At 35.0% G+C, this 72,089-nt stretch overlaps 1 non-coding gene and 1 pseudogene across 2 annotated transcripts; one reads left to right on the top strand and one right to left on the bottom strand.

Moving 5' to 3' along the window:
• Nucleotides 1-1,768: 1,768 nt before the first annotated feature.
• On the bottom strand, nucleotides 1,769-1,870 carry LOC113910649. The gene has a single exon (XR_003516154.1). It is a non-coding gene; the product is annotated as a U6 spliceosomal RNA (small nuclear RNA).
• A 33,811-nt stretch (nucleotides 1,871-35,681) lies between these two features.
• Nucleotides 35,682-36,922, top strand: LOC113910075 (annotated as a pseudogene). The gene has a single exon (XR_003515903.2). The product of XR_003515903.2 is annotated as a prohibitin-2-like (transcript).
• The last annotated feature ends 35,167 nt before the right edge of the window (nucleotides 36,923-72,089 follow it).

Here is a 72,089-nt window from a genome sequence, read left to right as displayed (position 1 = left end):
TCTCTATTTCAGGGTCTAGGATTAAAGACAGTTTATTTCAAGTTTTCAAACACCAAACAATCCGTAGGAAATAATATCTATTTGTTATTAAGTTGGAATCTATAAATAATTCATTCACTTATGCCCTGTGATTCAATTAATGATTGCCTATCTTATATTATAATTTACCTGGATTGAGATATACATTACTTAGCAACATTAAGACAATATATACTCCTTTTATGTGCACTCATGATAGTGTTCATAACACGAATCTTGGTTTTTACCTATTTAATAATTTTGTTGTTTGACAATATGACACATACTATTTCTTATATGTGTTATTCAATCATTTCATAAGCATGATAAAAAGCACTATATATCTGTCCTATAAGTTTTTGTAACTGTATGTTAATTTATACTTAAAATGTTCAAAAGTGGATAAATCCTCTTTTAAAACAATTTTATGGGAAATATGAAAAAAAATTCCTTAAAGATGTTAAGATGCAGAAGATGTGATCTGCTCTTTCTCTTTGAGAGAATGTGTCTAAAGAAATTAGCAGAACAAGCAGGATGTGCCCGGTAACATCAGTAACCTAATCACAAAGACGATCTTAACGTGATATGACCCAGGGGGATGGCACAGGAGATAAAATACCATGTATCTTCATTATAATTTTGACACATGAGGTGAAATGAAAGAATTAAAAAGAAACCCAGTTGTCTGAGAAGCACAGTTTTGTTCTGACCATGAAAGAAATATAATCCACAGAGGAAATTTATATTGAATTAACAATTTGAGTAAGTCAAACCTGATACCTTATGCCATTAGGACAAAGGGTAGACAATGATCACTAGAAAAACTTTAAAACACAGTATTTTGTATTCTCTGATGCTTCTGATCCTAAGAAGTAATGATTATGTAAAATGCATTTGATAACAAATATTCATAAATAACATTGTAGTGTAATTAGGTACCCCTAGACTCTAAGTTCCATTATCCCAATGAGCAACAGATTTTTGTGTGATTTCTTGCTTAAAAGTAGGTCAAAGAATGTCTGAGAGGCCACCCTTTAGGCCAGTGTCTACAATAAATGTTTCTAACTGCACTCTTAAATTTTGTCAGTCACCTGAAAAAATTGTATTATACTTCTCGCAAGTAGGGCTGGCCAAGTGAGTAAAAATAGCTCAAGCACTTCTTAGCAGTCAAAACATACCACTCAAAATCCATGCCACAAATGATGTTCTTAGACAAAGCTCAGCCCAGTATAACAGACCTCAAGTGTAACAAAATTCACTATTCCAAAATCAATTGCATTGGAGAACAAAGAAAGAAAGGAAAGAAAAAAGCAGAGATAAATGTTACATTGATCTCTAAAACTGAGTTTTTTTTTTAAAATTACTATTCAATGAACACATTGAACTAATAAAAAATATCCCTTAGGAGTTAATCATAAAAATCAGGGCGCCTGGGTGGCTCAGATGGTTGAGCGTCTGCTTTCGGCTCAGGTTATGATCCCAGGGTCCTGGGATCGAGTCCCGCATCGGGCTCCCTGCTCCTTGGGAGCCTGCTTCTCCCTCTGCTTCTTTCTCTCTCTCTCTCCCTCTCTTCTCTCTCTCCCTCTGTCTCTCATGAATAAATAAATAAAAAATTTTAAAAAAATAATAAAAAAAATTTAAAAAAAGGAGTTAATCATAAAAATCAATTTTTATCTATTGAATTTTCTCATGGCATAGTGGTTTCAAAACATTTAGAGGTGCAGAAAACATTGCTCTTTTAAAAAATTTTTTTAAATATGAACGCTTCACAAATTTGCATGTGATCCTTGCACAAGGGTCATGCTAATCTCTTTCATTCCAATTTTAGTATTTGTACTGCCAAACCGAGCATAATATTCTCTTTGTAATAGAAATCTTGCTTTTTCTATATACTGTTGTGGAAATACTAAAAAAAAAAAAAAAAAACTTGTAGAAAATTTTTGATGTATAATTTAACGTTCTTGATTTTTATTTTACTCATGTTAGCAGATAGAAAAAGTTGACCACCAAATGAGTTGAGCTTTAAATACATACTAGAAATTGATTCCCTAAGTAAAGTCTTTATTGGTAACTTTCAGTTTGATATATTATTTTAAAGACCGAAGACTGCTATATAGAAGGATAGGACACATACATTTAATATACAGCAAGCCAAGGTATTCTGGCAGAAAGAGACTAATATGAGTCACTAATATACATATTAATTATTAGATAGTTTACAAGGAGGTAATGCCATCTACTTTATGAGTAGGTTAAAAAGTATATTCTTGGGTTTCAAAAATATGAGCAATAGGTATTGAACAGCATGTTTACTTAGCAGAGCAAACATAGAAAGATTCAAGTTATATTACTAAATGTATTATTGTTAAGCATCTTAAAATTGAGATGTTGCCCAATATTCTAAAATAGCAAAATGTAAGAAAGTAAAAGACTTATTATTCAAATGATAATAGTGCTAAATTTTTAGAAGGATATAGAATTTATTAATGCTTTAGTGTCCTCATAAATAAAGTATGTATTTGATATACTTTGCTCTACAAATATTTCCTAATGGATACAGAGATACCAAGGCTTTACTTTGCACAATCTTTCATATAATTCCTAAAATAAGACATCCCAACTCATTTTTGAGCTGGCAAATAACAGGTAATATTTGATTTAAAAAAAAGTGTGTGGGAGGTGGGGGGGAAGCTGATACCAAAAATGGCAGCTTACTTGGAGCACTTGTATTATTTTAAATACTATTTAGTATGAGTGAACAATTCCTGTTTCTAAAAACCATACATCTATTCCACAAGCTAAAAAATAACATCTGTATTATACTTGACACAACATACTTGGTGTTCACATACATGTAACTTAATCTCTCATAAAAACCTCTTAATTGTACCAATAAATCTCTCTCTTAAGTCAATTCACTTCTCCAATTCTACCACCACAAATCTTAATCAAGTGACCTAATTCAAATTTCATCTGAACTACTGAATGACTTCATAAAGGACCTCCACAAATTTACTTTTTCCTCTTCATCTTGATAAATTAAAATCTATAAAAAAAATCAACACTCAGACTAAAAACTACTAGTCTTTATATCACCTATAAGGTCTACATTCTGTCATGCTCATTTTTGTCACAGGAATATTTTACATGCCATTTTGGTGTGGGATTTCGTCTGTTTCATTACTCATTTCCATGAGCTTGAAAGATTATCAAGCATATGCCAAAACTCAAGAAATGTTTTCTGAAAGAATAAACATCGGGTGAACTTAGAACACAAATCAACGAAATTGAGCACAGAAAATCAATAGAGACAAAACCAAAAGCTGGTTCTTTGAAAAGATCAGTAAAATTTGTAAGCCTCTAGCCAGGGTAACCTAGAAAAACAGATAGTTCACAATTACTAATATCAGTAATGAAAGAAAAAACATCACAAAATATCCCATGGACATTAAAAGAATAAAGAAATACTATGAACAACTCTATGACTATAAATTTAGTAACTTAGATGAAATGGAACAATTCCTTGAAAGACAGAATTAGCCAAAATTCACCCAAGAAGAAACAGACAATCTGAATAGGCCTGAACAAATCTTTTACAAGCTTTTTCTTTTCTTCCTTTTTTTTTTCATTTTTTTAAAATTTTTTATTGTTATGTTAATCACCATATATTACATCATTTGTTTTTGATGTAGTATTCCATGATTCATTGTTTGTTCATAACACCCAGTGTTCCATGCAGAATGTGCCCTCTTTAGTACCCATCACCAGGCTAACCCATCCCCCCACCCCCTTCCCCTCTAGAACCCTCAGTTTGTTTTTCAGAGTCCATCATCTCTCATGGTTCATCTCCCCCTCTGATTCGCCCCCTTCATTTCTCCCTTCCTACTATCTTCTTTTTTTTTTTAACATATAATGTATTATTTGTTTCAGAAGTACAGGTCTGTGATTCAACAGTCTTACACAATTCACAGCACTCACCATAGCACATACCCTCCCCAATGTCTATCACCCAGCCACCCAGTCCTTACACCCCCCACCACTCCTAATCTATTAAACAAATTGAATAAACAGTAAATAAACTTCTAAAGTAGAAAGCACGAGGCCCAGATGAGTTCACTGGTGAATTTTATCAGAAATTTAAGGAAGAAATTATACCAATTCTCTACAATTTCTTCCAGAAAGATAGAAGGAAAAGGAATTTTTTTTTACTATGTTAGTCACTATACATCACATCATTAGTTTTTTGATGTAGTGATCCACGATTCATTGTTTTCATATAACACCCAGTGCTCTATGCAGTACCCTCCTTAATACCCATCACTGGGCTTTCCCAACTCATTTTATAAGACCAGAATTACTGTGACACCAAAACCAGACAAATATATTACAAGAAAACTACAGACCAGTATCTCTCATGAACACATATACAAGTTTCTCAACAAAATATTAGCAAATCAAATCCAACAATGTATGAAGAATTATATACCATGGCCAAGTGGGATTTAAATGAATCTAGACACAATCTTACATTCTTCACAAAAACTAACTCAGAATGGATCACAGACCTAAATACAACATGTCAAACTATATGACTATTAAAAGATAACATAGGAGAAAACCTACCTAAATGACTTTAGGTATTTTTATTTATTAATTTTTTCTAAAGGCTCACTCTTTTTTTTTTTTAGATTTTAATTTATTTATTTGACAGAGAGAGACACAGCGAGAGAGGGAACACAAGCAGGGGGATGGGAGAGGGAGAAGCAGGTTTCCCCCTGAGCAGGGAACCCGATGCGGGGCTCCATCCCAGGACCCTGGGATCATGACCTGAGCTGAAATCAGACGCTTAACTGACTGAGCCACCCAGGCGCCCCTAGGTATTTTTAGATACAACACAAAAGGTATGATCCAGAAAAGAAATAATTGATATACTGGACATCATTAAAATTAAAAACTCTTCTGTAAAAGAGAGAATTAAAAGAAAAGTCACAGACCAGAAGAAAATATTTGAAAAAACATCTGATTAAGCACTATAATCCAATATATACAAAGAACTCTTAAAACTCATCCATGAGAAAACAAACAACCCAGTCATGTTCACTGCAGCATTATTCACAATAGCCAAGACATAAATAATTTAAGTGTCTGATGATGTGTGAATGGATAAAGAAATTGTAGTTATGCACACACATAGACAAGCATTGGGATATTATTCAGCCTTAAAAATGAAAATGATCTTGCCATTGACAATAACATGGATGAACCTGGAGAATATTTTTCTAACTGAAATAAGTCAGACACATTAAGAATAATACCACACGAATTCACCTATATCCAGAATCTAACAAACTCATATTCATAGAAACCAAGCAAAACACTGATTAGTAGGGATGGGGGGTGGGGGAACAGGGACATGTTGGTCAAAAGGTACAAAGTTGCTATTATGTAGGACAAATAAGTTCTAGACATCTAGGGCACAGCATGGATAACTATAGTTAATAATACTGAATGGTATACTGGAAATTTGCTAGAATTAGATTTCAGATGTTCTTACCACACACAAAAAAAGTAACTATGTGAGGAAATGAATATGTTAATTAGCTTGACTATAGTACTCATTTCAGTCGTATATGTATATCAACACATTGTATTATAGGCCTTAAATTTTATTTTTATAAAAGAAAATTACACAATTAAAAGAATTAGCCGAAGACCTTTACAGAGACCTCATCAAGAAAGATGTATAGATGGAAAATAAATGCACAAAAAGATGCTCTATGTCATGTTATCTGGGTAATACAAATTAAAACAAAAATACCACCACATACCTATTACAATGACCGAAATTCAGAACACTGACCATATCAAATTCTGGCGAGCAAGTGGGGCAGCGGGAATTCTCTTACATTGCCAGTGGGAATGAAAAAATGGTAAAGACACTTTGGAAGACAATATGGCTGTTTCTTGTAAACTTACTCTTATCCTATGATCTAACAGTTGGGGTTTTTGGTATTTACCAAAAGAATCGCCAATTTATGTCTCCACAAAAAACTGCACACAGGCGTTTACAGCAGCCTATTCATAACTGCAAAAGTGTGGAAGCAACCAAAACGCCCTTCAGTAGGTGTATGAATAAATAAACTTGGTAATCTGGACAATGGAATATTATTCAGCCCTAAAAAATGAGCTATCAATCCACTGAAAGACACGGAGAAAGCTTAAAACACGTTTTATTAATTGAAAGAAGCCAATCAAAAAAGGCTACATACTGTATGATTCTAAATGTAGGATATTCTGGAAAAGGCAAAACTATGTAAAGAGTAAAAAGATCAGTAGTTTCCAGAGAGGAGGAGGGAGGAAGGGATCAATTAGTCAAGCAGAGGATTTTTAGGGCATTGAAACTACTCTGTATGATATTATAATGTGAATATCTGGACAATACATTTGTCCAGACCCATGGAATGTACAACACCCACAGTGAACACTAATATAAATTAAACTATGTGATAATGATGTATCAATGCATCAGTTATAACAAATGTATCACTTAGATGGGAAATGTTGATAATGGGGGAGACTATGCATAAGTGGGAGGCAGGAGGCTTATGAAAAAAATCTCTGTACCTTCTACTGAGTTTTGCTCTGAATCTAAAACTGCTCTAAAAAAACTAAAGTCTATTTAAAAATGAACTTTAAGATCCTTTCTTATACTAATATTAGATAACCATTGGAAAAATACAGTTGTTCTTTACTTTCTAGATTGAAGTAAAGAAAAAATAGATGCATCATGCTGCCTTGTTAGCAGCATCACACACAGTCAGTTTGTTAACAAGTAATAGGGAGGATGACACAGAAGAGGGAGGAGGCAACAGGTTCAAAAATAGAAAGAAAAGAAATTAAGTTAGAGAGACTTATAAACCTAAATACATGACCTGACCAATTGAGAAATGGGCATTATCCTTAAATTCCTCCCCAAGAAAAGAAACACTATCGTTCAACTTCAATTTGAAAACTTCTGGTAATGAGCAATTGGCAACTTGCTACAACACAAGACAGAATTTTTATTTTTTAATGGAACTCATTCTTACAATTGGCTTCCCTATAACTTCCATTCACCAGGCTTAATTCCAGATTTGGAGCTAAACAAAAATCAATCTAATTATACTCCTACACAGCAGTAGCTTCTCCCATGATAACTATTACATCTTTACTATGTCTTCTTTCTATATATTTACAATTCCTTTTGGTGTTTCTAGTATCATAGGGTTTCTATTAATGTGTCTTTCCCATTTTACATTTCCACTCTTCTGCAGTTTGTCAATTAGCTCAATTCCCATATTTTGGTGATTTCCTTTCTTCATTGAAAAAATGTATTTTTTTTTTTTTTGTATTTTTACATATAGCCTGGTTACCTTAGTTTGCTTGGCAGCTTTGCCACACAACTAAATAGTACTGAGTTTATGATGTACTAAAGTTCTATCTTTTCTGTGTTGGGTTCTGATAAAAAAAAAAAAAAGAATCCTCCATGTCCTATATATTGAGTTTTTTTAATCCAGTTTTATTTCTGCCATTTAAAAATTACACTTTGTTAATAAAAAGAAAAGAAATAAAATCACACTTTGTTAGTTTCTTGCCTACGCCAAATGCCTTCCCTTCTCAGATAGGTTGCACGTGTTGCTCTATCTTGAATGCTTTTTCCTCTTCATTTTAGTCTTTCTTATCCATTACTCCTTCAAAAAGGTTTTTCCTTTTATATCACTTTATATCATCACCTCTATTTCATCACCATCATTTACTATATCAGAAACCTCTCTACTATTTACAAGCACTTACAGATGTTACTTGTAACATCTTGTTACTTGTAAGGAATACTTGTAAGATTTCCTCAATAATAACAATTTCCATAAAGACTTATGTCTGTTTTGTCCACTATTTTATTCTAGCACCAGTACAGTGCCATGTATCTATTAGATATTAAGAAAATTAATCAAAATTTGGAAATAAGGCTGTAGGAGGAAGATATGACCTCTCAACATCATGCTAGGACAACGTTTAACAAGCTGGCCTTAGAATTAGTCAAGTCCTGAAGACAATTTACTTCCTGCTTCGCTTACCTATTTATTGTACAACTGGAGCCCAGACACTGTGAAATTACATGTTAATTTAGATTTTTGTCATATAAGAATGACGACTTCAAAGTTCGTAGTATAACTGACTTGTAAAACATTAACCAGATCTATATTTATCTATTTATCTCACTCTTTTACTGTCCATAATTACCCTTTCTCATTCTTCTTTGATCCAGATTTACCATTTTACTATTTTCTCATTAATAAAATCAATATAGCTTTGGCAAATATTAACTTGGATAGTTTTGAAACCTATGGAGTTTCCTTCAGAACGTCCAAGAGAATTTGATTGTAGGGTCCAATAAACTGTGTTGCCTGAAAAGTGCATTTTACAGAATAATTAAGTTCATAAATGCTTTTTTTTCTTTTGGCCCCTGAAGGTAACAGGAACAACAGAATTTTATCTTTACCAAGTCTCTCCAAACCAAACTTAGTTACTTTGACACTATATGCTTAAAGAGGCTTAGTCAATTAGCAACTCTTGCTAAACCTAGGTTAATAAGCAGACCTACACATAAAAAGAACAACCTTTTTGTCATCAAGACTGTTTAGAAATTTATCAACATGGGAGAGTACTGTTAGTAAAAGTTAAATATTTAAATATCTAAGACAAGGATAGGCAAACCTTTTTTTTTTATTTAAATATCAAATTTAATCCCACTTGTCATTCTGTTCAGTGGCTGGAATGTGAGATCTAAGACCTTTGTCTGCTGGACCCCTCAGGCTACTTGGTTCTCACGTGTTTCTCCTTGGGCTTGAGTGGGATTCCAGCGTTTTGTTTTTTTTTTTTTTTTATGTTACATTAATCACCATACATTACATCATTAGTTTTTGATGCAGTGTTCTATGATTCATTGTTTGCATAAAACACCCAGTGCTCCATGCAGTACATGCCCTCCTTAATACCCATCACCAGGCTAACTCATCCCCCCACCCCCTCCCCTCTAGAACCCTCAGTTTGTTTCTCAGAGTCCATAGTCTCTCATGGTTCGTCTCCCCCTCCGATTTCCCCTTTCTTAAGAGTATTTTAGGTTTTGCAGACCATACAGTCTGTATCGCAACTACTCAACTCAGCCACGAACAGGGCATAAATTAATGGATGTGGGTGTGCTCCACTGAAACTTTATGAAAACAGGAGCGTGGAGAGCATACATACTTTGTTGGCCTTCGATCAAGGGAAATATGCCTGTGTTTATATTTGTTGTTGTTTTAAAATTTTTATTTATTTATTATTTGAGAGAGAGAGAGATGGAGAGAATGAGTGGGAGGAGGGGGCAAAAGGAGAAGCAGACTCCCCGTGGAGCAGGGAGCTCAACGCAGCTCCATCCCAGGACCCTGGCATCCTGACCTGAGCTGAAGGCAGATGCTTAATCAACTGAGCCACCCAGGCACTCTCTTCGTTGTTTTCTATAAAGCAGAGGCATAGGTTCTGCAAGTTTACATGTTAATTTGCACATTTCTGTTCAGCATCAAGGATAATATCCAAAGATTATTGTTCTATTGCCTTGTAGAATATTAACCATTTGTGTAGCTAACCTAGCAATCACAGTTTTTTAATGCCTTTTTGGGAAGACTATATAATCTTATTTCACTAATTCTCATTTGGGCCTGATTTACCCCTTTCCTGGTTCCTTCAATAATGAGTTGACTAATTTCAACATTTTATTCTATATCTCTAAGAAAATATTTTAAAAGTTTGGAAATTATACATGGACAATAAAAAATACATGGATGCTTTTTGAATCCTAGTTCTGCTAGCTTAGATACTTTAGATTCTAAGTATCAACTCTCTCTTAGATTTGGGTTATCTTTAGTGGTAGGATCTGGGATTTCCAAATAGTGCGGCCTCTCATCTCCAGAAGAAATTAAAATGTGATTATTTAAATGTATCAAGACCAAAATGTTTGCGACAAAGAGTCAGGGACCAAGTAGACTGTTTCACAGTACCTTTACTCCCTAAGAAAAATAAGCTGAACATGTATATTTTACTTGCATTTAGTCTTCTACATTAAGGAGGTATTTTTTCAACTCTATGAATAATTCTAACTCCTAAATTGCAGTTGTTTCTCAGGCCACTTAGGGCAGTAAACAGAGATCAGGCCTGTGCTTAGAGAAAAGACATTGTAGGCCTGGAAGATAGACAATGGTTACAGAGAGAAACTTCTTTAACTACTTTCCTTCAGGACAGAGAACTTGAGCCTTTGATCCATCCAATAAAATTTCTCTTAAGTCATTAAAGACACAGAGGCAAGATTCACTCACAGTTAAATTGCTGCAGAGCACAGGATTTCTGAGTAATAAGCATCCTTCTTGGTCTTCACTAGGCAAAGTTCTTTATGGTTTAGAAACCTCAGAGAAAGACATGTATCGTATGACCTCACTGATATGAGGAATTCTTAATCTCAGGAACAAACTGAGGGTTGCTGGAGTGGTCGGGGGTGGGAGGGATGGGGTGGCTGGGTGATGGACATTGGGGAAGATATGTGCTATGGTGAGCGCTGTGAATGTGTAAGACTGTTGAATCACAGATCTGTACTTCTGAAACAAATAACGCAACATATTTTAAGAAAAAAGAAAAAGAAGAAGATAGCAGGAGAGGAAGAATGAAGGGGAGTAAGTCAGAGGGGGAGACGAACCAGGAGAGATGATGGACTCTGAAAAACAAACTGAGGGTTCTAGAGGGGAGGGGCTGGGGGGATGGGTTAGCCTGGTGATGGGTATTGAGGAGGGCACATTCTGCATGGAGCACTGGGTGTTATGCACAAACAATGAATCATGGAAGAGTACACCAAAACAAATTATGTAATATATGGTGATTAACATAACAATAAAAAATTTTAAAAAAAAGAAACCTACAGTTAGACCATAAATGTAAAGCATGGACTAATAACCAAAATTAGAGATTTACTCCAGTTACAATTCTAGAATCTAGACCATTGATTGGAAATTCCTTCCTTTTTACAAGAGGCTTTGGTGCTCTGCCATCTCCTGAGCACTAGGTATGATGGTTTCCATCTTGGCCTCTGTTCTGCAACAATGGAACTAATACAGTTCCTGCTTTAAGGTTGTTTCCCAGTGGATTGTACTCTACAATGGGAGTTATTTTTACACTTGTCAGACAGAAATTGAAAAATTTAGCTACATGTGGGAGGACAGTCTTTTCACCACGGTTTTAATACTATCTCTCTTTTGTTTCTTACTTCCTTTGTTGTGTTTTCTACCATGAACTCTAGCTTGGGGCAGGGTATTAAGATTTACAGTCCTGTCAAGCTGAGGAATATCAGATTCTCAGCCACCCAGTGTCATTAGCTGCAGGCACCAAGAGCTTTTCTTCCTTAGGTTGCATTTATTTCTTCTGTTTTCAGAAAGACTGTTTAGAAGAAGCTAGTCTCTTTCTTGGAGGAACTTATTGAAAGCACAAAAAAAAAAAAAAAAACCAACAGCTGACACATTCTAAAATACTGCCATTTCTCTACAGAATTTCCAAAAGCCCTAGCCTCAGAGTACTAAAAATCTGAGAACCAAGTGAATCTGCATGAGCATGGCAATATAATTAATTTTTCCACTTTATAACAGTTATCACTCATTTCTCAACTAAGGTTTGGGAGAATCCTCATTCTATTAACAAATAAGCTTAGCCCACAGTTTAAGTGTTCCAATTTTAATACTCACTTCCAAGGATCAATTTCAGAATTAAAACTCTTTAAGTTCCAAGTAACTCAAAGGGGCATAAGCAAAAGCAGTGTTTCATTTACCTGAAAATTCCAAATAATCAAACCTTGCTGCTAGAGTTCTGTCTCTCTCAGCCTAGACATTCTTTTGTTGGTGACATTCTCAGTTAAGCTTTCCTCGTGATACAAAATGGCCACTAGAAGAACACAAACTCCTATTCCTCTAGTTTAGTGCCAGAAGAAGGGGCTTTCCTTTTTGCAAATGGTTGCAGAAACATCCAGGACTCTGCTTGTTGTCTAGCTGATTCAATAGGCTTGCCAGAGAGATGGAATTATTTGACTGGCAAAACCTAGGCCATGCCTGAAAAACACCAAGGACCAAGAGTAGAGTGGGGATGGTTCCACAAAGGAAATAAGGGTTCTTTTACAAGAAAAGAAATGGAAAAAAAGTGTAGTAGAAAGAAACAGCCATAACTTGTTAAAGCATGTTGAAAATTTTAATACATTTAACTTCTGTTGACATTTGTTGGTAGGTCTGTGGCAACTTTTAGTAAGCATCGTTTTCTTTTATAAATGCTTATAAACCATCTGCTGAATAACCTCAGAGTTTGATTAGGTTTACCATTAATAGCTTATAGAATGTTCCTTTCTTTCTGAAAAAAAAAAGTATGATTCTTTCCTCCATAGTTCTTAACAATGAGTTATTGTGCAAGCATATCTTAAACTTCTTCCAATAATTGGAAAAAAAACTGAATTCATTAAAACAGCTATGTAGTCTCTTATGTCCTGGGTGTCATTCTTTCTTAAGCCTATTTTTCTTAAACACATTCAGATTAGAGATTAAGTTCCTGTTTAATGGTATTATTCCATTTATTATTTTGTTAATATTATATCTTCAAGTGATAGAGGTCTATGCCTCGGTCTTCTTAGTCTTTACATAGTTAAAACACACACATCCTTTTTAAAAATCATTTTCACAGGCTTTTGGCACAGTGTATCATTTAGTATTCCTGACACTATAAATGTCACTTGTACATCTATATTCTAAGACATTTGTTCCAACATTGATGCAATCTTGTAAAATCTGTGCTCCTTTAAAATCCTCAATATTCAATTTCTTTAGCTGATCTCTTACATTTTACTTCTTTATTTGGTAATTTGTAATAAAACTGAAGTATTTTCAATTTTTAGAAATCCTCATTCTCAAAAAAAATTGTTTTCAAAAGCCTAAAACTATGCCATCTTGAGTGTGGTTTCTTAGTCCCTAAATTATGGAGCTTATGTCTGCCTATATCTAACAGCCTCTCCCTTAAGTATTATAAACTTAAGGATTACATGATCTTATTTTTCATGGTCCTTGTCTACTCTCAACAGTACTCCAGGGAGGTATTATAATGCAACATGAAGAACACAGGTTTAAGGATTTCTACTTCTCTTACTGAAATGATTAATAACTTGAGTATTAACTTATTTGATGTCTTAATGTTCTTCTCTATAAAGTGATTATACTATATACATCTTGGAGATGTTGTGAAGATTAGATATAATAACCTGAATAGAGTACATAGTGTGGTATATGGTAGTGCTTAATAGATGGTTGTCTTTTATTATTGTTGTTACTGTTGTAGTCTTGTTAGATTTTTTTCTTTAATGCCTCCATCATGGATAATTTTAACAGCTAGGAACCGTTTTTCTAATATTAGCCTATTCCTGAGTTTAGTTTCACCCTATAGATATCTTCCCATGCACAAAGAACTACCAACTCATACTTCTGTCTTCCTTCTAAATTCCTTCCATCTGTTCTTGTCTGAAAATGCTTTTGTTTCTTGTAGGCTAAAACATACCATTATTTTTTTAAAGATAGGAGTACCTTCTATCTCCTATATGAAAAATAGTACAGCTGATACAAAAATCCTATAGTAATCTTTTTTCCCCTTTGTTTTTCCATTCACCAATTTCTGGGTTCTGGTTTACATCCTTTTTTCCTCATTTTCTTTTCTTGTTTTCACCCTTCAAGTCATTCTTCCAAATAGTAAAGGGACAAACACTCCCTCCTCCATAACATTTCAGAAATGAAAGACATTCTGTGAGCATTTTATATTTGCCATGAACGTTAAGGATTGGTGCCTGTCATTTTGAGTTATTTCTCTAGCCTGGATCACCACAATTGTACCCTGTTATCTATCTTAACTTTTGCTTATTCTTCACCTATCCAGAAGTGTTAAAGGACTAGTTCTAAAGGACTAGTATGATTATGAAACTTAAAATTTTTAAAAATTAGAGCTTCCCTACTGCTACAGATCAAAGATCAAGATAAGTAGCATGAAAAAGAAATCCCTCCATTATCCTAATTTACTGCCAAATACCAAATGCATGTATACCTGCCATACTGAGCCAATTACTATCTTATATTAGTACCCATTAGACTTAGTTAATGAATGTTTGTTTATAGACTTGACAATAGAATGGATTATACCCAACTCAGTTTCTGGTTATAGTGGAATGTACTAGAGATAACTTGTGTGCTAAGGCATGAAAAGATGGCCTAGGCTAATCAGATTTCTCTGACAACTTACAATTTTTACATTGAGGAATAAATAGAGTAATCCATGGAGAACTCAGCTACAAAGTCATGTAGGTGGAGGCCAGAAAGCCATCAGCTATGTGTGTATAGAGAAAATAACAGTAGGAAGTCAGTCAGAAGAGTGAAACAAAGTGATGCAGGCTCAGAAGTTTAGTCATTGAGGGCACTCAGACAGAGGCAGACAGGGAAATATGGACAGACTGCCTTGATTCATCACACTTCCTGGATGTTATTTCACTGAGATTTTTGTTCCTTTTTAAAATTAGCTTTCCCTTATTTCTTGAGCCAGCTTTAGTAGGTTTTTGCTCTTTTCCACTGAAAAAGTCCTGACATGAACAAGCTATTCTTGGTCATCTTGTATTTTTTCCCCCCTCTGGCGAATTTTTCTCCCCTCTAAAATTCCTACTTTTATGTTAAAACTTAGCTCAAACATTGCCAACTCTGAATTCATTTTCTACCTTCTTAAGACAAACTGATTTCTGTCCCCAGCATAAATGAAGAATACTATTTACTTACTTACACTATACATATCACATTTTATTTTAATTACTTAGCACTCAACTCACCTGGCCATGCTTCAATTTTTACACTTGGAAAAAGTAAATACTAAGAGTATTTTTTTTAAGATTTTTTTTTTTAAGAGAGAGAGAGAGAGAACACAAGCAAGAGCACACAAGCAGGGGGAAGGGTAGAGGGAGAGAGAGAATCCTCAAGTGGACTCCCCACTGAGAATATGGAGTCCAACCCAGGACCCTGAGATCATGACCTGAGCCAAAACCAAGAGTTAGCCGATTAACCAACTGAGCTACCCAGGCACACCACTAATAGTATTTCTTGTCAGAGAGTTGTAGTCATAATTAAACTATTTGGCACATGTAAAACACTTACAAATTAGCTATTATTGTAATGACTTTCCCATCTAGAAAATATTAGTTGTTAGAACCCACTTTCTAGTACAATTTTCTAACTCAATAATCAAGATAAAAGTATTAAATATTTTAAATTATATCTGTTAAGAAATCTATTTCTATATAATTGTACAGGTGAATAGATAGGTTTAAAGTTAGCAATACCTATGGCCAAGTGTAAAGTTTCAACTAAAATTGATTTGGATGGAAGATAACTTTCTGTAAGATTTCTCACCACTAAATTTTTATCTTAAAATGATTAGTAAGAACGATGTTGGTTAAAACCTGTTTTATACATCACATACCTTATTTTCCATAAAGCAGAGCCAAGGACAAAGGAGGGTGACATATCTATCTTTTAATATGTAAATGTAGAAGCACTTAGAGATATTTAATATGGAATAGTACTTCAGTCATTTATTTGAAAATTCAGTTTTTATAAAGTACTGAGCCAGTTTGTCATAAACCCAAGTGTAACAATGCCCAGAACTACACTGTATGATAAATAGAAAAAAGAGTGCTATTCCTTGACAACTGAGTGCATTCCCACTGTGCTTTAGCCTTTTGCTTGTACTATTAGTGAACTCTGCTCCTTTAGTTGCAAATTCAGAAATAAACATGTAACACTTCAATAGAAAAAAAATTAAAGGAAATAGATAAAACTGATTAACCTGCTTCTCTGACCGTGATCAGGTGGATTAGTTGTATTCTATTTGAAATGTCCTTGGAATAGTAAAATGAGCCCTGTTCCCCAGATCTTCTGTAGCTTGTGGAAAGTGGAAAGAAATTATCCTATTTAGAGTTCAAACAGCATTAACGTCAAAGAATTGTAGATATCAAAGCCAGGGAAATTCTGCACCTTATATGCCACAAACCTGTAGCCTCACTGTGCATTAATTGCCATGTTCGTTAGGAATGGTTTGACTCTCAGTAGACAAGGCTAGAAACTGATGAAAAGAAACCTCTCTTTGCAAGTGGCTTTAAAATTGAGGCTTTTACTTAAATATTCCTCAGAAAATAAATAGAGATCTGCCAGTAGGCATAAAAAACATAGCCCAGAAAAAATAGACCTCTGTTAAGAATCAGAATAGTTTTTAGAAACCTATGCCAGATAAAGTAATATTTATTCTTGAGTGAAAACTCCTTTCTTTAAAATTTTACAGTAACCATTTTGTTGTGTAAATTAAAAGGCCACAGTGAATTACTACCAGTTGAGGGGCTTCAGCAAAAAGAAATTTGCTTTCTCAGGTTTGGAGGCTAAAAATCCATAATCAGTGTCAGCAGGGTTTGTTCCTTCTGACGGCTGAGAGAGGGACTTCTTCACACCTCTCTCCTTGCCTTATAGATGGCCATATTTTCCCCACCTATTTGTAACCTCTTCCCTATTTATATGTCCAAATATTTTATAAGCACACCAGACATACTGGATGAGGGGCCCACCTTATTCCAGTAGGAGTTCATCTTAACTGTATCTGCAAAGACCCCATGTCCAAATAAGGTCATGTCCTGAGGTGTGAGAGGTTGGGGGCGGGGGGAGGGCGGGTAGGATTTCAATACTTCAATTCTGCTAGGACACAACTCAACCCATAGCACCTTACTTCTTAATTTTGCTACAAACAGTCATTTCTTTGGCGATTGCCTTTCTCAGTATGGCTACGGGTGCCCTTCACCCAGAAATGATTCAAACACATTCTTTAAATTTCTATTTTCAGTAACACAGATTGCTTAAAGGTGACAAAACTTGCCTGCCAGTCGACCGTCTCTTAATACCATATCCATAATGGCAAGGAGCTTGCCTTCACATTTTTGGCACCATCTTTCTTCCATGTTTTTCTAATGCACATTGCAAAGAGAAACCCCAAAACTACCATTAACTGCCCCTTCCCACCCAAAACCAAACCCAAACTTTAGGTCTTTTGGCTGAACTTTCCAACCTTTCCCCACATCTACACCCTACTTTCTCGCTTTCCAAATACTTTTAAATTCTGTCCTTTCAGGAAACACCAAATACCAATTTGCCAACTTATTCTTTGGCAGTTCCTTTTTGTTTTATCTGTATTCTCTTTTGAAAATTTTTCATATCAGTTTCTTCTTAATTTAGTAGTCTCTAAAGTGCTCTTGAAGTGTCATAGTTCTCAACACTTAAAATAGGGTTAAATTGTATAGGTAGAGACACTGAAAGAAAATACCTTTATATGGTTTCCACTGGTAATTTAAGTAGCTACTCTTTAGAAAGCATAGAAAAATACATATATATGTGTGTGTGTGTATATATATATATATATACACACACACACATATATACATATGTGTGTGTGTGTGTTCTATAATTTAAGGAAAACAGCCATTTGATTATCTTTCAAAGAATAAACAAGGACTCTTATTTTCTTCTATGACACACAGTTCATGGTTATAACATACTCTCACTACTTAGCTCCTAATCATTGATCTTTAATTAGAATTTTTTCCCAGTTATTTTCCAATGGACAAAGGACAATAGTACTCAACTGACCTTCCAACTCTAATAGAATCTGTACACCATTATTTGAGTTTTCCTTTACAAAATTCTAATCTAGAAAACCTACATCCATTCATTCAACAAATATTTATAGATCACTCTATGCCAGGCAGTATTCTAAGTGCAGAAAATATAGCAGTTCAATAAAATCTGTGCTCATGACATTTAGGATTTTATGGGAGAAGCATAATGCATGCAATAAATAAGTTAATTGTAATAAGTTAATCGTGTGTTAGAAAGTGATAATGGCTACGGGGAATAATAAGAGATGAAGTGTTGGAAACTTTTAACAATGACCAAAAGTCGAAAACCCGAAATTCAACTACAAGAAAAATGAGAATTCCCAAAACAGAATAAAAATCCTATAAACAATGTCAAAACACAAATACCAAACTAGGTGAAAAGTATTTGTAGCATGTATGAATATGCAATCTCACTTCTACAAAGTGAAATTCAAATCAAAACTACAAAGAGCCTTCAAAAAAACTAACAGATTGAAAAATTCTATTAAAAATTGAATTTCTTAGTTGAAAAGGTCTACAACAAATGTAGTTGTCAGGGCTGTGTGGGAAGGTTGGCCTCATGGATTAATGATGGAAATATAAAAATGATACATGCCCCTTGATTTTACCTGGCTGTTATATTACCAGAAATATATTCCACAGCTATATCTCTTGTGTAAGCTGACACATATGCAACATTATTCCTTGCAGAACTGTTTGTCTTAGAAATATAGAAGATACCATTAAAAATTATCTATAAGGAACTTATTAATAAGATACATGGTGTGTCTCCAAGAAGGAAAAGATGAAGAGTGTGTAAATGGTGAAAAACAATCTATATCTGCACTTCCATAAAATGTAAAATGATATTAGTAATAAAGGTAATAAGTAAAAGTAAACAGCAAATCACTTATAGTGTAGAGGATTAGATCTAGTTGGATATGGACAGGGTAGGCGGGAGAATTTAATGTTTACCTCACAATGCATTTTTATTTTTGAATATGCAAATGTAAGAACTATTCAAAATTACCTCTCTTGTAAGAAAAAAAATTCGTCGTTATTTAATCTGAGGACCTTTCACAAAATAACACACAGATTAAACTGTTCTCAACTCCATTTCCACTACTGAAAGGAGATTTTTAATCTTCTCCCTTAAGCAGAAATGGGCATATTGGGAAACACCAACATAATAGCCGATTTCTTGCTCTGGCTTTATTTGGGAATAAGTGGATGTTTCCTTAAAAATAGGCCCTTTTCTAAAAGTGTTAGGCAAATGTCACAGAAGTAAAAGATGTTATAAGGACAAATACTTGAAAAGAATAAAAGCAAAAATCAGGTAATACAATAAACTTTCCTTTTTTAAGTTTTCTAAATTATATTTGATGTTCAATACAAAAAGTTTAACAGTGTCTGACGTGGACTTCAATATATACGTATACATAAAGTATGTATGTATGCAGAAGAAATTAAGACAATTCTATTACAAATAGGAGAGGATAAAAGGACTTAAATAAGGTTTCTACTCTTTACTCAACTGAAATACAGACACTAGTAGATCTTTGTGGAGATAGAATAGTTATGTATCCTGATGGCAGTGGTGGTTACACAGTTCTATACATATGATAAAATGGCATAGAATTTTATGTATACACATTGTACCAATGTCAATTTCCTAGTTTTGATACTGTCCTATAGTTACCTAATGTATAGCCATTGGAGAAATTGGGTGGAGAGCATATGGCATCTTTTAACTTTGTTACTGCTTGTGAATCTATAATTAATTGAAAATAAAAATTATAATTAAAATTTGAAGAAGCTGACCATGTTTTCATTCTTCTAATACACATAAAATTTGGGCAATGTTTGATATATCTTTCTTTGAATTGTATTTTTAGTGTGCTGTGCACAAATAGAAATCTGCTTCCTGTTTTTAATACATACAGAATTGAAATAGGTCATCTTTGATTGTAAATGGCAGTTCAGTATATGAGTAATGTTAAAAATTTGGCTTTCAATTTTTATCAATACTTATTTAGCAAGTATCATTTTTTCAATTTAAAATACTAACACACATTATTTTTGTTAATACTTTTTTCAAGAGAATGTTGTTATACCTGATTTGAGGGAAAAGACTCTGGAAAGAACTTCTATATTAAGCTAAATGCATAGGAAATACACATTAGCTTGTGTTAGAAATTTAGAAGCCTCTTGCATTCAGAGATTTCTAAGCCAACATTTCCAAATCTTCGTTTTATCTTATTTTTAAAATCATTTTTCTAGTCATATGAAACCATTTAGACTAAAATATGGTTTTTAAAATCACCTTGTTAGGGGCACCTGGGTGGCTCAGTCAGTCTGCCTTCAGCTCAGGTCATGATCCCAGAGTCCTGGGATCAAGCCCCGCATCAGGCTCCCTGCAACAATGAGAAGTCTGCTTCTCCCTCTCCGTCTGCCCCTCCCCCTGCTTGTGTGTTCTTTCTCTCTCTGTGTCAAATAAATAAAATCTTAAAAAAAAAAATCAAATTGTTAATTGTGAAGAAATTTGTTTTAGACAAAAAGCTCATTTTTACTGCCCCATGTCTCTTTATATGTCAGTTTACCTAAATGGAAAATTAACTGATAAGAAGCACTGCAGCTAAAATATCCTATAAAATTGTTCTCTGAATATCTCGTATTCTTTTCTTCTACTTAGTCATTAGATCTTGGTATGTTTAATCACATTTTGTTTCAATAATATAGTACTCTTAGGGTGCCTGTGTGGCTCAGTTGTTAAGCGTCTGTCTTCGGCTCAGGTCACGATCCCAGGGTCTTGGGATCGAGCCCCACATTGGGCTCCCTGCTCAGAGGGAAGCCTGCTTCTCCCTCTCCCACTCTCCTTGCTTGTGTTCCTGCTCTCGCTCTCTCTCTGTCAAATAAATAAAATCTTTAAAAAGTAATAATAATAATAATATAGTACTGTTCTTAATTTACTTAAGTTTCTTTACTTAACATAAAAATGTGTTAACTATAGAATTATATATATAGTGATATGTAAACTTAACATACTTTTTCTTGTATTATCTGATTTCTTGTTATATTAGGCTGCCAAACTGAAATAGCTTAATATTTTAAAATTTCAGTACGTGAAACACAGACACAAGATACACAGGGGTGAAAAAATTAGAATGGGCTTGTGAAAGCCATCCCTCAGGGTAGTCAGCTGACAGAGTAATTTCTGATCACATAGATACAACCTTGTGTCATCTTTATTGCAAATATCTAGAAAGTTAATTAACATAAGAATGTTAATGTTTTATACACATAAATTGTGAAAGTAATGAAATTTTAACTACTTTTAGGATATAAAATTCGTATTTAGTTTTAGATCTTAATGCAAAACATGGAACAAACAGCTGTTTAAGTCTCCTTGTGATATATCCACATGCAGTAAGAGACAACCATCTATCAAAAGTTGCCTATTAAAAGAATTCCTCAATCTCAGTCTTTTGTGTGCCCTGGTATACTTATATTTCAGTGAAACACAGAATTAACACATACAACACACACACACACACACACACAAATGAAATCTGCCAAGTAGGTATCAGCTATCTACTTTAAGGTAATGCTATGATTTCCCTCATCAACTATCATTTAGTTATCTGAAGTCAGTCTTCTAAAACTATTTGGTCAGAGTAGTACCTTGAAAAATAATGTTATCATCCAAGAATGCGTGTCTATGGAGAGGAGGATTCATTATGGCACTAGGATTGAGATTTCCTGAGATAATATCAGTTAACAGCTATTAATACAATTAAAATGACAAAGACTAAAGAAAATTAAGTTGAGCAGACATTTAACAGGTGTATGCATCTTGACAAAAGAAACAGAAGTGCTAAAAATTTAATTTTACTATTATTGAGGACCTACAAAGAAATGGTCTGTAATTTGCCAGGCAAGTCATAATACACTCATATAATAGTAATAGCAAGGTTGGTAAAATCTTATTTCTAGTAGAAAGTTGTAGGTCTCAACAACAAAGATACCAGACTTTTTTTTAATGTTACTTTTAGGAAAAATAGGATTTGGGACAATCAGAAATTCCAGATCTTTGTATTTAGATCCATTTCCCAACACATTTCATCAGGAGACGATCACCTGTCTTAAAGGACAATTCCATAATGTCCGTGGTGTAAAGGAAAAGTAAATCATTGGATTTGGGGAATTTAAGTTTTATAGCTGAAGTGTCAATAACACTACCAGAGTTGAATAGATCCCAAGTGTCATATTGAAAAGTCAGTATAAATGACTAATTCTGTGTGGTGAGAAAGTCGATGGGCTTCTTATACCAAGCTATCTAAAGAGAGAGGGGAACAGTCAACTCTAGAGGATTGCTTCATTGTACTAACTGGGGAAAAGGAACATCTGAAGATCTGACCACCAGAAACCTTGCAAGGAATAATACTGAGAGAAATTCAGCAGTATTAATCATTAATATCAGTGCCAATGGGTGGATTCCACGAATGAAACAAGGTTTGCAATTAGAAAAGGTCCTCAGGATACAATGGGTAATATAAATAATGTCAGATGTGGTAAATTACATTTAAAAGCACCGTCATTCCCATTTGAATCCCTACAGTGACTCAAGTCTGCTTATCACAGCCTCCTACCATCCCCTTGAAAATAAGAAACAGGGAAACCTCGTGATGGGCTAAACAAAAGAAATACAGATTTGTACTCTTGCTGACTGTGGATCATCCCTGGTTGACTCATGCTGTTTCTATTTTTATAGATAGTCATGATCAAACAGATATAGTAACTTCTCATTTAGGAATAAAACTACCACCACCAACACCAACATAGCAACAAAATCTTTTTTTGGGGGGGGGATTCTCTTTCCATCACTTTCATTAGAGAAGGATATTGAGGAGCACACATAAGAGAATATACCTGAACTTGTACCTTGATGGAAGACAAATGTTTGATACTTGTTCTGGGGCAGGTAAATAGGGCTTCCAAGGTCATGTTTCCTGATCCTCCACTTTGCTTCCTTTGAAGAAAGCCTTAGTGGCAGGTGAAGAACTGTTTGATTAACTGCCAAGTTAAGTCTGAGGGAGCATCCTCAGGAGTCCCTCTCTGGCAGGCTCTTCTAACTGGTCTTTCTCCTATTATGCTTGCAAATATTGGCTAATGTCCATTAATCACATGAATTGGAGACAATGGATTTTGGATAATTTTCTCCCTTTCTCATAAAGAGAATAAATCATTCCAGATAACCTGCACAAGCAATTCAGCTGAATTCTAACCTAGGGTGGACTTACTGCTATCAAGGGGGAAGTTTGGGTTGATGGTTCTTCTGAGCTGCCCAGCTTAATGGTTTTTCTGTTCACATTGTCAGCTTTTTCTTGCTGGGTGTGTTGTAATGGAGACTTAAGCTATAGAAGGAATGTGGGGAACTATTTCTGTTGGGAAAAAAAAGTTCAGCTTCCTTAACTTTCAGCATTAACTTTCCGCATAATTCTCCCCTTATGCTAGAATTTCTAGTTTGCCATTTGTAAAACTGAAATGAAAAGAGGAAGTATAATATTAGCAATCAGTTGCAACATTCAAAGAAAAGCACATGAATGGGGGCCTGAGTGGCTTAGTTGTTAAGTGTCTGCCTTCGGCTCAGGTCATGATCCTAGGGTCCTGGGATCCAGCCCTGCATCAAGCTCCCTGCTTGGCAGGAAGCCTGCTTCCCCCTCTCCCACTCCCCCTGCTTGTGTTCCTTCTCTCCCTGTGTCTCTCTCTGTCAAATAAATAAATAAAATCTTTAAAAAAAAAAAAAAGAAAGAAAAGCACATGAAGTTTTTTTGTTTTTTTTTTTTTTAATCTACTAGCTGCTTTTCGATGCATAAAGTCTAATGATCAACTACCACGAAGGAGCAATGAGGGCCTTGGAGTTCAGCTGTTTGCAAGTGAGGCAGTATCTGTGGTCAAATAAACACGGATATAAAGCCAGGGGCAGACAACCCTAGGCTTCCAGGAAGCATAATCCTGCAGTTATTTAATAGCAGTACAGGAAGAACGTGGTCTAATCAGATTTCTGTGTAACAACTTCAAGCATACAAAACTTAGAGCCTCAGCAAGCAGCCTCAATAGGATACTCTTTATCTCTACCCACTGGCATTTCAGAAACTATTTGAAAACCAACTCTTTAAATATAAGAACTACTTCTAAAATTATTGCCAAAAAAGTTATTAAAACATGTTTTCACTGAAAGAGCATTTTAGTTTTTTTTATGTCAAATAGATATTTTAAATCAAACAGTTAAAGCAATACTTCAAAATGCTATCTTTCCATAATTAAACTTGAAGTACAATATTTATTACAAATAAAATCTAAGATTCCATTTTTGAGATGGCAGCAAGAACTCTTGTCCCTAGCAGGTGTTACAGAAGAATCATACAACAACAAAGGGAAACAGTAGATGCTTGCATCAGAGTCTACTTTTAAAATATTTTCTTGCTATAAAATTGAAGAGTAGTTTATAGTCACAGTATTAATAACAAGAAAAAATACATTCATATATAGAATATATACTTCCCTCTAATTTTGCTATAAATGCTAGTGATCTATATTGTATTTAAAGTTCTGATAATAAGAAAAAGTCCAAAAAATAGCATAATTACCCACCTATTTTTTCCATGAAAATTGGATATGTGTATCATTTGACTAAAATTTTACTTTGTTTCTATTTATATTTTAGAAATAATAAAATATTGAACAACTATTCATGTAAGATAAAGCTCAAATTTAATATAGAAATAATAATGATATGTTCTTAATGGAGCACTGGGTGTTATATGCAAACAATGAAATGAATCATGGAACACTACATCAAAAACTAATGATGTAATATATGGTGATTAACATAATGTAATAAAAAAAGAAATAATAATAATAATAAAGATGTACTGAATTTTCTAGGTAATATTTTCAGATTGTGGTCTGATCCAGATTTCTCCTAATATTAAGGAATTAACATTCCAAAGTATTAAGTAAATAGTTAAAACAGAAAAGTCTAAATAAAATTCAAGGGAATCCTCAGTATTTAGAAATAGGACAGAGAATCAGTCTCTCCAGTGTTTAATCTTGTACATACAAATTTAGAGGGTCCCCCCCCAACTGCCTAGAAAAAGAGAAAATACTCGAGCAGGAAAAAAGAAAATATAGAAGACAAAAGCCAAGTGAAGAATGCAGGCTAGGAAAATAAAATTCCAAAGAATAGAAAAGATATTTACCACAAGTGTTTTTTTTTCTTTTTTTTTTAATGTTTTACACTAGAACATTTTTTATGAAAACAAATTTGATAAATAAGAATTCAAATAGGAGATGATAAACTGAATTAAAGAGAAACAGGGAACCAAAATGCATTAAGGAACAAAATCACAGTATTAAATAATATAGACTAGGTATAGCAAGGAATGAAATAGACATCATGGACAATTGAAAAGCAAATTATTAACAATGAGTAAGGCTTGAATTGATCATAGCAAATATAAGCAATATAAAGAGATTAATGTAGGTCAGAAAAGATAGTGGATAAAGAAAGATCCTTAAAATGAAAGAAATAAATCTGTAAATTGACAGACCACACAGAGTTCCAGGCAAATTCAGTACAAAGTGCTCAAAACTAAGACTTCTGATAGAATTATAGAATTATAGAAAAGAGAAAATTCCATATATTCAAGCAGACAAAGCCTATCGCCTATAATATCTCTGCATCTATAGCACTTGTAAATTCTTCTGGGGTAAAAACTAAACTACATTTAACCAAACAATCCTATTTATTAATAAATACATCAAAATAAACATACAGAATGAAGAAGCCATTTTAAATATACAGTGGTGAACACCAAATCCATTTAAATATAATACTTCTATTAAATAATGGTGTGAGTTATGGTTATGTAACATACTATAACTATTAGAAGCCTGACTGCATAAAATCTTAATAAATCAAGAAGTGTAGCAATGGAAGAGAATGTCAGAGTGCAAATTACTCTTACTTTCAAGCAGTGAGTTAATCAATGATGCCTGAATTTTTTTAAAGTTTGAAAACTATATTAAGCTATAATCTCTATTTTATTTCATAATCTCACTTTAATATTAGAGAGCTTTTTAATGCTCAATTTTTGTGAAGATGTATAAGGAGATGAGAAGTTACTGAAATTTCATTCCTGTATTGCTTTTATTTAAAGAATACCATGCGACCTTTTATTTAAATAGCACATACAAAAATCCATTTTTAGATAGAATGATAGATCTCTATTGTCTCTGATCTATAACGGTTATCTAATAGTAATGAAAATTATTTCTGTGCATTAGAATCTGGAGTGGTTTTCTTCAAGTTTATGTAGTTTTTGCTAATAGCTTGAATACGTAATGAAGAGATAATACCAACACTTTATTTTAAACTATTTTTGACTCATTTGATGAACCCAATTTCAACAGTACCAAAAATTTTGTATATGTAGATAGTTCCCTAAATTGAGCATTTCCATATTTTTTTTCAAATTCCTACTATGTGGTTATTTAAATACCACTTTCAAGGCACAGAGTGTTGAAAGTAAATATCATTTCTAAAATGTTTCATTTGGGAAAGTTGCAAAATAAACAGGAAGTGTTTTGACTGGCATGACATAAAAGATGAAATATGGCCTAGAAACTAAACTCCTCTTGTTCGCTCTTCTATGCTTTCTCAAAAATTAGCAAGCGCCTTTGAAAAGAATGGGATAGCTTGTGCTTTACAAAATTTGTTAATTTGTTATGTTTCAATTTCACACAAAAACTATTGGAGCTTCTAAATGAGACTATTCATCACCATCACTCCTACCTCTGCTATCTCTAATAGGCCAAATTTTATAATTTAAATATAATTAAAAATAATTCAGAATAGTGCATGTTTCACCATTTTCTTTGATCCAAAGAAAAATAGAATGAAACCCCTCAAATTTATGGCTACTTTGGGTCTCAGAACATAATTAACATCTAAAAGAATAAATTGTCATGTGATTATTTTCTCATTTTCAATATTTCACCCTTCTAAACAAGCTTAATTACTTAATTTGTAGCATTTAGTTCCTACTCTATATGCTATCTGTTAGATGTGCAGGTTTAAGAGGTTAGGACTTTAGTTTTGTGAATTCAGGGTGAAGTCTGTGCCCTGGTGTACACTCTGATTTGTTACAGGAGATAGCATATTTTATGTAAAGAATATAGGCTCTGTAGTCTGATGAGCTGCTTTAAATCTCAGCTATGTCCCTTACAAATACTATGAGTTTCAGCAAATTATTTAATATTACTGAACTTTAGTTTATGCCTATGTAAATAAAAATATTTCATTGCATGTATGCTATAAAGATTAAGCGATATAAAACTTTTTCACATCTAACATACTATCTATTGTAAATGCCCCCATTTCACTATACCACAATAAATGCAGCTAATTAAGCTATGACACAATGCTTTCTAATCACTTAATTTTTATACTTGAACTCTTAATTATTTAGCCAAAATATTTAGTGTATGTATTTACTTATATATGTAAAAAAAAGTTATCCAAATTCGTTAAGTTATTCTAAAGTCATTTTCATATTCATTGTCCAACTCTCCTGAATTGAATTTAGTTGGCATGGTCAACATGCATTCCCCCCCACACATACACACACATTTTCTGTGATAAGGCACATTGGAAAAGCAACATTTCAAATTGCTCCTATACTGTTTAAAATTTCCTTCCACGAGTGACCCCCTTTCCATAATCTTTTTTAAAGCAAATTTAGATTTAGAAAAGAGTTACAAAAGCAGTACTGAGCATTTCCATGTAACTTCACCCAGCCCCTCCCCATGTTATCACGGATGGAACATCCATGGAAGTATACATCATGGAAGTATAATCCTCAAAACTTAGAAATTAATATTGGTAGAATATTATAAACTAAACTGCAGACTTCACTGAATCTCAATGGTTCTTCCATGATTGTTACTCTTCTGTTTCAGATCAAATCTAGAACTCATACTGCACTGAGTTTCCATTGTCACTGTAGTCCCTTCTATTTGTTACCGTTCCTTGTGTTTCATGCCTTTGACACTTTTGAAGAGTACAGGTTGAGTATTTTGTATTTGTTTGATCTTTTCTCATGACAGAAGTTATTAATTATTGGGAAGGATGCTGTATTCATTTTCTATTTTGTCACATTACTACAAACCTAATGACCCAAAACAAAAATTCATCATCTCACTGTTCTATAGGTCCGAAATTCAAGTTGGCTTGGCTGGTTTTCTCTGCTCCAGATTTCACAGGCTGATGTAAAGATGTTGGCAAAGCTGCCTCCTTACTTGAAGTTTTGGCAAAGAGTCTACTTCTATCCTCATTTAGGTTGTTTTATGAATTTAGTTCCCATTTCTTTGCTGGCTCTCAGCCGGGGTTGATTTCAGCTTCTAGAGGGTGTCTACATTCCTTTGTTGCCCTACTTCATCTTTAAACCAGCAAGGGGAGATCACATCCTTCTGATTTTTCAAGTCTGTCTGAAGATATACTGAAGAGCTGACCTAACTTTTAAAAATAAGGTTTTAACTAGGAGACTAAATAAAATGTACTGTTAAGCAACCCTGTAGACTAGTTGGTAAAACAGTTTCTCACGGGAGTGTGGGTTAGCAATCCTGAAACTATTTTATATTACCCTAGGGTTGAACCAACAAGTAAATAAATGATTATAGATAATGAGAGCCAGGTGCCTTCCAGTTGTATAAAAACAGTGACACCATTAGCAATAGGCAATACCTGGGACCAAATCTTAGTTTCTAAATACAATTTAGGTCTATAAGTTTTAATGATTATTTTACTATAATTTATCAGTGGAAGTGTTTCAGGCAGCAACTCTACTCCTTTTTCAAATGATCTTTAAGTTATTTGACATTTAAATGTCAAATTCAACATTTACAGTAATACAATACATATATTCAGTTGATGTGGAAATAAATCTCTATGACTAAGTGCCTGCACGCACAATAATAGAAAATACGTTGCAACTGCTTTCTGGTCAATGATTGTAAAACACCATCAATTGTATATTGACCTCTGAAATCAGGATGCATCAATGATAACTAAAAATGTGTAACTTAGAGTGAATGAAATACTGTAAATATAAAATGCCTGAGACATATTGGTCAATTAAGTCAATTAAGTCTAGCTGGGTCACAAATTTAACCTTGATTCCCTATACCAGCTCAAAGACTGAAAAATCTTAATTTACATTTAAATTAACCTTCCAGTGCAACTCCTTTACCTCTCTACCCACTGCTGACAAAAACCATTATTATAAAAAACTGTTAGCCAGCATATGTGCATCCAAAGAAACCCTTTTCCCAACTGAAACATTAAAAAAAAAAAGTAAAGAAATGCATTTCAGGGTAGACTAAAATAGAATTGTATGAATTGGTAATTCACTCTGGTAAGGTTACACATATGCACATACCCACACATGTGCATGTGCATACACATGTATAACTGGTAGACCTGACAGTTACATCAGCTTTAATATATTTGAAGATGTCATCAGAAAAGATACTCAGAAAATTAAGCCTTTACATCAATTTAACCTAGATTCTAATTGTGTCCATTAATTTAAAATATTTCTACTTGAAAATCACTATAAATATCTCTATGAAATTGTTTTAGAATGCAAACACATATACTTTTACTTTTATTCATGTGTTATAAAGTTTTCAACATGGACTTCTTTGGGGTCCAATTCATTGATTTTAGTACATAATCTCACATTGGATGAGAAGTTAATTAATAAGTTTGTGCCATATTTCCTCCACAAATAAATCCTGAGAATGATTCAAAATGGTAATTCATAATCTTATACAAAAGCACACAATAATTTCAACTAGAATTAAACCTTGCCACATATGTTTCCTTTCCATTATCAACAAATGACTACTGGACAAACAAATAATTACTTGGCAGTAATTCTGATTCTAGGAAAAAACCATTTGAAAACATTTTAATAACTATATAATTAATGCAAAAATGAGGTCTTCTGCTTCTGCACACACTTCTGATTTTATACAGTTTAATTACTGATCTGCTTCTACCACTGTTCCTCTTTTACATCATAGGTACTTGCTTAAAATCATTTGCTATTCCTTTCCCTGGAAGAAGGTATCCCTAAAAGTAAAATAGTTCATCTTTGAGTAGCAAATAAGCTTCAGAGGTGTTTGCAACTGATAAAATATTGCTAGCATCTTTATAAGTTTATACATAGTTTATAACCAAGATAGGAAAGCTAGACAATTTTTATCCAGAGAATGGCAATACAACACAGAACGAACATGTACTTTGGCAATAAAAGCTGCTGGTTATATTATCATAGGTGACTTTCTAGCTTGTGATCTTCATCATGTTATCTAACATTTCCCTTAGTTTCCTGATTTATAAAACAGGAAAAATAGTGATACTTCATAACATTGTTGGGATCATTATATTCATGCATATGAAATTCCTGATGTAACAGCGCCCAATAAGTGATATTACACGCATTCAAATGATTCATAATCCATATATACAAGTTTTTCTTTTCACCTTTATTTTCACACTTTATATATTTCACCTTTATATTCTTTTCACCTTTTATATATATATAAATATATAAAATATATATTTATGTATTTCAATGAAAGATTAAAACATATTGACTTATTTGTGAATTACTTATATACATACTATGGGTTTCCATTGAATTATATTTCATTCTAATATTTAACTTTTCAGACATAATCTATAGCACCAGTGAATATCAGAGCTCCTCAGTGACAAGGACATTCTTCACACTTTAATGCTCTTGTCCACCCTGGCACCACAGTCTTTCTAACAAAAATCCTAAAGAGCTTAAAATAATTCTAACAAAAACCAAAGCCAAAACAACAAAAAACACTTGGAAGTGTTACAACCAGTTTAGGTAAGCAGCATTCCATGGAGGGCTTTTTCTTGTTTGGGTGCATAATATACAATTCAAATATAGGACCTTGCTTATAGAAAGTGATTAAATTTTATCAAATTTAATAAATATGCACATAAACCTAACTACTCACATAAAAATCATTCTCTTTTTCTTTCATCCTACATCTCATTCTGTTCACATTTTCTAGTCATGTGCATAGATTATTCCTATTTTTTTTTTGTGAAAGGTCAACAGAGAATCATTTGGTTAGTGGAATTACAGACCATTTTCCTACACACTTGTCTCTAAATCTATTAATATTTTGAAAATAAAATGCTGAAACTAAAAAAATTTTTAAGTGAGAGAAGACATTTTAAAGGTATTTGTATCAGTATATATATACTTATATGTATACTTATATACACACACACACACTTATATCAGTACATATACTTATATATACACGTACACACTTATATATATGTTAACACGTACATAAGAAACTATAGGGTTGCCCCGATGGCTCAGTCAGTTAAGTGTCAAACTCTTGATTTTAGCTCAGAGTTGTAAGATGGAGCCCCACCTCGGACTCCATGATCAGCCAGGGAGTCTGCTGGAGATTCTCTCTCTCCCTTTGTCCCTCCCCTTCTCACTGTCTCACTCTCTAAAATAAATAAATAAAATCTTAAAAAAACTATAATGTAATAGGTTTCAAAACAAACGACGAATTTAATCTTGCTTGTCCAAAATGTTTTGAATTATTGAAAAGACAAATTTCATTCAAGAAAACAGGTCAAGCAAAATTTACTTTCTGTCAGCAAAAAGTCAGTTTGGTGAACAGTCAGTAAATCCTTAACGGGCACAGAAGGAGAGAACTACTTCAGTTAAGTGAAAGAGCCTAAGCATCTAAACATCAGAGCCAGGAGCAAAGGCTACAAGGCCCACATTTGGAAAAACAAAACATCCACCTATTTTGCTGCACAGCAAAAAGACACTAAAGCCTTTCTGCCATAGAAATACCCCTGAAAACTGAGGAGATACAAAGCCAAACAAATCCTCACATTTAATCTGTGATTTCATTTGACACATTATGTGATGAAATGTTACAACTAGAAGGATGTTCAAGAGCCTGTCATCCAACCCCCTTAATTCACAATAAAATGTCCATTGGATTTGGAGTCCAAATACCTGAGTTAATTTCCTTGTCAGTATTTAATGATCGAGTTTCCCTAATATGCCATTTAAACTCTAAGCCTCCTCTCCACATCCACAAAACAAGGATAATGATATCTGTTACACATTCGTAATGGTAATTATATTAGTTTCCTAATACTGCTGTAAAAAAAAAATCATCACAAACCTGATGAATTAAAACAACATGAATTCATTATCTTACAATTCCGGAGGCCAGAAATCTGAAAAGGTCACACTGGGCTAAAAATCAAGGTATTGGCAGGCCCAAATTCCTTTTGGAGGCCCAAGGGTAAATGTTACCTTACCTTTTCCAGCTTTAGAGGCTGCCTGAAGTTCTTGGCTCCTGGTGAACTTCTTCCCACTCTGACATCGACTCTCCTGCCTTTCCCACTCTCCTTCTCTTATAAAGACCCATTTAAAACATTGGGCACCCTTGGATAAACCAAGATACCCTCACTACCTCAGGGCCAGCTGATTAACAACCTTAAGTCTGTGAGTAGCCTTAATTCCTCTTTCCCTTTAAAAACATATTCACAGGTTCTAGGGATTTGGATGTGGATGTTTAGGGTGGGGAGTGCATTATTTTGCCTACCATTACAACTACTCAAGCAATACATCATAAAGTGCTTTATAGACATAAACAAATTCTGTTAGAAGAATTAAGGAAACAATGGTCAGAGTCTCATTGTTAGTCAGAAGCAGAGCTCACCTTGGCCTCAGGTCTCCTACGTACCTGACCAGAATGTTATACACCACAACATGAGGGACCTGGCAGGAAGCATATACAGGCAAGACCAAAAACTTGGTTTAGATTCAGTAATAGATATTCTGAAGGCATAGCTGCTGGTTTCAAGATGAATTCTGACATCAAACTGCCTAGATTGACTAGTTCCATAATTATTAATTCTGAGAACTTTAGCAAGTTTCTCAACGTCTCTGAACCATATGTAAAATAAGTATAGTAGTACTTACCTCAGAGGTTTATTGAAAAAGTTAAATGAGAAAATTCATGTGAAGTGCTTAGAAAATTGACGCACACAGAGCAAGTACTCAATAGAAGTTAATTATCTTTAATGCCCTAGATCAATACATCCACCTCCCAGTCACAAAATAGTTACACTAAGCACCCTGGAATATAAAAATTTAATTTAGACTCATGCTATGGTCTTAAGAAGTTTATAGTCCAATAGTGAAATAAGTTAAATATATTTGTTTAGCTAATTAAGGTATTTTCATATGTAAAGTAGCCTTCTTCACACTTCTCTAACACATTTTAATCTACAAAGTGGCAGAAGCTGCCAAGTCACAGGGAAAACCTATAAAAGCTCATTGCTGAGCATGACCAAATCCAAAAGCTTCTGACCGACAGAATGAAAATTAAATTACCAGATCAAGAAAAACATCAACTGCTAAAAATTAGATCTATGGAAATTATGTAAGATATTTTAAAATATAAATATATTTCTATATATATGAGTTTGTGTATATGCATGTATATACACACTCATTTTATACACACACACACACACACACAAAACCAAGGTTAATTTACACAGATTCAAGAGCTGTCATATTTTTAGAAATTGATCTGTGAATGAACTTGATGCTCAATGGGGAATTATTTAAGATAAACTTGTAGACTTTATCAAGGGTATAAACTGGATAATGAGTTTTTAGTGAAATTCTTTAAGAAAACTCTGATGAAAGATTCTGAAGGGCAAGGGCACAACAGGATCTTAAAGTGAGTCAATGACCTAGTGGTCATAATGGATGAGCTAAGAATGTGATATTTTATACAGTTAGAAGGACTTGATTCCCAAAAGTCAAGAAAACTTATATAGTAATGCCAAATATATCTCCATTGAATGAGTTATCCTATTCTGTAACATCAATAGTTACCCCATTCCCATCAAAGTAGATATCATGTTCTTGGATGAAGCTCAATATCTTAGTGTTCCACAAATTCAATTTAATTCCAAACCAAATCACAATAAGAAGTTTTAAGTACCTGAAAAAGCTGATTCTCAAGTTAAACTAGAAGAAAATTTGCCTGAAAATATAAAATTATTTTCTAAAAAATATAAACAGGAGATTTGATCCATAAAATGTTATAAAATATATTAACTAAAATATTGTGGAAACTGCCAGTTTTTATTTCCACATATAAGAAGCTTTAAAATCACCACTCTAACCTCACAACAAAAAGCTGAACAGACTGAAGAAACAGCTCTTCTTGGATCCATAGAAGAAGGGAGGACACACAGCACACTTCTGCCCCCAAGACTGGAGAGACAGAGAGTTGAAGGTATGAGTCATGACTTCCTGAAGCAGAGACTTATTAGCAGAAATTGCCAGGGGAACCACTGCTGGAGTAAGAAAACCTGAACTATAATTGACAAATTGCTGGAGGCTGAGTGCTGACAACTCTGAGAGTTAAAAATTCCAATGGGCCTCCACAATATTGTGGGATTTACCTAGAGATCTTGATCAGATTCCCATAGTAAATATCAGAGAAAAAATATTCCTTCTTGCTTCCTGAAGGGAAGTGTCCAACTTCAACTGGCTCTAGTATTCCACCTGGAAAAGGGAAAATACTTAAATCCAGCCCAACTAAGGGGAGAGAAAAAACTCAGAAATACTTCTGAAGTTCACAGTCCAGAGGCATGGGCTCACTAAAAGACTGAGTCTTAATTATACAAATACAAAACACTTCCCCTTTCCCACACCTCACTGTTACAAATTAAGAACTAGTTACAGTAATTCCTTTACTTGGTATACCATGTGCAGCCATCAGGAACAAATAACAAGGCATATCAAAATGCAAAAAACAAACAAACAAACAAAAAAAAAACCCCACAATTGGAGGAGGCAAAGCAAGTATCAGAACCAGACATGGCAGGAATGTTGAAACCAGCAGACTGGGAATTTAAAACAACTATGATTAATATGCTTAGTGGTCTAATGGATAAAGAAGACAATGCAAAAGAACAAATAGATAATATAAACAGAGAGAAGGAAATCCTAAGAACGAAAATAAATACTAGACAAAAACACTATAAAAGAAAAGAATACTTTGGATGGGCTTATTAAGTAAACTGAACAAGGCTGAGGAAATAATCTTTGAGCTAGAATATATATCAATAGAATCCTCAAAAACTGGAAAGCAAAAAGAACAAAGATTGAAAAAAAAAAAAGAACAGAATGTTTAAAAACTATGGGACAACTACAAAAGGTGGAACATATGTGTAATGGGAATAGCAGGAGGAGGAAAAAGAGAAAAAAATAAATATTTGAGACAATAATGATTGAGAATTTCCTCAAATTAATGTCAGATACTAAACCACAGATCCAGGAAGCTCTGAGGACACCAAGCAGGATAAATGAAACCACAACAGCAGCAATAACAACAACTCACCTAGGCATATCATTTTTAAACTGTAGAAAATCAAAGGTAAAATACTGGAAAAAGTTAGAAGAAAAAACACCTTACTTATAAAAGGACAGATAAGAATTATATCTGACTTCCTCTCAGAAGTCATGGTATCAAGAATAGAGTGGAGCCTTTCTCCCGCGAGCCCCGTGGCCCCGGACCCTCGTGTGAAGGGTGCGATCTCTGAACTGGAGTGGGGTTAAGGTGGGCCGGCACCCGCTTCCGACCACTGGTGCCGCCTGCGTCAGGATCGGACATGGCCCAGAACTTGAAGGACTTAGCGGGACGGCTGCCCTCCGGGCCCCGGGGCACGGGCACGGCACTGAAGCTGCTGCTGGGGGCCGGCGCCATGGCGTATGGCGTCCGCGAATCCGTGTTCACCGTGGAAGGCGGGCACAGAGCCGTTTTCTTTAATCGGATCGGTGGCGTGCAGCAGGACACCATACTGGCCGAAGGCCTTCACTTCAGGATCCCCTGGTTCCAGTACCCCATCATCTGTGACCTTCGGGCCAGACCCCGAAAAATTTCCTCCCCCACAGGCTCCAAAGACCTGCAGATGGTGAACATCTCCCTGCGAGTGCTGTCTCGACCCAATGCCATGGAGCTTCCCAGCATGTATCAGCGCCTAAGGCTATATACTACGAGGAGCGAGTGCTCCCGTCCATTGTCAACGAGGTGCTGAAGAGTGTGGTGGCCAAGTTCAGTGCCTCACAGCTGATCACCCAGCGGGCCCAGGTATCCTTGTTGATCCAGCAGGAGCTGACAGAGAGGGCCAAGGACTTCAGCCTCATTCTGGATGATGTGGCCATCACAGAGCTCAGCTTTAGCCGAGAATACACAGCTGCTGCGGAAGCCAAACTAGTGGCTCAGCAGGAAGCCCAGCAAGCCCAGTTTTTGGTGGAAAAAGCAAAGCAGGAACAGGGGCAGAAGACTGTGCAGGCCTAGGGTGAGGCTGAGGCCGCCAAAATGCTTGGAGAAGCCCTGAGCAAGAACCCTGGCTATATCAAACTGCGCAAGATCCGGGCAGCCCAGAACATCTCCAAGACGATTGCCACATCACAGAACCGTATCTATCTCACTGCGGACAACCTCGTCCTGAACCTACAGGATGAAAGTTTCACCCGGGGCAGTGACAGCCTCATCAAGGGTAAGAAATGAGCCTGGTGACTGGGAACTCCACTCCCAGAGAAGAAGTGGATCTGTTCCTCCCCTGGGTTTTGAGGAGCCAGCTTGGGGTCCAGCGCACCCCCATCCCACCCCCAGTATCGTGTGATGGTCCTTCCCGTATCTGTCCTCCCAACCCTTCTTGGATGAACAAAGCCTGACAGGTTTTCTGGGGAATGATCTTGCTCCTCCCTGTGTCGGCCAGAGGTGTTGGGACAGTGTGATTTCAGAGTGATTGCCTACAGTGTTGGTTCCTCCCTTCAGGTCGGGAGGCGATAACCACCATCCCAGGAATTCTCAATAAATTTTTATTACTTAAAAAAAAAAAGAATAGAGTGGAATGAAATACTAAAAATGTTGCGAGAGAAAAATCCACCAACCTAGAATTCTGTTCCCTGTACAATTATCCTTCAAAAGTGAAGAAATTAACACCTTCTCAGATAAACAAAACTTGAGGAAACTTATTGCTGATAAACCTGCCTCAAAAAAAATGATAAAAGAAGTTCTTTAGAGGCAAGGTAAATAATACAGGTCAGAAACTCTGATGTACATAGAAAAAGCAAGAGCAGCAAAGATGGAATAAATAAAGGTAAAATAAACATTTTTATTTTCCTTATTCTTAATTAATCTAATAGTAGTTTGATCAAAATAATAGCAAGATAACAATAAGTGAAATGAATGACAGCAATCATACAAGGAATGGAAAAAGGAATTAGAATTATTTTGTTATTAAAAAGTATTCACATTACTTGGGAAATGATATAATATAATTTGAAAAAGAACTTGGATTAGATGTAAATGAATATTGAAAACTCTTGAGCAACCACTCAAAAAAAGAAAACACAGATTAATTGATATGCTAAGTGCTACAAATTTGTTAAATTAACACTTGTTGAGTGGTGCATGGGGTTCCACTTTGGCTTTGTTTAGCATACACTGCTATCAGAATGTCCAAAATCCAGAATACTTACAACACCAAATGCTGACAAGGATGTGAAGCTACGTGAACTCTCACTCATTACTGGTGGGAATGCAAAATGATACAGCCATTTTTATTTTTTTTAAGTACAGTCCACACCCAGAGTGAAGCCCAATATGGGGCTTGAACTCATGACCCTGAGACCAAGACCTGAGATCAAGAGTTGGATGCTTAACCAACTGAGCCACACAGGCCATACAGCCATTTTTTAAAGACAGTTTGGTGGTTTCTTACAAAACTAAACATACTGTTACCATATGACCAAACAATCATGCTCCCTGGTATTTACACAAAGGAGTTGAAAAATTATGTCTACGTAAAATTCTGCACATGAGTGTTTAGCAGCCTTATTCATAAATGCCAAAACTTGGAAGCAACTAATATGTCCTTCTGTGGGTGAATGGATTAATAAACTGTGGTACATCCAGACAATAGAATATTATTCAGCACTAAAAAGGAATGAGGTGTTAAGCCATAAAAAGACATAGATTTTTTTAAGATATGGAGGATTCTTAAATGCATTTTACTAAGTGAAACAAGCCAATCTGAAAAGGCTACATACTTATTATTTCAAATACATGACATATTGGAGAAGGCAAAACTATGGAGACAATAAAAGGATCAGTGGTTGGTAGGCATGAGCCAGGGAGAGATGAATAGGCGAGCACAGAGGATTTTTAGGGCACTGAAGATACTCTATGATATTATAATGATGGATGTATACCATGATACATTATATGAACCCACAAAATATAAAACACCAAGAGTGATCTCTAAGATAAACTATAGACTTTGGGTGACTATGATGGATCAATGTCAGTTCATCCTTTTGGTAAAACTGTACAATTCTTATGTGTGATATTGAAAATGGGGGAAGCTATACATGTATAAGGGCAGGAGGTATATGGGAAATCTATTACCTTTCTCTCAATTTTGCTATAAATCTGAAACTGCTCCTAAAAATTTGTGTTTATACCAAAAAATAATTGTGGTGTTGGTACAGCATTAATACACAGTTCAATCACTGAAATAGAAATCAGAAACAGTAATGCAATTTTCAGCTGATATGCACTGGTATATTGCAGTTTACGTCCTGCTCAGGGTGCCCCAGTGTCTAATTCCAATCCCAGCCCTTTTCAGGAACCCTGGAAGAACTCCCACAATCTAGGATCCAGTAGCAGTAGGCATAATTCCTAGCAAAACAGGATTCTAGGAACTTCTTCAGCACAAAAGTCAGTGTCAATTCTGGTTGATCAGTGCATGTGTCAGTCTGGTTATTAAACATGTTGAATATCACTTTATATATTTATATGTATAAATATTTGGTAAGATTAGAGTATGGGAAAACTAAGAAGATGACATTTTATACAGTTATAAGAACTTGATTCCCAAAAGACATCAATTTTTATGTATAGTGTTTTCAGTATACATATATATATGTATATATATATATATACATATATATATATATATAATCTACATATAGAGAAAATGTTATGGACTACATATTTGCATCTCCGCAAACTCATGTTGAAACCCAAATTCTCAATGTGATGGAATGTGGAGATGGGGCCTTTGGGTGGTAATTAGGTAATGAGAATGGAGCCCTCACAATGGAATTAGTGCCCTTCTAAGAAGAGACAGGACAGGGGTGCCTGGGTGACTCAGTTGGTTGAGTGTTTGACTCTTGGTTTTGGCTCAGGTCATGACCTCATGGGTCTTGGAGTCAAGGCCTGCAGTGGCGGGGGGGGGGGGGGGGGGGTCCAAGCTCAGCAGGGAGTCTACTTGAAGATTCTCTCCCTCTGCCCCTCCCCTGACTCATGCACACTCTCTCTCCCTTCCTCCCACCCTCTCTCTGTCTCTGTCTCTCTTTCTTCTCTTTCTTCTCTCTGTCCCACTCCTTTCTTCCCTCTTCCCCCCACCATATGAGGATACAGAGGGAGAGTCTACAAGCCAGAAAACAGGTTCTTCCCAGACACCTTGATCTTGGATCTCCCAGCCTCCAAAACTGTGAGAAATAAATGTTTGTTGTTGAGGCCATTCAGTCTATGAAATTTTTGTTATAGCAGGCCATACTGGTTATGCCAGAAACTGGCACTGAGGAGTAGGGTGCTGCTTTTACAAATGCCTGAAAATGGGAAGTGGGTTTGCAACTGGGTAATGGGTAGAAGTTGGAAGAGTTTTGAATTTCATGCTAGAAGCAACCAGTATTGCTATGAAAGGAATTTTGAAGGTGAGTCTGGTGAGAGCTAAGAAAGAAAAGAGAACCGCAGGGAAAGTTTCCATCTTTCTAAAGAATATATAAATACTCCTGTGCAAAATGTTGGCTGAAATATGGACATTAAGATCAATTCTAATGAGATCTCAGATAGAAATGCGGAACATGTTTAATAGACAATAGAGAAAAGCCAATCCTTGTTACAAAAGTGGCAAAGAACTTAGCCAAATTGTGTTCCTGTTCTAATATTTTGTGGAAGTTAAAACTTATGAAAGATGCAACTGGATATTTAGTTGAGGAGATTTCTAAGCAAAGTATGGAAGAAGTGGCTTAGTTCCTCCTGACTGCTTATAGTAAAATGCACAAGAAAAGAGAAATGAATTGAAGAAGAAATTGTTAAGCAAAAAATTCTCAGCCTATCCATATTGCCAAAAAAAATACAAAACACAAACAAAAAACAGAAACAATGAGGAGTTTGTTCTGAAGGAGGAGATTAGTACATTGTGAACCATAAACTTAATCTGCTACCCCCAAAAGAAAACCCTGGTTTGAAATGAAGCAGGAGATGGGAGAAATGAAGGAAGGCTGTCAGATTTCTTGGATTTTACAGGATTGGTCCATTGAGGTATTGGGCCATGAACATGCTCTATTCTTCAAGACAAGGGAAGAATGACCCCAACAGGGATTTAGAGATCACAAGGGCTCTTTCCCAGGTTTTAAGGGTGAAAGGCATCACCTCAGTTTCAACAGGCCAGGCAACAGCCACCCAGAGCTTCGAGGCCACTTTGCAGGACCTGGCAGCCGCAATGCTTTCCAATAGTTGTGGAAGGAGTAACCACCGCCTCAGTGGGTTTACAAGGCAGAGCATCTAGCCAATGAGGATTATTCTCAAATCTTAAAGTCTAATGGACTTTGCTTTGCTAGGTTTAGGACCAACTTGGGATCCATCACCACTTTCTTCTTTCCTATTTCTCCCTTTTGGAATGGGAAAAGCTATTCTTTGCCTATCCCATGACTGTATTTTGGAAGTACATAACTTGTTTCATTTCACAGTACACAACTAGAGAGGAATTTTGCCTCAGGATGACTAGTACCTCAAGTCTCACCCATATCTGATTTAGATGGTATTTAGATGAGACTTTGGACTTTAGCTTTTAGAACTGATGCTAGAGGAGTTAAGACATTTGAAGGTATTGGGATGAAATAAATGCATTCGTCATGAGGGAAAGACATGAATTTTGGGTGTCCAAGGGTAGAATGTTGTGGACTGCATGTTTGTACCCCACCTTAAATTCATATGTTGAAACCCTAATTCCCAATATGATGGTATTTGGAGATGGGGCCTTTGGGAGGTAATTAGGTCATGAGGTTGGGGCCCACCTGATGGGATTAGTTCTCGTATATGAGAGACATCAGTGTTTCCTCTCTCTCTCTCTTCTGCCTCCCTCCCTTTCTTCCTTCCTCTCCAAACCCCCCAAACCCCTGCCAATGAGGATACAGCAAGAAGGCAGCTGTCTACAAGCCAGGAGCCCAACCTCACCAGACACCAGGTCTTCCAACACTTTGATCCTGGATTTCCCACCTTCCAGGACTGTGAGAAGTAAATGTTTGTTGTTTAAACCACCTAGTCTATGGTATTATTTTATAGCAGTCCAAAATGACAAAGACAGAAAGTAATACCATTTCCTTTCCAATTCTGAGGGGTTGTATAAAGTCAAAGATTTGAATTGTTACAGTTAATATAAATTGGGTCACTCAACACAGATTCCAATCCCTTTCTCTTTTTCTCTTTTTCTTACCTACTCCCATGGCTGGAAAACTAAAATACGAAATTTACCTGTGCTTCTAGGTGGGGCAGTACGACAGAAATATAAAAGTACACAAGTGTCGTATTTTCTCATTCCATCCTTATCACCTGGAATATGTGTTATATTTGTAATGTAGCAGTTGTCACTAGGGACAATGGACAAAAAGAAAGAAAGCCTTTGGTTCCTTTATGAAAGTTTTGGATTGCTATAATGTCCCTGGACTACCCACTTCTAGACTATTCTCATGCAAGAAAATTAAACCTTTTATTTGCCTAAGCCTCTATAGTAGAGCTTTCTGTAACCCATTAAAATAATTCTATCCTAACTGATATATAAGACCCAGGAAAAATTTTACTTCTACTCTAACCCCTTCTCCAGTGGCCTTAATGGAGTCTTCTATATGTAATTAAAGTATGGCTACCTTTCTTCCTTTGTATTTTGTAACTCTATAGAGTAATGGCAATATCAGTTGGCTTTATGTTTCATTTACCTGAATCTATTCAGGTAAATGAAACATAAAGGCACACAGAGCTGTGTACCTTTGAAGGACAAAGACAGCCTTCACAATATTTACATAACCTATGGTGTTTAGGACAGTACCTTTCTTTTAGCAGATGCACAAAAATATCTTATTTAAATTGAAGAATAAAGCAGAAAGTCATAGTGAAAGAATAGAGCAGGTATGAAAAAGAATAATTTAGGAAAATAAGTGTATAAGACAAGGAATAAAAATCTTTGGACCACATTATTTGGTTTTTGTCTTTTATCAGAAATGCAATAATGATTTCAAAATCTGTGTTTTACTAAGAATTCAGTAGCTATTGGCTTAACCTAAGGCATCAGCACTTCTTAGCTTCTATTAATTCCCAGGTAATGTCTTATGTCTCAACCATTATTGCTTAATTAAAATAGCGTAATATTTCAACTTTGTCTTCAGAACAAAGGTGACAGAAATACCAAAATTCTTTTGAGCTTAAAATATTTTTCTTTTTCTTAAAGATTTTATTTATTAATTTATTTGAGAGAGCGAGAATGAGAGAGAGAGAGCGCGCACATGAGAGAGGAGAGGGTCAGAGGGAGAAGCAGACTCCCCGCTGAGCAGGGAGCCCAATGCGGGACTGGATCCCGGGACTCCAGGATCATGACCTGAGCCAAAGGCAGTCGCTTAACCAACTGAGCCACCCAGGCACCCATTTTTCTATTTTTTAATAGAGAAAATGTGCAACTGAGACAAAATGAGGAAAAGGCAAATCTAACTTTGTAACTGACAGCTGAAGTTAGTGTAGGAAATATGAAGAAGACCAACACAGTGATTGTAACTTTTTAACCTCCCCTTTTCATTTAGTTTTCAGTCTAAAATGTGGGTCATGGAAATTTTGCAACCATTTGGGCCAGAGTCAAGCAACCTTCTCAGCAACATGCATTAACTTTTTATATCATCACCATCATTTACTAAAGAACTGTTACCAAAATTCAGCAAGAAAGTTAATTGAATTCTTGAGCTCCATTTTCTACCTGCTTTCAGTTGGCTATCTGTGGAAATGAGGAAAATTGACAGGTGACTCATAACTGTTTATAAGTAGTATAAATATTTACTGTTACCCTCCTTTTCACTCACCAAAATTTAGACTGCCATAATTACCTTTGTCTCCAGAGTAAAAGGGACACAGCAACACTTGTAGACCCATATCCTATGAAGTCTCCATAGGTGCAAAGTGTTTGAATCTTCTGTTCTCCATTGAAAAAAAAAAGTAAAAGAAATATCTTCTTAGACATAATGAGAAACAGTTCTCAAAGAATAGCAGAGCTTTGTAGTATATTCTATGCATCATCCTTTCAACTAATTATGTTAATTTTAAATCAGCTGATCATTTACTTGATAGACACAAGTACAATTTAGGTAGGGCGTCTTCTAGTGGCTATATAGTTTGAATTTTTTTTAAAGGATGAGAAAATTATATGGAGAAATTATTTTTTGTCTTCAATTATTTTAATTTCCTGAAACTATTAGACACTAGAGACTGCATAGTTTGTAGAATTACACTGACATGAAGACAGAATTTTCATGAAAATAAAATTCTACAATTCTGATTCTCATTTTAATTACATTTTGAGATCAAAGAGGATCTAAGAACTACAAAGTATCTTATTTTATAAAAACTATAGCCATCTTATAATGCTTTAAAGATATTATGGACTCTCTGGTTATATATTGTTGACATTACAGATATTGGGTAACAAATAGATGTATCTTGGTCCTATGAAAACCAAATTAAAACTCAGCATTCAGATAGTCTTGCTACAAAGTCCCTATTGTCTACCTAGGGTTGGCTCTTCAGTCTCTTGCCTTTCATAACCTATAGGACCCATTCTTGAGCAGTTCTCCTAGCATGCAGGCTAATGGGAGTCACATAATTCCTCACCATCACAAGTTTGTTATTTTAATATACAGATTAAAACTAATTAAAGTTTTATTATACCTGAAAATCAACATAATGTAACTTTGTTATTCTTTACAGAAAGACACTTACATATGTGCTATTTAGTGGAACACAGAAATTTTATAAGGTAAATGTGGAAATCTCACATTGAATAAATAAAGCAACTTTAGGGGCTCAAGAACTAAAACACTTGATAAACGTTAGAGAGATGAGTCTTAAAAATGGTCTGTGTAGTTCCAGCTTCAAGGCACCTACCTAATGACCATTCTCTTTCATGTATTCTTATGAAAGGCCTTCAAGACATTGTACAATGAGAAAGAGAGAGGGGGAAACATATGACATAAAGGAAAAAGGAAAAGAAGATATAGATTGATCAATACAAGGGGATGAAGGGAGGGGAAGCATAGACTTATGTCTGTCTGCTTTTAAAATTATCCTAAAGTCATTGATATATTACACTCAATCTTCCTCTAGAGTTTGGAGAAACAATGGATACTTTTCTAGTTATGGCACTCATAGCTCTTCTCTGACAGGAACCTGCAAAATGAGATTAATATTTATCCAAACTCTTATAAATGTTACTAGTAGTATAACTAGATGCTTTGTCCTATCAAGAAGCTCGACCTAAAGCCAAATTTGCCATGGGGCTGTTATTAGGGTTCTCTAAAGCAACAACCATCAGGAGATATACATGTATATACACATTCATTCATTCATTCATAGGAATTGGCTTTTGCTTACATGATTATAGATGCTAAGAAACACCAACATCTGCAGTCAGCAAGCTGAAGACCCAGGAGGGCTGATGGTATGATCCCAGTTAGAGTCTGAAGACCTGAGAATGTACCAGGTTAACTGATGATGGAATTTCCAGCCTGAGAGCCAGCAGGCTTGAAACCAAAAAAAGAGCAGCTATTGAATCTGAAGGCAGGAAAAGACCAAGGTCCCAACCCAATAGGCAGGAGGAGTTTCCTCTTACTCAGGCTTTTTGTTCTATGTAAGTCTTCAGTTCACTGGATGAGGCCCACCCACATTAGGGAGGGCAATCTGCTGTGCTAAGTACAAATTCAAATGTTAATCCCATCCAGAAACATCCTCACAGATGTACATATCCAGAATAATGTTTAACCCAATGTCTGGGCACTTCATGGCCTGATCAAGTAGTCACACAAAATTAACCATTACAGGGCTCTACTGCCCACCACAAGAGAAGAAAAGAAAATCTGGGCTAGGTAACCACAGCAACCATGATTTCATCAGCTAATTTTTTTTTAATGTTGTTCATTGTTAGGGTGGTTAATACAAATAAAACTTGTTTATAACTTATTTTTAAATTCTATACTGTCAAAAAAGAAATTGTACTGGACACTTGTTAAAAATGGTAAGGAAGAATTTATTCAAGAATATTGCAATATGGATCAATGTTATTGCAATAGGGGAGAAAGACTGAACTCCATTGAAACGAAAGGCAAAGAGTGTTTAAGCACTGAGGTGAGCTAGTGAAAAAGTCCTAGAAGACATTAGAGGAAAGATTGGTCATCATGATTAGGCCATCTCTGTTTGCCAACTGGTTATAAAAATTAGGCTCCTACCCTCTCATAGACATTGGGAGACAGGGCCCTATACATTTTGGTGATTACATTTCAGAGGGATAGCCTCCAGATTCCTAAGAAAGACATTCCTGGAGTCTAAAACTTGCAAGAGACTGGGTGAAAATCTACATCTCAAAGAAGCAGAAAAATAATTCACAATTTCAAGTTTTCTAAAGTGTATGTTCTAAAAAAATGGAGGTCAGGGGCCAATAGTCAGGAAGAAACCTCTCTAAAGTTTAGTCAAGCTGAGGAGAACATTAAGGACATTTTGGTCAATACCAAAACTTTACTCAAACTTTCCAGTTTATCATTCAAAAGAAAAACTAAGGTGTGGGGTGTAGTACATGGTGCATACATTTCAGGATTGTAAAAACTAAGAATTTTTAAACTTAATTTACCAATTTTCAGTGTCCAATATTTAAAATTCTGCCTCTTTGTTATGTCAATCAATCTCAGTATATAGACTGTAGCTGAAGCAAGTGATACTGGATTACTAGGTAATAACATTGAGCTTACTAGCATCCAGGGGACTTTTACAACCGTAAGCAGATGGAAGTGTTTTTAATGCATGTTGAATGAAATTGACAGATAAAGTGTTTACCTATTCCCTCTTGTTCTTGCTTCTTCTTTACAACTGCACTTGCTTTCCCAAATATTTTCTTCAGAAAATCCTACATACTCAGTGTTAATATATCCCTTTACATTCTTAAAATTAGGAATAACAGCTGAATTAAAAGAATTTGGTCTAAACAGTAGACAATATAATGCATGCTCCAGGTTTTTTGTTTTTTTTTTTAACTTTTAACATAGGTGATAGTCCTGAGAAACAAATCTAGGGCTAAATATTTGATATATAATGATATATACTATTTTATATAATATATAAAACAGCACAATTATTTATAACAATATATTGCATTTGTTTCTAAAAATGTTAAATAAATGTGTGAATTATGTGCTATCTTTCATCAATTTGATTTAGGTCCAGAAATATCCTAGTTTATTCCCCCCATTAGTAATACTTCCGTTTATATCCACTGATCAATTTTAATTGTACTTCTATTCCCATTTCTTTCACTGAATAATTGATTCATTTATTCAATAAATATTTATTGAACACTACATATGTATCAGGCATTGTGATAATTACTGAAAATATAAGAATTAAGTAGTGTCTACATTAATTACTTGTAATTTTCAAATAATTATAACACAATATAACAATTGCTCTAAGAGATATTCTTTGAATTTGATATAATCACAGAAAGCAAAGTTGCTAGGCCTAAGGGAGATGAAAAAGTTTTCACAGAGAAAGTGATATTTGATTTAATTATTTAAGAAGGAGTAGAAGCTTCCTCATTTTCTAGCATCCATTGAAAAGGGGAAAAATGAAATATAAATGCATAGTAATAAAGAGTACTACTTTTTTTTTCCAGATTATGAGAGATATGTACCCAGGAGAATATAGAAATGAGGGGCTAGAGAAGATAAACTGTGTTAATGCTCCGCCAAATATAAGTACAATATATAGGCTTGTGTTACTAAATATCTTATTGTGGAAAAAATATTTTTGATTATGATACAATAAATGAATATCTAAAATGTACAATATTTGCTTATTTAATTTTATTTATTTAGGCTCCTTACCCAGCATGGAGCCCAACACAGGGCCCAATCATGACCTTGAGATCAAGACCTAAGCTGAGATCAAGAGCCGCCTCTTAACTGAGTCACCCAGGTGCCCCCAAACATACAAGATTATTTGATAAAATAAGTAAGTGCTCAAGCTGCATGTAATTCTTAAGAATCTTCACTTAAGATCTTTTTTAATTGAAAAATGGTGGCGTGTTTTAATGATACTCAAGGGTAACAAAATCCAAGTTAGTTTTAAAATATTTGGTTAAATAAATTTCCAGAAATATACCATCATTGTTTATTATCACTCTTATTTTCATGTGATTACAGGATATTTGTGAAAATATTAAAATATACAGCTATTCAGCTAAACCTTATGTGTGTGTGTGAATTAAGAATTTTGAACATATAGGGCGCCTGGGTGGCTCAGTTGGTTAAGCGACTGCCTTCTGCTCGGGTCATGATCCTGGAGTCCCAGGATCGAGTCCCACATCGGGCTCCCTGCTGATCAGGGAGTCTGCTTCTCCCTCTGACCCTCTTCCCTCTCGTGCTCTCTATCTCTCATTCTCTCTCTCTCAAATAAATAAATAAAATCTTTAAAAAAAATAAAGAATTTTGAACATATATATATAATATATATAATTTGAAAATGAATTTGATTAATCAAAGTGGCAAAATACTAGAAAAATTAAAAATGTCTCAATGTATAAAATCTCTGAAAAACCACAGAGGAAATGTCAATGAAACATTAATGTATTTTTAATTAATTGTATGTTAAATTAATTATTTATTAATGTGTTCACATAGGAGTAATCTATTCCCTAAGCTAAATAGCACCTGATCTAAAAATTATCAAGTTTAAAATTTTATTTTATGTGTCAACAAATAAGGTACAATCAAAACAGTATGGTACTGGCACAAAAATAGACACATAGATCAATAGATCAGAATAGAAAACCCAGAAATGAACCCACAAGTATATGGTCAATTAATTTTGCCAAAGCAGGAAAGAATATTCAATGGGAAAATTACTGTCTCTTCAACAAATTGTGTTAGGAAAACTAGACAGCAACATACAAAAGAATGAAACTGGATCACATACTTTCTTATACCATCCACAGAAATAAGCTCAAAATGGATTAAAGACCTCAGTGTGAAACCTGGAACCATAAAAATCCTAGAGGAGAACACAGGCAGTGACCTCTTTGACATCAGCCCTACCAACTTCTTTCTAGATATGTCTCCTGAGACAAGGGAAATAAAAGCAAAAATAAACTATTGGGATTTCATCAAAATAAAAACTTCTGCACAGCAAAGGAAACAATCAACAAAACTAAAGGGCAATCTCCTGAATGGGAAAAGATATCGTAAATGACATACCTGATAAAAGGTTAGTTAGTATCCAAAATCTAAAGAACTTTTCAAACTCAACACCCAAGAAACAAATAATCCAGTTAAGAAATGGGCAGAAGACATGAACAAAGATTTTTCCAAAGAAGACAGACAGATGGCCAACAGACACATGAAAAGATGTTCAACATCACTCCTCATCAGGAAAATGCTAATCAAAACTACAATGAGATAGCACTTTACACCAGTCAGAATGGCTAAAACAACAACAAAGAAACAACTGGTCTTGTCAAAGATGCAAAGAAAGGGGAACCCTCTTACACTGTTGGTGGGAAGGCAAACCATTGCAGCCACTCTGGAAAACAGTATGGAGGGTCCTCAAAAATTTAAAAATTGAGCTACCCTACAACCCAGCAATTGCACTACTAGGTATTTAACCAAAGAATACAGAAATACTAATTCAAAAGGATTATGCACCCCAATGTTTATAGCAGCATTACCTATAATAGCTAAATTATGGAAACAGCCCAAGGGCCCATCTATTGATGAATGGATAAAGAAGATGTGATATGTGTATATACATATATACATCTGCACATACACAAGGGAATATTATTCAGCCATAAGAAAGAATGAAATCTTGCCATTTGCAATGACACGGATAGAGCTAGAGGGTATTATGCTAAGTGAAATAAGTCAGGGAGAGACAAATCCATGATTTCACTCATATGTGGAATTGAAGAAACGAAACAGATGAACATAGGGGAAAAATAAAAAGAGAGAGGCAAACCAGAAAACAGACTGTAATGGCCATCATTTAGTTTATAAAAGTCTTTTGACAGTTGTCAAAATGTTATTAATTCAAATTAAAAATCATTCTTCAGCTTAACTTATCATGGTTTTATCAATTTGTTTTTCCAGGCTATTAAAGGTACATTTCCTTTGTTCTAAATTTTTCTACAATAAGCCTGACTACTAATTTAAAGAGCACTTGAGATCATTATTGCTTGAATTTTAATTAGGTAATACATTAGACTTGTTATTACAATGAGTGTCCAGTCAACAAAATATAATAAAGCTTAGTTGTGGTAGTGGTGTATATATACATGTATATATGAATATATAAAATTTAGTTGTGGTAGTGGTGTATAATAAAGCTTGGTTTTGGTAGTGGTGTATATATAAATGTATAATGAATATGTATCAGAGATGAAGATGAATCTGCTGCTAATAGCAGAGATTCAAATTTTCTCTGGTATGAGCCAAACCTCCAAATTTGGGACCTTGGTGCAAAGGAAATGTCTTAATTGTCTTGGATTATCCAACAAGAAGCACAAAGAAAGGTAAAGTAGCTTCTATATTGTAAATTGTAAAATATTATTATGATTTCCTCTTTAGAAAAATCAATCAAATTTAAGCTAATTATACCTAGGTTTCAAACAGTGAGTATATTTTCACATAAAATGCTCTCAGAATTATCAATAGCATTGCACTCATAAATACGATCTGACAGAAGAGTTTTGATTTCTAATGTTATGAAATCATCCCCTTGAGTAATAAATGAGACAATAAAAAGAGTCTCATTCTTTCGAATAAGGCAAGAGTAAAGAAAAAACTAAGAAGAAACAATCCCCCACCACTTCCTGAACTTTCATCAAGGAGGACTACTTGCAAAGAACCAGCATCTCAGGGTTGCCCGCAGGAGAGACCAGTATAACAGGATGAACTGCAGTCCTGGCTGGGATTCTTGGAGGACATACTGTCCTTTAGATGATGCTCTGAGACCCAGATGAGACTGTCAAGAATGCCTATAGGACCTAGTAAAGTGGTCCAAAATAGAGGCCCTAAGTAGCCAAGTCATCCTACTAGCTAGTACCTTTCTGAGGAGGATGCCCAGATTGTAAGGAATATTTTTTCAGGACCAAGGAGGAAAGCAAAAGAGTAATAGCTATTGGTGCCATTTTTCTCTTTTTCTTTTTTTATCCACAGTGCCCAAATTAATAGGCCTTTTTTTTTTTTTCTATGTAGAGTCTGGTGTATAGAGTATATAGTTTATTGAAAACATCTGAGGAGACTGGACAAATGTATAACTGGTTCTCTTAAATCAATTAAAAAGGAATTATATCTAGGGACGCCTGGGTGGCTCAGTCGGTTAAGCGTCTGCCTTCGGCTCAGGTCATGATCCCAGTGCCCTGGGATCAAGTCCTGCGTCAGGCTCCTTGCTCAGCAGGGAGCCTACTTCTCCCTCTGCCTGCAGCTCCCCCTGCTTGTACCCTTGCTCACTCTCTCTCACCCACGTTCTCTCTAACAAATAAATAAAATCTTAAAAAAAAATGAATTGTATCTATTCTGCAATAGCTTGTATAAGCTAATTAACATTTCCAATCTCAGTTTGCTCATGTGTGAATGGGCATATAAATTACATTTACTTCATGGAATCATTATGAAGATTAAATGTTATAAAGCTTAGGTCAGCAAACTTTTCCCATAACTTCGCCCATAAAGGGCCAGTTAGTAAATATTTTCTTCTGTGTGGGCCATACAGTCTTGGTCTCAGCTACTCAATGCTGCTTTTGTAGCATGAAAGCAGCTACAGACAATATACAAAAGAATGGAGGTAACTGTTTCAGTAATACTTTATTTACAAAGACAGGCAACAGACAAGATGTGGATTATAGACCATAGTTTGCTGACTGCTATTATCATGCATGATAAATAATTACCATAGGTCTTGGAACATGGCACAACAATATCAGTAGATGCTATTATTATCATTGGATCTTAATTTAATATAGCTATTTAATTTCAGTAATAATAGCTAATGGTAATAGGAAGCTCATTCTTTCTTTATTCAACAAATATTTAAGTCAGTATGCCAGGTTATATAGAAAACTGTATCTTCTCTGGAGTAGTCTATTGGTTATAGACCATAAAGGTAGGGCTCCTAGAGCAGACAGGAGAGTTGAGAAGTGTAAGGAGTGGATCTTAAGGTACAAAAGAAACACATTACCAGATATATATTATCTTAATTAATCTTTACTACAACAGTTTACTTGAATACTAGGATCCTCATTTTCTGAAGCAGAAACTGAAGCCCAAAGAAGTAAAGTATTCTGCAGAATGTCACATAACTAGTAAGGAAACATTATATGAATTCAGAGGCATCAGAAAATAAAGTCCATGGTTTTGTTGTTGTTCTTGTTGTTGTTGTTGTTTTCTGCCACTCTGCCCTGCTGCCTACCTTGAAATATGAATAAGATCTCAGAAATACTGAACTCAAAAATCTCAGTACTTCATATAATTCTCTAAAGGTTAAATAGGTATATCATTGAGCATTATCTGAGAACCACTGAGGGGGCAGAAAAAATAATAGCCAGTTAGATGAATGGCTCAGAGTAGCTGAGTCCATATGTCTATTTCCTAATATGTCCCCAAGTTACTTAACTGCTAGAAAACTTATTTTTTAAAAAAAGAATTAGCTTCCCATTTCCAACAACTTGTAAAAATGTAATGAAAATATTCTCAGCTAAAAAATTGTTAAATTTTAAAATATCTTCTCAAAACATGGATAAGAAAGAGGACAGAAGAGATAAAGAAGCAAGATTACAAAACGACAAGAAGATACCCAAGCAGCTATTTTCCCTGAAGGGATCTTCTAAATCTGGTTTAGAGCCTGGGATTTAATTGACCTCCAGAGCATTGAAACTAGAAGATAAAGCTTGGGGCTACTACAATCACAAACAGCACATAAATATAGTTTATAACTTCAAAATTAGTAAAGGTAAAAAATAAATTGAAGCACTCAAATCAAAACAGCATTAAAATCAAAAGAAATCAAGGAAGTGCTAAAAAGGAAAGAAAAAGAATTATAGACCAAGGAGGACAAATAAACATAAATTAAAACAATGGTACATAAATTTTTCATGTCCTGATTGAACATTTATGAAAACTGGCCATAATGCGGACATTTAAAACATAAAACCAAAAAATTTACTAGTTAATAATAAAAATATTACAAAATATGCAATGCATTTATTATATATATATATATATATGTTATAAAACACCTCACAATTCTAAATAACCTGTGGGTTAAACAAGAAATTGTAATGAAAATTACAAAAATGGAACAACATAATGAAAATACTACCAAATAAAACCTGAGGTACAGCTAAGTGAAGTCTAGAAATAAGTGTATATAAGTTCAAAAATAGGCAAACTTAAACTGGAATGGAAATCAGGATAGTGGTTTCATATTGGGGTTTGCAATTGGGAGTTCTAAAATGCTAGTAGTACTCTATTTCTCTATCTGAGTTCTGGTTATTACTGGTTACAATGGTATATTTATTTTGCATACGATTGTACATTAGGATTTCTGCATGTTTCTGTAGGTGAACAATCAAAAAGCTTATGAAAGAAGAAACAACAGCCAGGGTTCCTGGGTGGCTCAGTTGGTTAAGCGACTGCCTTCGGCTCAGGTCATGATCCTGGAGTCCCGGGATCGAGTCCCACATCGGGCTCCCTGCTGATCAGGGAGTCTGCTTCTCCCTCTGACCCTCTTCCCTCTCATGCTCTCTATCTCTCATTCTCTCTCTCTCTCAAATAAATAAATAAAATCTTTAAAAAAAAAAAAAAAAGAAGAAACAACAGCCAAGTTAGCCCTAAAGATAAATCAGGCAGAGGATTTGTTCTGTAAGATATTAAAACAATATGAATATACAGATAATAACTGCAATATTGGCACATTGGCACACAGACAAATAGACAGATGGGATAGAATAGGGAACCTAATTCCAGACATATAGAAAATGAAATATGATACAGTTGACTTACACTATACAAAAGTGTCAATTCTGGATGGATTAAGGTCTTTATATATAGAAGCCAGCACTATAAAACTTTAAAGAAAATGTAAAATAGCTTTAAGGATCTTCAGATATGAAGAGAATCTTAAGTAGAATTCAAAAGTCATAAATCATTAAGGAAAATAAATTAACAAAATCAATTGCATTAAATTTAGAAATATCTATTTATCAAAAGATACCATCTCATGATTGAAAAGATAAGCCAGAAGCAAGGAGATTTTGCAACCCATATAACTGCTTAAAGACTAATATCTAGAACATATAAAGAACTCCTATGAATCAATAAATAATAAATAATCCAAAGGACTTAACAAAAATTTGATAGACAAGGGAAAACAAAAGGTGAGTAGGGAGAATGAGTTAAGACGGTGGAGGAGCAGGAGGACCCTGAGTTTGTCTCCTCCCTTGAACACAACTAAAGAGTTAGCAAATCATTCTAAACACCCAAGAAATCAATCAGAGGTCTACAAGTAGAAAAGTGACCACCTTTTGGAAGGTTCACTTGGGGGAGATATAGCTGTGGATGCAGCAGCAGGGATGGATCCCTACTTATGGAGGCTACCATATAGTATTAGAAATCTTGAAGTATAAAATCTGAACTTTTGGAAGTCTTTTACCCTGGGGGATGTGCCTGGCTTCAAGGTACTCAGGTGGCAAAAAGAGACATAATCCCAGGAGTTAGAGGGAGGTCTGAGGATCCCCTGGGTTACAGGGAAAACAGGTGGCACCAAGGTGCTATGCTGTTACCAGGCATAGGAGCGAAGAAGGATAGGGTAGGTAGAGAGCAGTGGGTCTTGGTGCTGGCATTCTGCTATAAACTGCAAAGCCTAGCGCAGTAGTGTGACTGCTTTCCTGGGACAGGCCAGCAAGCTTGGCAAGACCATCCCCAGGAGGAAGAGCGTGGGTCCCTGCCAAGGGCATCCCTGAAATTTGGAGTTTTGAAACTTGGTCACACACCCAAGATAAAAAATTTTGGACATGGGCAGAGTGAATGCAAGGTTCAGAGAAAACCAGGGACACAAGAGGAGAAATTGATTGCTCTTCTGTGAGGGCTGACTGAAGAGGAGGGATCCAGAATTTTCGCCTCCAAGGCTAGAAAGCAGGGCTCAAATATTTTCATCCTGCTCATCAGTTCTGAAAGCCTTTAGGGAGTAAAACAGCGCCACCTAATGGAGGACAGCGCCACATACACCAATGCCCACCCACCCTATTCCCTGGAGGGACATTTCAGCCTGAGAATCACTGCAGCAGGCCCCTCCCACAGAAGACCAGCACAAACTAGCCAACACAAAGTTTATTGATAATAGAGTGCAGCAAAGCTTCAGCTCTGCAGGAAATAGGATCCTACCGTCCTTGTTATTTTTATTCTTTTTTTGTTATAATTATTTTTCATTTATTTTCTTATATTTTCCAATTCCTTTTTTAAGTATTTTATTATTAATTTTTAAAATTTTTATTTATATATTTTTTATTTTTTTATATATATTTTTTTTAATTTTGGAACCTAGATTCTCTTAACAAGTAGACCAAAATACACCAGGACCCAGGGGTTTCTTTTTTCTTTTTTTTGGTTTTCTTGTTTTTGTTTTTCTCATTTTTTTTTCTTTGTCGTTGTTTTGCTTTGTTTTTGTTTTTGGCTTTTGTTGTTGTTCTTTTTTCTCTTTTTTCTTTTCTTTTCTGGACAAAAATGACAAGACGGAGGAATTTGCCCCAAAAGAAAGAACATGAGGTAGAACTCATGGCCAATGATTTAATCAATACAGAGGTAAGTAAGATGTCTGAACTAGAATTTAAAACAATGTTTATAAGTATACTAGCTGGGCTTGGAAAAAAGCATAGAAGACACTAGAGAATCCCTTACTGCAGAGATAAAAGAACTAAAATCCAGTCAGGGTGAAATGAAAATGCTATAACTGAGATGCAAACACAAATGGAAGTCATAAAAGAGGGGATGGATGAAGCAGAGGAGTGAATCAGCAATACAGAAGATAAAATTATGGAAAATAATGCACACGGAACATTCTCCAGAATAGATCACATACCAGGTCACAAATCAGCCCTCAGGAGATACAGAAAGATCAAGATCATATCATACATATTTTCAGGCCACAAAGCTATGAAACTGGGATTCAACCATTAGAGAAAAATTGGAAAGACCTTGAATACATGGAGGTTAAAGAAAATCTTACTAAAGAATAAATGTGTTAACCAGGAAATTAGAGAAAAAATTTTTAAAAAAATACATGGAAGCAAATAAAAATGAAAGCATGACAGCCCAAAACCTTTGGGATGCAGCAAAGGCTGTCCTAAGAGGAAAGTATACTGCAACACAGGCCTACCTCAAGAAGCAAGAAAAAAATCTCAAATATACAACCTAGCCTTTTATGCCTAAAGGAGCTAGAAAAGGAACAGTAAATAAAACCTAAAGCCAGCAGAATAAGGGAAATAATAAAGATTAGAGCAGAAATAAATGATATAGAAATAAACAACAACAATAAAACAGTAGAATGGGTTAATGAGACTAAGAGCTGGTTCTTCAAAAGAACTAATAAAATTGATAAACCCCTAATAAAATTGATAAAATTTGACAGACTTATCAAAAAGAAAAGAGAAAGGACCCAAATAGATAAAATCACAAATGAAAGAGGAGAGATCACAATCAACACCACAGAAATACAAATAATTATAAGAATACTCTGAAAAATTATATGCCAATAAACTGGGTACCTGGAAGAAATGGACAAATTCCCAGAAACTTACAAACCACAAAAACTCAAACAGGAAGAAATAGAAAACTTGAACATACCCATAAACAGCAAAGAAATTGAATCAGTAATCAAAAATCTCCCAATAAATAAAAGTCCTGGGCTGTATGGGTTCCCTGGGGAATTCACCAGACATTTAAAGAATAGTTAATACCTATTCTTCTCAAACTGCTCCAAAAAATAGAAATGGAAGGAAAATTTCCAAACTTATTTTACAAAGCCAGCATTACCTTGATTCCAAAACCAGACAAAGACCCCACTAAAAAGGAGAATTATAGGCCAATACTCCTGATGGATGCAAAATTCTCAATAAAATACTAGCAAAATGAATTCAACAGTACATTAAAAGAATTATTCACCACAATCAAGTGGGATTTATTCCTGGGCTGTACAGGTGGTTCAATGTCCACAAATCAATCAACGTGATACATCATATTCATAAAAGAAAGGATAAGAATCATGTGATCCTGTCAATAGGTACAGAAAAAGCATTGCAGAAAGTACAGCATGCTTTCATGATAAAAACCTCCAACAAAGTAGGGATAGATAGAACATACTTCAGTATCATAAAGGATATATACGAAAGACCCACAACTAATATCATCCTCAATGGGGAAAAACAGACACTTTCTCTTATGGTCAGGAAAAAGACAAGGATGTACACTCCACCATTACTATTTAACATAGTACTGGAAGTCTTAGCTTCAGCAATCAGACAACAAAAAGAAATACAAGGCATCCAGTTGGCAAGGAAGAAGTCAAACTTTCACTATTTGCAGACAACATGATACTCTATGTAGAAAACCCGAAAGACTCCACCCTAAATTGCTAGAACTCATATATGAATTCAACAAAGTAGCAGGATATAAAATAAATGTACAGAAATATGTTGCACTTCTAAACACCAATAACGAATCAGCAGAAAAAGAAATCAAGAAGTCAATCCCATTTGCAATTGTACCAAAAACATTAATACTTAGGAATAAACCTAACTAAAGAAATAAAAGATCTCTACTCTGAAAACTATAGAACACTTATGAAAGAAATTGAAGAGGACACAAAGAAATGGACAAACATTCCATGTTCATGGATTGGAAGAACATTGCTAAAATGTCTATACTATCCAAAGCAATCTACACACAATTCAATTCCTATCAAAATACCACCAGCATTTTTCACAGAGCTAGACCAAACAATCCTAAAATCTGTATGGACCCACAAAAGAACCCAAATAGCCAAAGCAATTCTGAAAGAGAAAAACAAAACTGGAGGCATCACAATTCTGGATTTCAAGCTATATTACAAAGCTGTAATCATCATGACAGTATGGTACTGGCACAAAAACGGACACATAGATCAATGGAACAGAATAGAGAACCCAGAAATGGACCCACAACTATATGGTCAACTCATCTTCGACAAAACAGGAAAGAATATGCAATGGGAAAAAGATGATCTCTTCAACAAATGGTGTTGGGAAAACTGGACAGCAACATGCAGAAAAATAAAACTGGACCACTTTCTTACACCATACACAAAAAATAAATTCAAAATGCATGAAAGACCTAAATGTGAGACAGAAAAATATCAAAATCCCAGAAGAAGACACAGGTAGAAACCTCTTTGACCTTGGCTGTAGCACCTTGTTACTAGACATGTCACCACAGGCAAGGGAAACAAAAGCAAAAATGAACTATTGGGATTTCATCAAGATAAAAAGCTTCTGCACAGCAAAGGAAACAATCAACAAAACTAAAAGGCAGCCTATGGAATGGGAGAAGATATGTGCAAATGACATATCTGATAAAAGTTTAATACCCAAAATCTACAAAGAACTTACCAACTCAACACCCAAAAAACAAATAACCCAGTTAAGCAATGGACAGACGATATGAACAGACACTTTTCCAAAGAAGACACCCAGATGGCTAACAGACATATGAAAAGATACTCAACATCATTCATCATCAGTTAAATACAAATCAAAACCAGGATGAGATACCACCTTACACTTGTCAGGATAGCTAAACTTAACAATACAAGAAACAACAGGTGTTAGCAAGAATGCAGAGAAACGGAAACCCTCCTGTACTATTGGTGGGAATGCAAACCAATAGAGCCACTCTGGAAAACAGTATGGAGGTTCCTCAAAAAGTTAAAAATAAAACTACTTTATAATCCAGCAGTGGAACTACTAGATATTTATCCGAAGGATACAAAAATAAAGATTTGAAGGAATATGCACCCCAATGTTTATAGCAGCATTATCAACAATAGCCAAACTATGGAGAAAGCCCAAATTTCCACTGACCAATAAATGGATAGACAGCCACACACACACACACACACACACACACACACACACACACACACACACACACACACAATGGAATATTACTCAGGCATCAAAAAATTGAAATCTTGCCATTTGCAATGACGTGGATGGAACTAGAGTATATTATGCTAAGTGAAATAAGTCAGTCAGAGAAAGACAAATACCATTATGATCTCACTCATATGTGAAATTTAAGAAAGAAAATAGATGAATATATAGGAAGGGGAAATGAAAAAAAGAAGGGAGGGCGCCTGGGTGGCTCAGTTGGTTAAGCGACTACCTTTGGCTCAGGTCATGATCCCGGAGTCCCGGGATCGAGTCCCACTTCAGGCTCCCTGCTCGGCGAGGAACCTGCTTCTCCCTCTGACCCTCTCCCCTCTCATGTATTCTCGCTCTCTCAAATAAATAAATCTTAAAAAAAAAAAAAGAAAGAAGGGAACAAGCCATAAGAGACTCTTAAAGAGGGTGCTTGTGTGGCTCAGTTTGGTTAAGTGTCTGCCTTTGGCGCTCAGGTCATGATCCTGGAGTTCTGGGATCGAGTCCTGCATCAGGCTCTCTGTTCAGTGGGGAGTCTGCTTCTCCCTGTCCCTCTGTCTCTCCCCACCACTCGTGCTCTCTCTCTCTCTCTCAAATAAATAAAATCTTAAAAAAAAGAGAAAGAGAGAGAGACACTTAAAGATAGAAAACAAGCTGAGGGTTGATGGAGGGAGGTGGGTGCGGCATGGGCTAGATGGGTGATGGGTATTAAGGAGGGCACTTATTGTGATGAGCACTGGGTGTCATATGTAAGTGATCAATCACTGAATTCTACTCCACAAACCAATATTGCACTGTCTGTTAACTACCTAAAATTTAAATTAAAAAAAAAGTGAGTAGACATATGAAAATATTCACATCCTATTTCAATTCAGAGAAGTGTATACTTAATCTACAATGAGATTCAATCTTACCCTTCCAATTGGCCAAAATCAAATATATGTAATACATTCAGTATGTTTATATTAATAGGGTCTATTTATATTCATATTACTTATATATTCTTAATAAGTAGTAGTAAAAATGTGGATCAATAGGGACATTCGTCCGATTATTTGAGAAAACAATTCAAGATTACCTACTGAAATTTAAATACGACAATCTTCTATGATCTAACAATTCTCCTAGGCTTAGCAATACATATTCACATGCACATTGAAAGATGGACATATAGATATACATATACAGAGAAAGAAATAAAGATAGAGATATGAAAGAGATAAAGGCAGAGGGTGAGATAGAGATAGAGATATGTACTCAGAAGACCAGAATTTGGACAGTAAAAAGAAGGGTGTGTGTGTGTGTGTGTGTGTGTGTGTGTGTGTGTGTGTGTGTGTGTGTGTGTGTGTGTGTGTGTGTGTGTGTGTGTGTCTATCTGAACAAGAGGGTGGGGCAAAGATACCAAACTCAAAGCATGGAGTTAAAATCAAGATACAGAAAGAAATTCCTACCTGCCTTTCCCTCTCAGCCTCCCTCCCCAAAAAACACTGGTAGTAAGACAGTCAACTTTATATTTCTCAAAAAGCCATATAGAGCATCTACTTTGGGAAAAAAAAATAAGAACTTGAAATACTGACAGATTGAATATATACTTACATATGGCCAGTTACAATTTAAGAAGTATTTAAAATTAATAAAGTTTGCTCATTGTTAAAAACACAGAGAGTACTAATTTGGGATATGGCTTTTTCTATTTGAGTATAGCTGACACACACAGATTTATACCACCCCAAACCCAAGTCCTCTGAGCTCATCTCTATCTACATCAATTCTTCTGTTGGTCTTATCTATTTCTTCTAATGACTCTCATGCAATCACAATTTCCACCGGACCAGACCACATATCTTCTCTACCTGCCTGAAACCTCTTTAAACTTAATAAATCCATTCCAACTTAAAATGTCACCAGAACTCTTGATTCTGTAGCCTCTATTGACCATACGTCAGGGATCCCTAGCTTTGGATATGACATTATCATTCTCCCTTTGCTCAGGCCCCAGAACTTACCCCTCTTTGATTCCTGTCTTTCTTTCACACATGTCAGCAAATTCTTTTCACATCAAAAGCACTTCCTAGCATCTCATCCCCTGCCCAAGCTATCATCCTCTTTGATCGTGACTACTGCACTTCTGGACTGGAAGCCCCAGGTTCCCTCTTGCACCCTCTACATTGATTATCCATACATCATCCAGAGTGCTCATTTAAAATATAAATTCAACCAAGCCACTGCTCTGCCAAACACCTTTTAAGGGTCTCTCATTTCACCCAGAGTAAGACCCAAAGATGTTTACTAAAAGTCTTCCAGGGCCCCTAACACCTGTTCGCTGACAACTTCTCCCATGTCACCTTTGGTCATTTTTGTCTTTTCTCTCTGTCTCCTTGCTGTTTCTCAAGCATACCATTAAGTCTTTGCCTTAGAAACTAAAGGATTTTGCTGTCCCTGCCACCTAAGGACACTTATCTACAACATACCCATACAACACTCTTCCTCACTTTATTGTACCCTGCTCACATGTTACCTCTTCCGAGAAGACTTCCCTACATGTAGTTCATAATCAGCATTGACTTTCACCTGTTATCCCTTTTATTTATTCATTAGATCCTCATTCATTTTAAATGAATTCAAATACAAATTGAATATCTATAGTGAGTCAATTCCATTTTTATGTATTGAGAATACAATATATACAATCAGATATAAATTTGGAAGGACATGTGCCAGATGTCATTTCTGGAATTCAATAGCAACAACAGGAAAACTCCTTAGATATGTTTATATCTAAAATAAAAGCAAAACAGAAAATACACACACACACACACACACACACACACACACAAGGATATAAAAATATATAAAGCAGTCACCAAGATGCCTCCACTGTGGCTTCAACAGCATTATGCCTACAATACTTCACCAGTCAGTGATTTTCAGGAAATCCATCCTTATTCCCATGTCTCCTAAAACATGTGTGATTAGGTGGCTATCTTTATTGTTTTAATTCCAAATCTGACAAGAAAGATCCCATTTCACTTTTCGCAATTGTGAAATTGCTCTCCCCAGATATATTCAACGACTATTAAATTAAGCAGCCTTCCATTAGCAAAACTGATTCTCAACCATAATCACTCAAAAGGAAAGAAAGTAGGAAATGAGACTTGACATTACTTTCCTTTCCTGAGACAGATGATCAGAAATCAATATGACTGAGCTCTTATTCTACAAACTTTCATGAAACAAAAATAAGGCAAAACAAAGATAAATATTTCTCCTTTCTGTCTCTTAGAAATACATCCTGCATCTGCAAAAGAAAATACCTCACAATTAAATAGTACAATTTAACCTATATGTTTATTTTGTAGAGTAAATATATACATGATCTACCCAAATCTCTAAAGTAGTCCAAGAGATAAATCTCTAAAGTAGTCCAAGAGATAAAAATTGAAAACAGTGGGAAGTATTTTATTATACACAAAGTAAATCAACACAAATGTCATCTACCATTGAAAAAATATAAGAGGACTAATAGTCATTCTTATAATCAGTCTTGTATTTATGTTCATTCATCTTATCTTTATTCAGTCTGTATAATGCAATTAGTCACATGTAGATATAATTATTAAACAGTTTTAAAATTGGTTTCTTATCAAGTTTTATTTCTCAAATTATGCATTCATTTTCAGTATTTCTTAACAAATGAATAAAACCATTCACTTTGAATATTTATTAACATAGAGAAACTGTAACAAAAAAAACACAAAACACAACATAAAACACAATATAAAAGATTTAAGCAAAACAAACAAACATCTTGACATCTAGATTAAAAAAAAACTATTTTGCTTTAATTAACTTTATGTCACTTATTTAGATTCAGTTAATTACCCCTCAGTTTTTTTCTTTGATAAAAAAACTTGCCATATACAAAAATTAGAAGTTATGTCATCATTTCATTCATGTGATAAATGAAGACAAATTTAGTCAAAAAAGCATACATTCATGTGCCTTTGATGCAGGTCTTCTACTCTTACCATACAAACCAGAGAATACCAAATCTCTACTTCACTCTGTTTTAAAATATGTCCTTCTAATGCAGAATGATCATTCCTCCTCCAAACCTGTGCAAGGAGCCTGCTACACAAAAACTAAACTCTAGAGAGATGTCTTCAAGAACGAGATCTAGCACGTCTACATGAACAAAACACTGCACCTTCCAAGGTATTATTGTTAGTCTTCTAAGGAAGAGTAGGCAAGATGATAAAACTATACAATACAGGCAATAAACCTGCACCCAAACCCTCTACAGTTCATGCTCTGTGAAAAAATCCAGCAGAGTTTACCAGTCTCCTCGACCCAGCTTCTGCTACAAGTCCACTCAGGGATACCTGAGTATGACATCTATATAGGTGTCATAATGATGGAGCATGGAGTGGAGCAAAAAACCAAAGACATTAATTGCCTAATAGATTTTGATTATTCTTTCTGTTGGAGTGAGAACACTTCATTTCATTACACTTCAGGCTAAGTGCAATGATGTAAAAGCTTTTGCTTTTCATTAAATGACAGATATTACAAAAGATAGTGTGCATTTAATAGTATCATTATATTCTCCCTGTTGTATATCTAAGATGTAATCATGGAAAATTTGAAACTAATAATGTGCTCAAAGTCTCAAAATAACTTGTAATGACAGATAATACTTTCTACTCCTGAATGAGTATAAATGAGGAATACATGAATACACAACGTGCTTTATAATCTCATGCTGTTTCCCTAATCTATTGTAACTCCAATAGCCTTAAGTAAAAGTAAGTCATGATGCTTTTTATGTTGGCATAAAAAGCTTCTCACCCAAATAAAGCATCCCTCCCTGAGATTTAACTATCAGACTAGGGTGCTATAACTTCTAAATGATGAAAACTGTTAAGTGTTTACAACAGTTAAGTAGCAAAATCAATAGATGCATATTAAAATGTGAGAAATAGCTAGAGTAAATTACAATTGTTGCTGTATGCTGTAGAACTTGCCTCATGGTTAAGAGTAAGCTGTTAATTGAATCAATAACAAAAGCCAAAGACTACAGTTAAATTTAATAATTACTTATTACATCACTTTAATACCACATAGCAAAATAAATAAATTCTGTTTTATTTAAATTTTTAGGAAGCAAATAAAAATTTTTGAGAAGTATCTGTTTTATAAATTGTTGATAAGAGTTTTTAAATGTCTGTAGCAGAATCAGTAATTAGCATATTCTATTCTTAACCAGGCAATTAAGTTCCAGTCTACACATGAAAGCTTAATATAAAGGCAAAAAGAAAGGCATCAGTGTACAATTCCAGGATCCCCTGGCAAGGCAACTTACAAATCATTTAGTAATAAAAGGGATAGTGTTCTGTAGTAGATGATTTCATTTCTCCTATTAAAATTGGACCTTAGACTACATAAGGCCATTTGAACAAAATAAGTTAGAATATTTAACTTCTTGGGGTGCCTGGCTGGCTCAGTTGTTAGAGTGTGCAACTCTTGATCTCAGGGTCATGAGTTCAAGCCCCAGGTTGGGTATGGAGCCTTCTTAAAATAAAAAATAAAAAATAAATTAAAAAATATTTAACTTCTCAGTCTATAACCCTCCTATGTCAATTAATATTACTGTTTTTGATAACTTATGGTTATATAAACCAAAGACTTAAAGAGAAAGGAAGGGGTGCCTGGCTGGCTCAGTTAGTTAAGCATCTGTCTTCAGCTCAGGTCATGATGCCAGGGTCCTGGGATTGAGCCCCATGTCGGGCTCCCTGCTCAGCGGGAAGCCTGCCTCTCCCTCTCTCTCTGCTCCTCCCCCCACTCATGCTCTTTCTCTGTCTCAAATAAAGTCTTTAAAAAAAATAAAAAAAAAAAATAGGAGAAAAAATCCCTCGTATTTGAACTGTTTTTCCATTTCTAGAGCCAGAGGTATTTCCTAGCATTCATTATTCACTACAATGAGATTTATCAACATGGTAATAATTATTTATAAGTGATTTCCAACATATATTGACCACATATGTACTAGCTTTATACTAAACACTATAATCTTGTTTTTTATATTAATACTTTAAAACAAATACTACTCTTATTCCCATTTTTCAAATGGGGAAGGTAAACATTAGAGCAGTAAAGTAATTTGCCCAAGATAAAATAGCTAATAAATAGTACTGCAGGACCTAAGCCCATCTGATTCAAAGGCATGCCCTTAACCACTAAGTAAGAGTGATTATATCATACCGGATCCCCATTGTACCACTTTGGAAACTTGAGATCAGATATTTCCCAAATCAGCTTTAATTAAGGCATCTCATACATTTCCCTCAGTCATTCACATATATTTTTTATGTGCCTTCCTCTACCAAACTAAAAACTCTTTAGGACTGGGAAACACATGTTATTTATATTTTTACTGACCTTCCTTTATTCTCCCTTGTGCTTAGTATATAACATACTATGCTCCATAAAGATTTTCAAATGTATTTCCAAACTTTTTAATGATGTATTGGAAAGCAAAATATGTGATTCTATGGACAGTTACTAACAAACTAATAAAAAAGATCTAGTATTACTGGAAGAGACCATGCACACACATTGTAATTCTGGCATTCTTGATAACCCTAGAAACATTATTTATGTTAGGATGACATAAATTAATTATTTTATCCTCACTGATAAACTGACACCAGAAAAAAGCCAGGAAGCAGGTGCTTATTAAATTATATAAATATATGAGTTGACTTTCTACTGTTAAAACCAAAAAACATCAAAATTGGGGTTGCCCAGAATATACATTGGATTGAGTCCTCTATCTCCAACTACAGTCATAGCATGCATTCAAGAGTGGAAAGAAATCTTTGAAATGGTCTAATAAATTGCATATTTTAAATTGGGGGAAATTATGGCACTAAGTGGTAATTATCTTTCACAATGCCACATAGCGTGATATTAGGTTAAAGTTTGATCCAGGACTTCAAATCAGTGTGGATTTTTTAAGACTACCTCACCTTGAGAAGTAGCTGGAAATACATGGTAATTTGAGATATTCTTACACTGATGCTTAACCTTCAACAAATCCTGGCTATATTTTACTATTTTGAAGTGGAAGTATTTCTTTGTTGACAGTCAATAGTAAGGGGCTCTATGCAGAAGATATTTATTTTTGGTATGTTAAATTCCACATTCCTAAGTACACATTTGACATTTGAAAAGATGATAGATGGTAGATAGATAAATAGAGCTTTTCTTTGGCCATGTGAAACCCTCTTATTTACCTTCATGATTCTCATCTAAGCTGCTTCTAGTTCCTTCTCAAATTCCAATGGCCCTAGTGCTCCCATACACTCCCTTATAGTCTTTTGAAACTCTGATGAGGTTAAAAAAAAAAAGTTACTCCTTTATGAAATAAGCCTGGAATTAATAAGAGATTATGGCAAGGTCACAGGGTATATAGTTAATATACAAAGGCCAATTACTTTCCTACACATTAGCAATGAACAGATGGAATTTGAAATGTAAAAAGAAAAGTACCACTTACATTAGCTCCCAAAATAATAAAATACTTAGGTATTTACACTTAGGTATAAATCTAGCAAAATATGTACTAGATCTATATGGGGAAAACTATAAAACTATGATGAAAGAAATCAAATAACTGAATAAATGGACAGATATTCCATGTTCCTATAAAACTATGATGAAGGAAATCAAATAATAAATGGAGAGACATTCCATGTTCATGGATAGGCAGACTCAATATTGTCAAGATATCAGTTCACTCCAACTTGATCTATAGATTCAATGCAATCCCCATCAAAGTCCCAGCAAGTTATTTTGTTGATATTTACAAAATGAATCTAAACTCTGGATGTAGAGGCAAAAGACCCAGAATAGACAACACAGTATTGAAGAACAAATTTGGAGGACAGATGCTACCCAACTTTAAGACTTTTTATAAAGCTATAGTAATGAAGACAATGGGGCATTGGTAAAAGAATAAACAAGTAGGTAAATGGAAAAGAACAGAGAACTCAGAAACATACTTCTATAAATATAATCAACTTATCTTTGACAAAGAAACAAAGATAACACAAAGGAGCAGAGGCAGTCTCTTAAATGGTTCTGGAATAACTAGACATCTACATGCAAAAAAAAATGAATCTACACACAGAACTTTACCCTTCACAGAAATTAACTCAAAATGACTCATAGGCCTAAATGTAAAATACAAAACTAAAAAACTTCTGGAAGACAACAAGGAGAAAATCTAGATGACCATGGGTAATGGTGATGACTTTTTAAATACGATATCAAAGGTATGACCCATGAAAGAAATAATAAGCTAGACTTTGCTAAAATTAAACACTTCTGCTGGGCAAAAGTCTTTCTCAAGAGAATGAGAAGACAAACTACAGCCTCGGAGTAAATATTGGCAAAAGACATAACTGATAAAGGATTGTTATTCAGAACATATGAAAACCTCTAAATACTTAACAAAAGGAAACAAACTCAATTAAAAAATGAGTCAAAGATCTGAATAGATGATTCACCAAAAAAGATATACAGATTGTAAGTAATCATAAGGAAAAAATCCTCCATATCACGTCTCATTAGGGAATGGCAAATTAAAACAAAAAGATGCCACTACACACCTATTACAATGGCCAAAATTCAGAACACTAACTACATCAAATGCTGACAAGGATGTGGGGCAACAGGAACTCTTAGTCATTGTCGGTAAGAATGTAAAATTGTATAGGCACTTTAAAAGACAGTTTGGCATTTTCTAACAAAACTACACACTCTTACCATACAATTGAGCAATCACATTTCTTGATATCTGCCCAAAAGAGCTGAAAATTTATGTCCAGTCCACACAGTAACCTGCAGACAGAAATTTATAGCAACTTTATTCAGAATTGCAAAACCTTAGAAGCAACCAATATGTCCCTCAGTAAGTGAATGAATAAACTGTGGTATATTCAGACAATGGAATATCATTCAATGCTAAGAAGAAATGAGCTGTCAAGCCATGAAAAGACATGGAAGAATCTTAAATGCTTATTAGTAAGTGAAAGAAGCTAATCTGAAAAGGTTACATATTACATGATTCCCATTGTATGACAGTCTAGAAAAGGCAAAATTATAGACATAGTAAAAGAATGACTGGTTGCCATAAGTTAACAGAGAGGGAAAGAAGAGTCAGTGGAACACCAAAAATTTTTAGGGCAGTGAAGTTATTCTGTATGACACTATTATAATGGTGGACACAAGTCACAATACATTTGTTCAAACTCATAGAATGTACAACACCAGGAATGAATTCTAATGTAAACTATAAACTTTGGGTGATGTGTCAGTGGAGGTTCATTGACTTTGACAAATGTACCCCTCTGGTGTGGAATGTTAATTGTGGGAGAGGCTGTGCATATGTAGAGGCAGGGTTTATTGGACAATCTGCTCAGTTTTACTGTGGACATAAAGCTGCAATTTAAAAAACTGTGCTACTTTTTAACTTTCTTTTTTTCTGCCCTTTTCTCATAGTAGTCATCTCTTTTTTTAACTTTTTTTTTTCTCCATTTATGCCTCTGCTCCTAGGCTTCTTACTCTGTTATCATTTCTCTGTTCTGATCCCCTGATTGATGACTATTTTTAAGTTTAAAATTCTCTCTTGGTTAATATTTTTTAAATATAAGGTTACTTGCAGAATTAGTAACAATTATAAGTTCATAACACCTAAAAATATTAAAGTATCTGGGTCATAAAATTGCATTTCAAGCTTAAAAACTTAACTTGCATACATAATTGTAAAGATGAAAGCAGTGCCTATTTCTTTTTAACAGAGATGTCATTAGTAAGAAGAACAATGCATCTCCTACCCCCATTTTCTTACCAACTCATATTTTAGAGCCATTAACCCTCTCCAAAATATTAGAGCAATTCTTGCCCTTTCTCCTGAGCTTACTGCCAGCGAAAGCAGGTGGAGTCCCCTTGCTATTGAGACTGGAGACGGGCTGCCATCTGTTGGTCAGTTTTTTCCTACTAAATAGAACCTAAGGTACTGAGAGTGGCAGCTCACACATGGTCTCCCTTGTGCTCTCTGATCCTTCCCAGTGGCTTGTGAAGGAAGATTTGGCTCTACATGCCTCTCACCAAGTATGTGTTCCGAGGATCATTGGGAGGAAAAAGAGAACTCTGGTCCAAGCTGCATTCTAGAAATTAGATTTAGCCATCATAAAACCTATATTTTTATTCACTTTCTGTGTCCAGTTCTCGGTTGGTTCATAGCTAAGAAAAGAGAAGAGTATGATTAATTATACCCTCAAGCCCCTATACCATCAAGGAAATATTCTATTGCTTTTTTTTAACATCAATACAGATTTACAGAGTATAAAAACATATTTCTACATGTGCCACTCATACAAAAGTTTGCAGGTCATCTCTAAGGAAAAAGAGAAGGAAAAAATCTCATTTTCTAATTTATAAAACTCTCATTATTTTCTTCAATCTTCTGGCCCTATTTCCATGGCAGGTTCCTACCCCCAAAGTCATTACTTGCTTTCTAAAACCTTACCACATATTTATTGGAAGGAAGAGCAAGTAGACTTCATGAAAGCTTGGTTGGAAGTGGACAAGCTTTGCTAAGGAGAATGTTGAAGAGGAAGCACAGTAATAAATAAATAAAATAATATAAAGAATAAGATCCCAAAGAAACTGTTTGCTGCATATGCAATAACTTCTCTTTCTCTGAACCTCTTCCTAAAGCTAATGAGCTGTATAAAATATTAAAGTCCTGTAAAGGTAACTTATCCTTATTGTCATCTTTAAATACATGAGAGAAAAACTTACTGTAACATGTAAAATAGTTGAATCTGTATCAAATTATAAAGTAATATATGAATATATATATTCAAACAGTTTTTCATAGCTTAACATGAGACTTATGAATGAAAATATCACAAGTACTCTTTGGTATAAGGTGTGCTCATGATGAGATAATTTAACTTGAAGGATAAAGTGTTGTTAGTATCTGGTCTCCCTGGATACCTAATTGAACCGAAATAAGTGTGGAGGGTGGCTTATCATTATAGTAAATGAGATGGTGGGGAGTAAGTGAAGCAGAATTCAAGACAGCAGGAAATAAAAGGCATAGAGAACTATTGGGCCAGAAAGGGGAATTGAATCAGACTTGCTGTAGCACTAATCATTAGTGAGTGAAGTAATGAACTAGGAAAGAGATGGGCTTTTAGTTATGGCCCACCAAATGGAAATGAGAAATTTCCAGATGTTCCATATGGTCTGTAATTCAAATGTTTTGTGCCTTCAGGTCAGAATTTTCAAACAGATAACAGATGTAGAAAAGACTCAAAATTTCATACACACACCAAGATGGTTAGCTTTCAAAATCTCAGAGCTTGCGTGAAAACTCCTCACATAAGAAGTAGGATTTAAAATAAAGCCTGTCAGACCTCAGGCAGAATTCCAGTTGAGAAAAAGAGTTCCAGGTTAATAATAGCTTTCTTTTTACATACCAATTCAAATGGTACAAAACAGCATTAGGGATTTTAACTTGACAGCACCAATTCAAGAGCTATGGGGTTCAAAAGAACATTTCTTGCCAAATGGCTGTTTTGCTAAAGAAAATAACTTAAATCAAAGACCTTGATATGGAGAGTTTAATTCTGTATACAACTGAACGTAACATTCAACAATCAACATTTTAATGTTATCCTAAAGAAAATGTAACCAAAATTTCCTTTACAATGACAAATTCTCACCCTTTTTTAAAAATCAGAACTAAAAGGAATTATTAAATTTCCAAAAGCAAAATTTAAGTCACTGCATAAACATTGGTGAGGTACTATGTGGTACACCACCATTTTGACATGAGCCCCTCCCCTGTTCTCCACTTCTCAGTCACTCCTTTCCATGACATTAGAATCAATAGATGACTTTGAAATAAAGGAAATTGATCCTGTGTAGCCCAGATTTCTCCCTTTCTCTGTCTTTCCCTCTCTCTTGCTTTCAGTCAGTGGCCTACAAGTAAAGCAGATTCTCCTTCCCACTCCTACTTCTGGTAAATCCAGATCCTTAGCTGTCCAGTCTGTTTCTTCACGGTCCGTGAGGCAGGGGTTGCCCCTTTCCATTGGCTTCCTGAACAAGCGTCAACTTCGCAGACCCAGGTCCCAAGATTTAGGGTGGGAGGAGAATTACAAAGGCTCCTTTTGCCTTTGAGTTGGAATGTTATTCTCCAAACCTGCTTTACTGTATATTTCCCATATGTCTTTAGTTTTCTACTGGTCTAGAAACTAATGAAGAGGGGGGTTATTATTAATTGTACCCTCAATAATCTGAATTATCAGATGATGCCTTGGGGAAAGTGTGGATAATTACATGGGCATGAGCTCACAACATAGAGAATCTAAAATGGAAAGAGCAACATGTGTACATCTGTATAAAAGAATGGGTCTTCAGCGTGGAATAAGGGAGAGACCCTAGGCTTGGATGTTGGCTCCCTTCTCCTTGGAAGGACAAAATATGATTCCCCTCTTACTTCAGTTTGTTTAAAACATCTAAGATTAAAATATCCAAGCTCCTTTTCTGTATAATTAGCTAAATTTTCTGAGATACCTCTTTGTTTACATATATACTATGAGAATGTTTATCTTTGTGCAGATAGCTCGGAATAATGTAAAATTGCCAAGGAAAGGATATCTCAACATTTGCTACAAAGAAAGATTGTCCTACACATCGCAAGGAGCTCGTTTCAGCATTAAAAATACATATATTCTGGAAGCCATTTCCATCACCTATGCAAAAAGCATTAAAATACACCCTATGCAGTGCCCCCTAAACTCACTTAGGGAATGTTCTGCTCCTCCACTAAAGTACTGAGTGCCAATATCTGAGGCAAAAGCCCGGCATCTCTACTTCTACATATCATATTCCTTTGTCTTCATTTGTCCACAGCCAAGAGCAACTGCCTCCTTAAATTTTGTTTCCTTGGTGTCTTGCTTTTCTTACCCTAATCCCGGTCCTGCTTAGTCGACATATTATATATATATATATATATATATATATATATTTAATATATTTATATATAATTTATATATATATAATCACTTCTTATGTGAGGAGTTTTCATGCAAGCTCTGAGATTTTGAAATATATATATATAATATATATAAATATATTATATGTATATATATGCTTTTCAATATTAACCATGAAGTACATTGAATTCTAAATTCTACCAAGACTTACCCTTCAGGCTATGAGAAACACTACTCATACAGAATGTATGATATAGCAAAATGTATAACTTTGGACCAGTTCCCTATGCCAATCCTGCTTTGGGGGTAGGGGTGGGAAGGTAATGAGCAAACAAAATTATGTTCTACTATATTTTCTCCCCTAAGCTATTTGCTATTTTGTGAAAATCACTGTGGTTGGATT

This window comes from Zalophus californianus, chromosome 6 (genome assembly GCF_009762305.2).
Source record: "Zalophus californianus isolate mZalCal1 chromosome 6, mZalCal1.pri.v2, whole genome shotgun sequence".
NCBI classification, from domain to species: Eukaryota; Metazoa; Chordata; class Mammalia; order Carnivora; family Otariidae; genus Zalophus; species Zalophus californianus.
This window is presented reverse-complemented; position numbering and strand designations above follow the sequence as displayed.